Raw genomic sequence first — 60,948 nt, 5'->3', positions numbered from 1 at the left:
AATCAAAGACAAAGGCTTAAAGATCTTATTAGTTAACATCTTGCAGTCAATTATTAAATAGAAGATTAAAGTGGTGCAAATGATTTCTCATGTTCTGATGTAAATGATTTCGTAAATGTTAACGCTCTATAGATACAATTTTCATTTGAAACCTCTGCCATAAATCTTAAAGTTTTGAAGACAGTTGGTACAAGAAATTTTGTATGCAATAGTTTTGTTAACATGCTTTATTTACTGTTTGGCAACATGGAATAACTTGTGAAACTTGAATAACAAGTGTTGATGATAGTTTTTCTTTGTTTTTGTTTTCTTTTTATTAATGGCATTTCGGCCCCAACGAAGGACTTCAACGTCAAACATATCTATAACATATTCTCACTACAATGTTGATTAAAATGTGCAAGGGCAATGATTCTGATTGTAGTAGTAACGTGGAGACAAAGACATAGAGCGGAGGATTTCATCCCAGCTTCTTGATAACTTCTGTGTTACAGCAAAGAGCTTAGCTTTTAGCTTGATGGAGGCTCTTTTCAAACGTTGAGCTACGTTGGTAACAAGTGTCATTTTTTAACATTCCATCAACAATGACGGTCATAAAGATTTACATAAGTGTTTCAATAATAAAAACCTGCAAAAAATAAATCAAAAATAAAATATAATTTTTGAAGTATTGTAACATTGCATTGCAAGTGCTGTAAAAATATGGTTATTGTCATTTTTTGAGATTTTTGAATCCGATACATATTTTAGGAATGGACGAATCATTGTTTTTAACAATAACACCAGTTCTATCCACATTTCTTAACCTGTTTTTTCTCATAACCTCTAGTCAAAATACGGTTTTTATCTTCAATTTCTTCACTATCTAATGATGCCACCGCAAAAAAACAGCAATCCATAAGATTGTATGTCGTATCCGAAAAACACTAAAAATATCCATCACACCACACCAAAAGATGTTCAGAACAGGATAAATATAAGATAGAATGTCTTTTTCTATACCATCTTCAGCATCCTCGCGTCCTGTACGATGGTCAACCACGGGCAGATCTAATTGGTCTGACCTCCCGTGCTAGTCGGGTATGTTCACTTTCCACGGAGAAGATTCCCGGTAGGACCAGAGACAAATTATTTTCCCTCCCAGCACAGTGGCTCGTGAAACACACCCGTTGCCCACGAACACGGTAAAGGCTGCCTCGACCCAAAGATAGATGGTAATACTTTATTCTTTTACAGTCCCTCTACCAGCTGAGTTTCATTTAACCACCTGGGCGGAAACATGCTCGATCAAACCAGCGAAAGGCAAGTCAGCTTCTCGCACACCTGTAAGTGAAGAAAAGCCCGTGTGTCGACCATCTCCCGGTGCTGCTAGCGAAATCGACGAAAGTTTCCGATGGAAGAAATTAATATCATTGCGCCCGCGGAGTATGGACCGGCCCAACGCCTCAAGGTTTTCGGGTCAACGTGTGCTGCGTGCGAACGAGCGGCATTATTTGCCAGTAGTAATGAGAAAAGTTTGCCACATTTTATCGCGAGTCGGAAAAGTTGCAAGTGCTCGGACCGGACGAGATTCGCAATCAATTTCGAAGAGTCTGCACACATCAAGGACTATGTTTCTAGATAGATTACGGAAGTGTTCGGTTTATATTGTACGATTGCCACCAAAGACGATACATTTACTTTGGAATAAACGAAACTAGAAAAAAAAAACACTTTCGCTACATACACTATTAATATGAAACATTTCCCAAACCTCGTGCTTTGAAATACTTTTTGAAAATTCTCATGAATATTAAATTATTTTTGAAAGGTTTTATCAAATATTTGCTTTGCTATGTATTTTTTTTAAATTCTTTACGAACTTATTTCTCTGCATTTCTATAATACTAAGCGAAAAAACAATCACTGCTACGCCTTTAGCTTCATCGAGCAAGAAAAAATGTGAATCATTGTGAGAGGAGTAAAAAACCACATTTCCATAGTGGACACACAGGGAATCATAAACATGCCACAAGCAAAGGTGACCAATATTTCATTCAAAGTTTCCCAGCATTCCCCAGGCGTGAGTAAGTCCTATCTTTCGTCCCGTTAGGCCCTTAAGACAAGTTGCGGTTAAGGGAAAAGTGGTAAAGAGGAAAATGGGCGCAATGCGAAATAAAGCACATTCAAACCACTGCCTCGGAGAGAAAAGAGCTCACTCGATGTGAATCATCTACTTCCATTCCGTTCCGCTTAGCATTTAAGGGAAAAAATGCTTATAAACGATAGGGAAAACAGAGGATGTTTTATTTTTTTGTTGCCTCAAACGAATTTACGAACCGGACGAGTTGGATAGTGTGACCGCTTCAAAAGATCGCACCGAACACGATACTGGAAAATGTGCGCCCATGAAATGCAGCACGGTTTCCGTTTCCTCTATTGTCTGCTTGTGCGAGTACTTCCAATTTTCCTTTAGCTCTTTTCAGTTCGGGAATGCTGGAATGCGTCGACCAGAGCTTACCTTTTTCTTCAAATCTAAACCCCTATCAAGTCGAATATGCGTGTTTGCACGTACACTTGGTCCCATCTCGTAACTCTGCCCGTAATGGATGCTCTTGCTGTCGGAATTTTCAACCATCAACTCATTTTCCACTCAACCATACTCAAGTGCGACAATTAGATGCTTTCTTGAACAACATTAGCCTGAAGAAGAAGAAAAAGAATAAAAAGCAGCACTTCAATGTCAAAGCAACAGCTTTCTTCCCTCTCGCAAAAGTGTATCCGTAAAGGCTAAGCACTCCAGAGCAAGAGCCTCTAAAGATGTATTTAATTTAATAGCAAAGATTACAGCGTTACGTTTGCGTTTCGGCAAAATGTTTTCTGTTCTTTTTATGAACTTTTTTCTTCCGTTTGTACGTGCTTTACTCGATATCCTTACCTTTTCATTCTCCGAATGTATGCCTTTGAAAGGTAAAATTGCTGTAGGATTATGTTGACAGGAAGTAGCGCGTACAGGCATCGAGCGATGATTAAAAAACATAAACCAAACTGCTTCCGAAGATGGAAAGCGCTAGATGGACAAGCATAAAAGGTTGGTTGTATTTTTATTTTTTTATTTTATAAGAAACATCGTCACTTCCCGATTTCCTTTCACGGTCTCTGCAACCTTCCTGAGTTTCAAAGACCTTGATGGTTGTGGCAAAGAAACTCGTCGTACGGGGGGGGGGAACGTAGAACAGCGTTGGAAAAAAGGACATCACGCATCCGTGAACGTGAAATTGACAGCCGAGAGACATGCTAACGAACGAAGGAAAGAGCGAAATTAAGCCGCACATCAATCAGAACCACCCAAATGTGTGTTGGTCGTTGGCGGGAGGAGGTGTGGATGTATGTGTCTCTTACTTGTGGTTCGTAGCGAGTGTCAATAGGCTCCCCGGTGAAGCGGTAGAAGCGAAAAGGATCCCCACACAAGAACACAACCAGAGCACAGCGAAAAGCAAACCCAAGTACAAGAGGCAGATTTTGTGAGGAAACAACAATTTCCAACATGAAATGGATTGACAAAAAAAAGGAGAAGGAAAAGAAAAAACGCGATCGTTCTTCACAGCTTTTCGGGAGCACTATAACGAGCACTGTTTTGTGTTTTTTGTGTGTTTTGTACCATGCAATATCCTTCATCGCAATCGCCCGACACGGATCTACGGCCAAGCACGAGGACGATACCGACGATATTGTGACGTGTAACTGTTGTCATTGGTTGCGAGAAGAGGCAGCAGTAGGGAAGGTAGCACAAAAACGGAATGAAACGGCTCTTTCCAGTGTTGAGCTTCGAGTTATTAAAGCAAGTCCTTGCGTCAGTAAAATACGGCGCCGACGGTGACAATCCACGTAGGAGGAGTAGATGAAATACTTCCGCCTTGTAAAAGAGCTACACGAAAATTATGATGATGTTTGCCGTTGACGTACTTTGGCGCGTACTTGATGGATGCGACGAGCTAAACGATGTGCCATTGTCGCTTTGTTGATGGGAGCCAAAAGTTAACGGTTATTGCGGAAATTAATGAAAAACATGAGCCACATAACAAGGTAAGGTGTTTTTCTTCTTTTGAAGCGTTGTTGTATTTAAAGTGACAAAAATAACAAAAACATCTGCCGACGATAAAAAGAAGGTTTTCAATGTTTAGTTCGAAAGCCTGATACACCTGATTGGGTTCTAAAATATCAGTTTATGATATTACTTCTAATCTCTGGTGGTTGAATTCAAGGCAAGGTTACTGGTATCGTAAGTACGCAAATCTTATTTAACTTTCTTGCTATCATCAGCCAAACTCCGAAGAAAAAACGACACAGAAACGAAGATTCCAAAATTGGCGAAAATCCTGCCATTTCCTTCGAAGCGTTCTCCTACACAATCCAGAGAATTGCTATTAGAATGCTTTCAATCCTGTCGGAAAAAAAGGATACTCTTCTACTTCAAACCACTGATTTCGAACCCGTCACCCGAAGATCCGGACAAAGGCTTAGTTCTACGGTGAAATGGTTTTTTTTTCAGTTGTGGAAAACCCTTCCCAAAAGCGGTGCGATCGGAAAAAACCTTGCTGCGTGTTCGGGAATGACGATGGTGATGATGATAATGCAACTTCCGAGTCTCAATTTGGCTTTGGGGGTTCATTTGCCATTTTTGGTTGGCGTTCACGAACGGGAAGCGACATGGCATAAGGCGCAACAAAAAAAAAAACCACCCCTAACCAAACATCCGAACGCACACACATAAACACATACATATAGGGACAGAAAAACGCGCACGAAAGTAGATATCACGGTTGCGGAAGGCCAAAAAATGAATCACATCCTTCGATACCTTTCCTTCCGCCTGGGTTTGCTTTCCCATTTTTTGGCTAAACGTTTGAGCCTTTGGCGCGGAAAAAAATACCCACAACATCATGTCCCTACCAACCTGGCAGGATCGTAAATTGGTTAAGGTATGGGGGAAAAAATCACGGTGACACCGATGGGTACGGGGACGTGAAGAGTGTTCCGGGGGCCCTAAGGCACACCTTCCATTCCCTTTCACGCCTGCGAACCAAATCAGATCGAACAATTTGGCGCGCTCGTAACGTACGCCTTCCGGCAACCAATCCGACAGCTGCGGACTAAAATCGGAACGGAAAATCGAGTGGGAAAATGTATACATACGATCCTATAATAACTGAAATTGAAGGTTTTTTTTAGCAGGGAATGTCTAATGCGCGATAGCGAGTTTACGATTACGTCAGGAGTACGCACCGATGAGCCACAAATGCGGGAAGTTTGCGAGACGTGACAATTGCGATTCACGTAACGTGAGGTCGATCGCATGCAAAGGATGTTCCCATTATCGATCGATTGTTCGATTCTTATCCATCGACAGTGTTGGTTGCCAAAAATTAGCATATAATGCCGGGTGACACATGGAAGCGGCGTGATAGGAAATGTAATTAAATTTGATGACGTGCGGGAAAATCTACTTTATGTCTCCGAGCCGAAAAGCTAATTTGTTTACCGGTGAAGCGCAGCACGAAGGAAAGCAACAAGCTAGTTGGAAGGGGGAGGGAAAACGTGTACAAGGTGTTTGAATTATTGCCACAATAATTGCGATTCTCTATTAAATATCGATAAAATTGACAGATGGAATAAATTTTGAGGTTTAAAACTGTGTTAAATTAAAAATGAAATAAAATAAACTTTTTAATTCAATTGAAATTTTCATCCTCACCATAAAGAAAACTTGACGCAAATATTCAAATCCTTCAAAATGATTAATTATGTCCGCAAAGTTAAATCCCCTACCGTCCATCTTTAATGCCATATAGGGCGTCATCATGTCCAACAGCAGGAATCAACAAGCGCGCGTCACAATATTCACCCACAAGGGGTTCGTGCTTGAACTACAAACTAGGTCCTCGTTCCAGCCAAGCATCACGCGGCACGAGTGGAAAAGGGTGCCCACGGGAAACCATCAATCGTTCGTGAGCGGTGACGCAATGCTCGCATGAGGATTATCCTTCCCTCAACCGTACGAGGCTGGTATGGTAGAGTTTAGAGCAGAAGCCACTTCCGGCAAACCCGCTAACTGGTGCAAATTGTATGCTGCTGTTTTCTGAAGCCTAACTACGTCCGTCCCAGGGGACCATTTTTCCGGGGAACTCTCGGACAATGCGTAACATAGAAACTACGTTTCACGCCAACCCTGATCGTTGCTTGCGCGAGAGTGAAAATCCTTTGACCCGTTTTTATGTTGCTTTTCCAACGGCCCACCCGACTTCCGCAACGGTATGCAAATGGGTTATGTCGTTCTAAAAGTTATACACTCCATACGCGGCGTGTCGACGGGGGTGTGATTTGCTTTGGTGGAAAATTTGCACACACACACACACACACACACCCCGGGGAAAACCCACTAAAATGGATTTGTGGTGAAAAGTGCCGTCACGCTTCGCAAATTTTGGGTCAGGCGTTGTGCATTGCTACACTTTTTCAACAACTCCCACCTGGGGAGGGCCAAAACAAAAGCGGGCTGAGTGGCTGAGGGGAAAGCACAACCGCACCGAAGAATCGTTTCCAGGCCTCGATTGCGCAGTGAAGCGCACTGCTGGAGGTGTCCAACCGGAAGGCCTTAGAAGGAAGTAGAATGAAAATTCCACCATCACATGTATACGGAACGCTCTCATTAAACCACGAAGCCGACATCCTGTGTACTGAAACGGTGTCACGGTGTGTTTGTGGGAGAGGAATACACACAAACACATACATAAAATAACAAAACAATGGTAGCTTTTTGTGGTTGCAAAACCATGAAGTCTCCCGAGAAAAAGTCACAGATTATTTGAAGCGGAAAGCAAACGGATGACAATCTGCGAACGCACGGGACTATGAGTTCACTGTATCCGTTCGTCGCCAAGCCAGGATAAAAACCTCCCACGACCCAGAACGTGATCCAGAAAATGTCCTGAATCTTAATCCACAAAAAAAAAGTCCTATCCACTAAACCGAATGCCGGAATCGCACCCGTGAGTCCATAAAACGGAGGGATCCGCTTTCGCTAGTTTGGCTGCAGGCTGCAGGACCGACCTGGGCTGACTGCACGAGTCAAAGAGCTTGAGCATGGCCTTCCGGAGGAAGCTCCTTCCCGAGCCGGTAAGCCAGCAGCAAGCACAATTGAAGGAAATGAGCCTTAACCAGTGTGCACCGAGGCTGCGCCCGGTATCCCACATCGACCCAGTTTAATTAATCCGAGTAGAAAATGCAACGTGTTCCGATGGCTAGATAGTGTGTGTCCCCAGCTCGACCGTGCCGTCGGTGCGGACGGTGTGAAAGTTATCGAAAAGATCGGAACATCTCCCCCCACTGCTGGCAGGTGGAAGGATAATGGAGCACAAATATCGGAGCTTTAATGTCAACATGAGCAAGAGCGCAACAAGCATCCCAACGGGAACGAACAGCCGAGTCTGTGCAGCCTTAAGATAGGATTTATGCTAATAGGATAATCCATCGTACAGCGATTCATTCTTGCATGAGCAACATCAAGCTGTTTTATAGAACGCAACGAACGACAATCGATTCGTTTAAAAATTGTCCAACCAAGCCTTAAACCAATTACTGACCCGAAAACGTTTGGTATCGTTCGACGTACGAAAACGATACACGATTCAGTTAAAATGCTTGTTCTTTATTTCCATTTTGCGAACTGCTGTAGCCATTTTCCAGATGATAAAACTGTCGGAGAAGGTGAATCAACCATATCGGGTTCCACTGAAACCTCGTGGGAATGCTTGACTGGCGCCTGAATGTATGGATGCCACTCGACGTCAATGTCGACATATTCGATGCATCAATTTGTTTCGCATTATTCTCTCGGCAAACAAACGCGTACGCCCTTATCTTGGCTCGATGCAAATTGTATCGTTTCCACTTAAGATAATCAACTTTTTAAATGGAACTTATCTTTTATGGCTGCTAACATTCATTAAACCAACCGCACGATTTCCCAGGCACGGTTCAGCCGAAGGCGGGTGTAATAAACGCTCTGCGGTGAAACAATAAAATTTCTGAAAACAACTTTCTCTACGATGCCGTCTGCCCTTTCCAGCCCACCACCAACGCCGATGTGTAACAACGCTCGATAAATAGTTAACACGGCCGACACTTCTCGTTAGCAGTTTGCTTTTTTCCGATTGGTTTAACACACAAAGTCTTTATGTTCTTCCGGCATTTTCTGGAACCGAACCAACGCCAACCGACGATAACAGTTAAAGCGAAAACATGTGTCCCTGGGCGACCGAAAAACGAAACGATTCAAGACATTAGAGAATTCCTTTGCGCCCCGGAAGCAGAGCACAGATCAAGGGTAGATGGTGAAACGATTCCGTTCAATTTGTATTCATCTCGGATGAGTTCCGTTTATCAATCCCATTTCATCGGTTCGATTTCGGACGTAAAGCTGAAACGTGTGTCACCCTTCGCGAAAACCCCTTTTCTGATGAGATGGGATTTTGGGCAAGATCAAAGCGCCCATCAGGTCGATCAGGTAGATGGCCCTCCGGGCGGTTAGCCGCTAGTACCTGCAAAATCACAAATCTTCTCTAATTTATATCACCACTCGAGGCAGTTCGGGCGGAAGCGATTGTAATAAAATTACCGCGCGTCGCACAACCACCAGGCGTCTCCATCGGGAGCTTAATTCATACCGAACAGCGTGACGATATCTGCAATAATCGCCCGGGTACGTTACCGACGTCCGCTGGAAACTCGTGTGGACCTGCCCCCGTTTCCCCAGTAGCGATGGCATTAAAATTAATTTTCCACGTAACGAGCCGGTAATGTATTGGAGCGTCGAACGAAAACTTCCGAAACTGTCCTGGGGGATGGGATGGGACACGGTGACACGGTGGCTTCGAAAAGTGGCGCAGTGCCATCCGATATCATCGTGCGTGCGTGAATGAGGGGTATTTCCAGCCCCATTTTGAACCATTTCCCGGCCGGAGCGTGTTCCCCCCGCGCACTCCGGCGACAAAAGGTCGTCCGCCCGGCGGGAAATGGAAGGACTAAATACCCATCAAGTCGGCTTAAGTCACGGGCCGCTTCCGGAACGGGACGATGGGCGGAAGGGATCCTATAAAAAGAGTATTTATTTTATCATTACTCGAACCAGCATCCGGAATACGGTGGAACGGTGAGTGGGAAAACGGCGAAGAAGCACTCACGAAACTGGTTCCTTCGCTTCACCATTTCCGAGACGCCATTTCCGGAGGCAACGATGCGAGGGAGGGGTTGCGGGAGGGCCGGGTGCCGATGGATCGTGCTGAAATGTGATCCGATCAATAATGCTCTTCGATGGCGGTGGGATTAATGGGCAGCGCCTTTTTTTTTTTTTGAGCCACCATTTTTCCGTCAATATTCCCCGAGGAAACGGAGCCGGCCTTTGGATGCCGTCACGCAAATGGAGTTCCTCCCTGCTCCCAAGCAGTTCACCAGCACCCTGACACAATCTGCATGGCTTGTGATGTCCAGCCCGGGCAATGGTTACGCAAGGGATACTCAATCCCGGCAGCTTCCACAGTTGCTCCAGTTTGTGAGCTCGTGTTTTGACGCTTCTTTTCCCCACTCCGACACACATTCCGGTTGTACTTTGTGGCACCCAGTAGTCTCGGACAGGGAAAATAAACCTTTCTCGTCGCAACTTTGACTGGCTACGGGCGCATTGGAATATATATATATTTACGTATCGATCGATCGATTGGGCGTCCTTAAGCGAACCAGTGATCCGTGACACGCGCGCTCGCCCCGTTTATTGTGATATAACCGATTTTGATGGCGAAGAATGCGCATTCCGGCGGCGAGCAGGTCCATCCTGTCCTCCTCCCGACAGGGCGACTTCCGTTTCGGCTAACCTTTTCATCGTCATTCAATTCCATCGGAACGCTTCCACTTCAACCAGGGCGTTCGAATAGATTGAAATCCGGTTTCCTTCAATACATCATCCGGTTCGACTGCCCATCTCCTTTCCACGAGCAATTTGCACCCGGGAAATAAATCGATTCCTACAGGACCTTGGCACGCGCCGGCGTCAATATGGAAGTAACTAAATCCTTTCAATTTACGTCCACTGCTGAAGCGAATGATAAACCAAACCGATGGTAACATTTTCACGCCGTTGTTCAATCGCATGAAAACATTATGTTTCCACTGGCAAGTGTCTTGGAAAAGAGGCAGCAATAATTGCATAACAACTTGACACCAGTTGTCTCCCATTGCCTATCAGCATCATATAATCTGGCATCTGATTCCGTCTTGCGATTAAATTAGGTCCTGATTGCTGGGCGTTCGTGCCGAGAGTCTGTTGTTAGGTTGCTTCTCCTTTTACCCCTTTCTTTGTGCGATCAGTTTTTCCAACACTTTCTACACATCATTAACCCAATTCCAACTTGTACAGGAACTGCGGGAGCAGGAATGTCCTGTTTTTTTTCGAGTGTTTTCTTCCGATGTACGTTTCCTTCTGGAAAACTCCCATTCGATGCGGGCAATTCAGGACGATATTTGAATGAAAAAAAAAAACAAACAGACACTCATAGATCTCCCACACGGAAGTGCACACGAGCGGACGCAAACAGCAAATGTCCTCTCAGGTCAGTGCGATCCATCGTTGCAAAGTGATATCCAATTACTGTGCCATATCCATCATAATTAATCTTGCTGGATAGCGTGTGACGTACGCTTTGATGCTGCAGAGACCAACCCACCGCAGCGGGAGTCACGCATCCACACACGTCACCAGGCGGGAAGCACTCTACCTTCAATGGCATGAAACAACAATCGGTCGATTCGAACAAATGACTAACCTAATGTTTTTATCCTCACCCATCACTTGGAGTGGGCGTGTTTGTCGTCCTCGTTTCGCTTCCGGCTTGAAATGAACAAAAAACAGGACTTGGAAACTGTGTTTACACAAAACAAAAACTGTAGTCGGGCCGCTGCAGCTTTTAACTGGATTAGAAATCCTCTTTTGTATTCTTCTTTTTCCGATTGTTTGTGTATTCGATGTTAATTGCTTTCTTGAAAAAACAGGTTTGTTTTAGCGATGGATGAAACGCTTGTGTTTTGGTAAAGTATGATCTATTTTACGGAAAAATTCTGATTTGTTAAAAAACACGATTTTGAACATTTTTTATGAACATTTTCATAAAAATATGTTAATGTGTATTTTAACAATGGATAAAACGCTAGTGTTTTGGTAAAGTATAATCCATTTTACGGAGAACGTCTGATTTGTTTGAAAAGAACGATTTTGAACATCTTTAATGAAAATGTTCATTAAATTATCTTAATGTTAGTTGCTTTCTTCTATAAATAAAAGCCTTAGTGTTTTGGTAAAGTATGATCTATTTTACGGCAAAAAGTCTGGTTTGTTTAAAAAAAACGATTTTGAACATCTTTCATGAAAATTTTTATGAAAACCAAATGAAATGTTATGAACATAACGGGACAAAATCCACCATATGATCAAAATTGTTTGGAGTATTCATATGGATTTCGATGAAAATAATTTCAAAGGAAAATTGTATACTCAGAATTGGTTATAAATTTCCCATCGACGAATAACATTTCGATACGATTATGCTTTAAATATTCTTCAAAATAATCCAATCACCATAAATGCTAACGTACAGCATGATATTTGGAAACCAACGGGAAACAACATTTCAAACGTCGGTACATATTTACCTAGAACATCCCCAGGACTCTGCCTACGTTCCGCTTTTCCGACGAATTGAGCGTTGGTGCGTTCGGAGGCGATAACATATCAGATCAGCATCCGATGCGCACCGTTTGCTTACGCAATGGAGATACGATAATTCAAAACCGTATGGTTTTTTTGTTGTTATGGAGAATGACTTTCGATATTGCTTCTTTGCTTTCTTTTGCTCCTTTCTTTTGCAATCACTTCCAAGGAAACTTCCTTCGACTTGACTGCACAAAACTTCTCAAAATTCCATCACTTCACAAACACAATTCACATACACACAAACACACAATCGCACACTGGAGCACACCGCGAACAAATTTAGGCCCCGGCAAAGGCTTGGGAACTAATTATGGCGAGAAATTGGGGCGGCGTACAGCTCCCGACGTCTTCGAGGACATTCCAACCGGGAACGCGCGAGTTAACGTTAATTGACCTCGGCGCCAAGCCGTAGCGCACACATTCACTTTCGCAAACACACATACACACACACACTAAGAGATTGATGGCACACTTACACACACACACACACACACAAACACATTCGCGCCGAATTTATCACACAACAATAGGCCGTACAAAAGGCGTCGAATCGCACTGAAACAAGAAATAGCAGCTATAAAATGCGTGTATCTACGAATTTCCCACCTCGCGGCGAGGGCGAGGGGAGGCGCGCACTGACAATCAATCGGTTTTAACATTCACCTACGCCTTACACTGATTAAACATGACGCAAGCATACTAATCACACGCACACACCCACACGCTCACGGTTCGTCCTCCAGCATCAAGCCGCACAATTGGAGGCCGTGTATAATGAGCCGTTTCATAATTGAATTCGAACTTTACGACACGGCCCTCAGCCCTTCTTCGGGCCCGGAGGGAAGGAACTTTTCGCTTCTCGAAAAGACGTTCTGCGTACCGTAATTCCCAACGGATGCGATGCCGGGTAGCGGAACAGGCTGTTTGAAAGTGGGGTTTGCCACGTGTGCCGGGGGTTTTGCGGACGTCCTTTAGAAATTTAGAAAACGATTCAGCACAAGCGTTCTGGCGAGGCAATCTGCCATTCGAATTCATCAACCGCCTTCTGAGAATGCGTTAAGAAACTTGCGGGAAGTCTTGGTTCGTTTGGGAGCTGGGTTCCGTTCGTCTTTATTCGGTTTGTGGTAAAAGGTTTGTCTTTTCTTTTCGACGAAAATGAGGAAAAACCCACGATCGCTGGTTTCAGCAACGAACAGAAATTATGTAAAAAGAAATGGAGAAGAGAAGAACTCACGAAGGAGAAGACGATTCTAACACGCACCGTTGGCTTCTTTGATCCTTTCACTTTCGCGGGCGCACTTGAACGCACTGACTCACTGGCCCACTGGCACACTGGCCGCCGGATGCACGACTGGAACGACCGAACCCCCCGCCGCCCGAACTAAAACACACCCGTCGGATCGACCGAGCGTACCGAGCGTACCGAAACGCGCCGAACGACGAACCCAGCAACGGAATGGGCGGACGAATCTGGGGCAGTGTGTGCTTCTCACGCGTATCCTGCTGCACGACTGACGGCAAGGACGAATCTGGTCGCCGTGCCAGCCAAGCCTGCTTCCGAAAACTGTTCCCGAATCGAGGCACGAGCTCCCGTTGCCTCCATTTCCTTCACGCCGTTCGAAGAATGTGGATGCTGCAAAAGCACGCAGACTCCTCGGTGAAGCTTCGCGTGGAAGCTCTCCGCTTTCGAGCAGTTTGCTCGTGTGTTCGAAAAAGCACTCGCTACGAAACACGAACCTAGCCCGAACGCTGATCAGCTGGTTGCCATTAGCAACCGCGTTGGGTCGTTTGTAGGCTGACGAAATGCTGAGAAAAATAATGTTCGGTGGGGGAGAAAAAAATCAAACTTCAAATCACATCCAGCTGAATTTTCCCTACGCCACTGGCGGAAGGGGAAGGGAGTAAAGGACGGTACAGATAAGGGGGTGAGGGTCCAGGGTCATCCGGCTCCGGTTCAGTTGCGTTGCGTTCGCTTACGAGCTGGTTAATAATATACTTATGGCACGACGGGTGCCGCATCCCTTCTGCCGGTGGATTTACGATCCACCCGAACCCATCATTCGCCCAACAGTCGCCCACTTGCCTTGTGGGAAAGGGAGGAGCTGAGGGGGGGGGGGGGAGTACGTACCCGAATCCCGAAAAAATACCGTCAACATGGGGTTGAAGCTGTTCTACCCGGTTATTAGAGAGCCTTTCGTTCTGCCTCGTCCGTCCAATGAAGTTGCGTGTGTGCGTGTGTATGTATGTATGCACTGAGGGAAATAGGGAGAATGGAAATGGAAAATTGGGGCGAGATGCGTGTGCCCGTAAGCATGACGGTGTTATTTTTATGAAATTATGCTAAAAGCTACAGGCGCTCTGTTGTTACCATGCCACCATGGGGGGGGGTTGGAAAAAACCACTCGGCTTCTCTCTCTCTTCTTGCTTCGGTACACATACGCACACGCACGCACACACACAAAATCACACAAACACGAAGGAAATCAACCCCACGAGCCGCCGTTCTGGTCACGCCGTGGAAACTGCCAGGCTCAGCGGGATGCCGCAACGAACTTTCGTTTTCTTGTCGGTTCCGGTTCTTTTTTTTCGGAAAATTCCTCAAACACCTTCTTCCACCCCGTGTCCCGTGTTCGAACTCCCACTAGACCTCCAATCAGCAACAGCATCCGCATAACCCTCCTCTGCCCCGCAAACACCCATCCATTAATGGGGATGTTTTTCTTTAATTTTCCCACCATGTTTTTCTTTCCTGTCGGAGTTTTCTTGCGGTTCACTTGCTTATGGCACCCTGCATCGGTACAGCGCCCCCATCCCACCGCCCATCCGTTGAGTGCGTGGGTGGAAAATCAAAACCTCATCACCGCGCTGCAGCGACCCCCGGCCAGCGTTCCTCCCACCGCCGGGGGAAAACCGTCTGCGTTCCGTCCGTTTGTGCAAACAAACGTCAGAAAATTTGCTTCAATGATCTCTTGCTGGCCTGCGGTTTCGCAGTTGGGCCGGGGCAGATTGATTTTGGCCCCGGTAGTTGTTTTGGTGCCAACTCTTTCGCCTCAGTGGGCACGGGTATTGGAGGAGGAGATGTTTGGTGGTTGGTCTTCGGAGAGAAAATTGTTCAATTTTATGAGAGTTCGAAATGTACCCTTCTTGGAAGCGGTAGGATCACATGTTGAACGTGAATTTTAATTCTGTTTTGAAGCTGTAAGCCCCATCGTTGCGTTAACGAGCTATAACGAGTTCAGTCGAAGGGAAAATTATCATATTGTTTGAATAGAAACATTTTCCTTTGAAATAAAAAAAACAAACAAAACACTTTTTCCGCAGCGAATTACCAGTCATGTTTCAATTTTACAACACCAAGATTTTTGCAAAAACTGTTTGAAAAAGGTTGCTAAAGCCGGCCAAACTAAACCGACTATTTACATTGCACCAAATTATTCAATGAACAATACCAAACTCTTTTTTTGTAGCAAATACTAACACAATAACAATAACTCGATAACAACTTTTGTATAAATAACCTCCGCCAAGTGGATCGGGTTTACTTTCGGGAAGTATTGTTGTGCTGTGCGGTTCGTCGGTTTGACTTTATAATGGCTAAAATTTTGCTGCTTGTTTGCGCGTTGACGGTCGGAATCATACTCCTTGGTCAAAATCAACCTGTTGCCAGTCATCTGCAAAACTGTACCAATTTCAATACGACGACGGTATGTTATCGCTCCATCGTTTCGACTGAGGCAATTCAAACTAATTCAATCAAATGGAAACATTCCTGTTCGTACAATCCACTTGACAGGTAATATGTGGGGTTAGCAACTCCACCGGGTACTGGCGCAACAGACACCATTCTGCATCAGCAATCGTGAAAGCGTTGATCGGATCAGATAAAAAACTGGATCACGGTGAGGAGTGATAATACCTGCTGGAATAATATCTAATCTAGAACAAATAAAACCAAATTTTGATAACACCTTCGCATTATTACGGTAAACTACTATATGTACTTCATAAACAATCAATGAATAAACATATTGAAAGATAATCTAAGTCTAAGCCTTTTGAAGCTTTTCCAACTTCAACCACAAACCACCCTCAGGAGTGAGAACAGGAATTTTGATGTTAAGCTTTACCGGCCTCTGGTATTTCAGGCCCGGAGAGAAGCGGAAACTCGTGAGAAGATAAGCTAGTCCGATACGGGCCTGCATCAGCCCGAACCGCTGGCCAACGCAAATCCGAGGACCCTCGCCGAACGGTGTCCAGGCGTACGGATGACGCTTCGCTTCCTGCTCCGCCGTGAACCGATCCGGATCGAACCGGTCGGGATTGGGGAAGTGTTCCGGATCACGATGAATTCCCAGCACCGGGATCATGACGGAGCTGCCAGCATCGAGCACTGTATCCGTCCCTGGGACGTGATAGCGCTTCGAAGTTTGCCTGAAGTGAACCGAAATCGGAGGATACTTCCGGAGGGTTTCTAGGAAAAGAATAGCAAACAATCGCAATTATTGCATCACTTCACACAGAGACGAGTTCCTCCAGCCTACCTTTAAGAATTCGCTCCAGATAATGCATCTCCAATACACCTTCGTACGTTAATTCTCCATTGTGACGGTCAAGAACTTCTTCCACGCAACGTCGTCCCTTTTCTTGCACTTCTTGATTCGTGGCCAACTCGTACAGTGTAAACGCCATAAGAGATGACGACGTTTCGAACCCGGCCAGAAAGAACACGAACGCTTGCGCCGCTATCTCGTTGAAGGTGAACGTTTCGCCATCGGACTGCGTGTCCTCCTTACTGCGCAGTCGAATTAAAATGTCCATAAAGTCGTTTCGCTGGACATTATTCTCCTCCCGATACTTGATCGTCTCGCGTACGGCATTCAGGAAAAACTCGGCCACATCATGCTCGATCACTGTTATTCCGAGCTTTCTCGCCAGATTCGGTAGCACGTTCGTCAACGCGAGCCGCACGAGTCCCCTCGATCGTTGGAAGATTTTGCGCCCCATCACGCGGAACTCTGCGTCCGGATTCCGCACACTGTTGCACTCGATACCGAACGCGCACGTCCCAATCACATCCGTCGTGAAGCGAGACAACACATCGGTCAGCTCAAACTCGGCCTCATCCCGCACAGCCTCGCACATAAAGTCCCGGAACTGCTTGCCAGCCGCCACGATCGTCGGGAACATCATCTTCATCTTGCCGGACGTAAACGTGGGCGATATTTTGTTTCGAAGCGTCTTCCATTTCAGCCCCTCGATGTTGAACAGATGCGCCGACAGTGGATCGTCCCGCTCGTTGTAGTACGTACCGCGATCGTGGAAGTACTCAAAGTCCTTCACAAAAACACATCTCAACAGCTCGAGGTCGGTGATGAGGGCAACGGGTTTCGTAAAAATATAGAATCCACCGACGGGATGCTTTCCCTTCAGCTCGTTGTACAGTTGCTGTAGCCCTTCCGCTATATGGAGCGTCTTGTTCACTTCCCGCATGTTGCCAAAGATGAGGTGCGGTTTGGATTGCGGTACGCCGCGATCCTTCCAATATTGGAATCGCTTTACCAGCGCAACAAAGATGGTCAGACACGCTACCACAAAAAGGATTAATACTTCTAAAAGCTCCATGTTGACTGCAGAATGAACGTTGATCACGGACAATGTTTGTCGAAGCCGCAAGTAAACGAATCACCGTTACCGACAACAGCACAATCTCAACTGATGGCCTACGTTCTTGCATCAAAACAGTATCTCGTCTGAATTTGAAGTATTTTCTTATCTAAAGCCCTTTATGATTGTGCTTCGTGACAAGTACCAGTAGTGAAACAGATATACGAAATTACAATAAGTAACAACTTGCCTGAGATACCATCACGTTAAAAAAATAGAAGAGATAACATGAGTTTCATGCAATCAGATTATTATAGCACGTGAATCAAAGACCTGATGGAATGTTAAGCTTATCGATTGTCTATTACCGATTGGTTTGGTTTATTGTGTAAAAATAGATTTCGTCGATGTTGCAAACATTATACATCCTCTAAATCGAATTAATGTGTATCCATTATCTTTCTGGTACTTGATGAACGAGCATTCACTTGAGCTTCTCCACCTGTAACCACATCCCGCCTGCGGGAGACAAAATAAACTGGTCAACGTCAATCTTTACCGGTACAAACGTCTTCGAGCACGGTTTAAATCGGAAACTCTTCAGCAAATAGGCCAACCCAATGCGAGCTTGCATCATCCCGAAGCGTAGCCCGACGCAAATCCGAGGTCCCTCGCCGAACGGTGTCCAGGCGTACGGATGACGCTTCGCTTCCTCCTCCGGTGTGAACCGATCCGGATCAAACCGGTCGGGGTTGGGGAAGTGTTCCGGATCGCGGTGGATAGCAAACACAGGAATCATAACCGACGTTCCTGCCTCGAGGACGGACTTGGTGCCGGGCACGCGGTACTCCTTGGAGGTGATCCGGAAGTGCAGCGGAACGGGAGGATACTTCCGAAGAGCCTCTGTAAAGGATTGCCAAAGTCAAGAGGTCAAAATCCAGCGGATTTCTTTTTACTTAAAAACAAACCTACCTTTCAGAATTTGGTCCAGATAGTCCATCTCGAGGACGGATTCATACGTGAGCTCGCCATTGTGCTTTTCCAGCACTTCATTGACACATCGCCTTCCCCTTTCTTGTACCTCCTGGTCAAACGCCAACTCGTAAAGCGTGAACGTCAGCAGCGTGGAAGATGTCTCGAACCCGGCCAGGAAGAACACGAACGCCTGCGCCGCTATCTCGTTGAAGGTGAGGGTGCCGTCGTCCGATTTCGTATCTTTCTCGCTGCGCATCTTGATCAAGATGTCCATAAAGTCGTTCCGCTGGACATTATTCTTCACCCGATAGTCTATCGTATCGCGTACAGCACCCATCAGAAAGTCCGACACCTCTGGGTCCAGCGTACGTACACCGATCATTCTGGCCACGTTTGGGAATGAGTTGATGATAAAGTTCTTTGCCCTTCCTCTTGGCGCAAAGATTTTCCGACCCATGACGCGGAACTCTGCGTTCGGATCGCGCATACTGTTGCACTCGATGCCGAACGCGCACATGCCGATCACATCCGTCGTGAACCGGGCCATCACATCCTTCAGCTCGACCTCGGCCTGCCCATGCACGGTGTCCTCCAAGAAGTCTTTAAACTGTTTCCCAGCCGCCACGATCGTCGGGAACATCATCTTCATCTTGCCGGACGTGAACGTCGGGGACAGTTTGTTGCGCAGATTCTTCCACTTCTGGCCCTCGATGTTGAACAGATGCGCCGACAGCGGATCATGTTTCTCGTTGTAGTAGTTACCCCGATCGTGGAAGTACTGGAAGTCTTTCACAAACACGCTCCTCAGCAGCTCCAGGTCGGTGATGAGGGCGACGGGCTTGAAGAACATGTACAATCCACAGAACGGATGTTTGCCCTTTAGTTCGTGGTAGATCTCTTGGAATTTTTCCGCTATATGCACAGTCCGATTGATTTCCCGCGCGTTTCCAAACACTAGCTCCGGTTTCGACTGGGGAACACCCCGATCCGTCCAGTACCGGAATCGTTTGCAGATCAACCAGTACACGCTGAAGCACACCGTTACCACCAAAATTGCCACATGCAGCTTTTCCATATTGGTGGTTCAGTTAATTTTCGTATGCTCTGATTTTTTGTATGTACCGTTTAGGTTGAACCCCAACGGTCGACTGCCTTTGCTCAACAACCGGAAATGTTATCTCCTCCCTTGGCGGACACCAGTAATTTCCTTCAATCAAATGTCACATTAAAAAATCCAAACACAGATAGGTTTTTCGTCCGTCTCGATTCACGCACTTAACTAGATAGGGCCCGACTAACAGAGGCGCCTCCAATTATAGGCCACTTTATAGTCCATACTGTAGGTAGATGCTGCCTTATCCTCGCGCGGAGAAGATTCGGCTGATGTTATTATCTCCAAAACCGTGCATGTGTGCGTGTTTGTGTCACGGTTAGATTAGTGTTTTTGGGGGTGAACTGTGTCACAGTAATTTGTTGAACAACTCCAACGTACATTGAACAACATTACGATGCGATAACAGTTGTCTAGTTGTCTGAGCCTTGTGATAATCTTACAATCCAGTGTGTTGTTTTTTCTGTCTAATTTACAACGTGTTTTAACAAATGATAGTAATCATAATGCTTATAAACGGCTGAAGAAATGAACGTATAAAACTAATTCTGAGTGGACTTTGCCACGGTAAAATCGCTCAGCAGTTGTACAACTCCAATAAGAGAGGAAAATTAACACGCGTTAAAAGAAACTTATCATTAAAATGGTTACAATGAAAGGGTACTGTAGAAAAATAGACGTAAGATTATTCGCCTGTTTCTTATCTTGGGACATTGTGATTTTAACTGCAACGTCATCCAAGGAAAAACGGAAGGTAAAATAGCTGCGAAAACCAACAGTAACAAAGCAAACATTTCATTTCATTATAGAAATAAAAATTCATAAACGTAAAAAAAACATTCCAATTGATGCAAACCAATGACTAACACTAGAATCCAAAAAGCGATCATTGTGACCACTACGCTATTTTCAATTTAAATATTTCGAAAACATCTGATTTTTTTCCAACAAAGAAACAAAGGCTTTTCTTAAATTTCCAAGCTACACCTATCAAATTACAAGCTACATGTTGTATTTCAATGCTTTTTAGTGAGGATTTTCAACGTGCTTCTTAACAAGCTATAACTACGTCAAAAGCAATTTTGCAATATTGACTATATTTTAACGTTTTTGGTTTTTTGATGCACCTCTCTATCATAACGTTTCCTCATCGTAAAGTAGAAATAATAGAGTTTGAGTTCTTTTCATCTTTTATATTTTCCAAATGTTGATTGGTAATCCAGAAAAAAACGACTAGTAATCCTACCTAATCTTGAAGATAGACATTACCGATAACGCGAAAGAATAAGAAAGCTAAGAAGCAAACTGTATAAGCTCTCTATGAATAATTGATGCGAGTCAAAACCAGATTTCATTAAAAAAAATAATTATTTTCAATTTTATTGAAAAATTTCACTTACACACTAATTGACTATATTTCATCTGGCACATTAATTCTAAAGACTACAGTCTTCAAAGTTAAACCTATGAGTAGCGGTGTAAGATTTTTTTTAGATTTTATCAACCTTCAACCAGAGGCCACCCTTCGGTGCCATGATAAAGCTTTCGGTGGACAGCGTCATCGGAATGATGGTTTTGGCGCTCGGCGCAAAGCGGAATCCGTTCAACAAATAGGCCAATCCAATGCGCGCTTGCATCATACCGAACCGAAGGCCAACGCAAATCCGCGGACCCTCGCCGAACGGCGTCCAGGCGTATGGATGGCGTTTCGACTCCTCTTCCGGACTGAACCGCTCCGGATCGTAACGCTCGGGCTGCGGGAACACCTCCGGATCGTGGTGGATGGCGTGTACTGGTACCATGACAGCCGTTCCCGCCTCCAACACCGACTTGGTTCCGGGAACGTGATAGTCCTTCGACGCGATTCGGAAATGTACCGGCACTGGTGGATATTTGCGGAGCGATTCTATATCATAAAAGAGTGAAAATGTGCACATTAATAAATGCTCTTGAGGCTCCTAACCTTGTTCCTTTGGCTTACCGTTGAGAATTTGATCGAGGTACTTCATGTCCAAGACGGCCTCGTACGTCATCTTGCCTCCGTGCTTTGCCAACACCTCTCTTACGCACTGGCGTCCCTTTTCCTGTATCTCCTGACTTAGCGCAAGTTCATACAACGTCCACGTGAGCAGCGTGGAGGAGGTTTCGAAACCGGCCAGGAAGAACACGAACGCCTGCGCAGCAATTTCGTTGAACGTCAGCGAATCGTCCTCCTTGTTCGATTCGTCCTTGCGCATCATCTTTATCAACATATCCACGAAATCATTACGCTGCACATTGTTCTTCACCCGATAGTCGATCGTGTCCCGGACCGCGTTCATGAAGAAGTCCGATACCTCCTTGTCAGTTTGGCGCATGCGCAACATCTTCGCAACCTCCGGCAGTCCATTCATCATCATGGTGCGGAACGCGCCGGGAGATATTTCAAAGATTTTCCGGCCCATCTTGCGGAACTCAGCGTCCGGATTGCGCATACTGTTGCACTCGATACCGAACGCGCACATACCGATCACATCCGTCGTGAACCGGGCTAGCAGGTCCTTCAGCTCAAACTCGCTCTCCTTGCGAACAGTTTCCTCCATAAAGTCCTTAAACTGCTCGCCGGCCGCCACGATCGTCGGGAACATCATCTTCATCTTGCCGGACGTGAACGTCGGGGACAGTTTGTTGCGCAGATTCTTCCACTTCTGGCCCTCGATGTTGAACAGATGCGCCGACAGCGGATCGTCCCGCTCGTTGTAGAACGTTCCGCGATCGTGGAAGTACTGGAAATCCTTCACAAACACACACTTCAACAGCTCGAGATCGGTGACCAGAGCGACCGGTCTTATAAACTGATAAATTCCCGCGAACGGATGCTTTCCTTTAAAGCTCTTGTAGATCTGCTGCATCGGCACCGTAACGTGTTCCTTAGTGCCGATCGTTCGGAAGTTACCGAACAGCAGCTCACTTTCCGGTCCCGGCACTCCGCGATCCTTCCAGTAGGATCGCTTCTTGTCCAGGTAGTAGTAGACGGCGGCGGCCAACGCCGCAACCACGAACACAATATCTAACAAACTAACCATTGCTGCTGAAGGCTAGCTGAAGGCTTACTGAGGTGTCAGTTGCCCAAATTGACCGCTTATATATTTGGAATCCCACCTCTTGCATTCCTCTTGGTTTGCCTTTTTTACCCCCCATTGATGATTGTTTTGCTGATTTTGCGCCAACAAACATATGTCAGCATGAGTTGAGTATTTTTGGTAGGGTGTGAACATTTGAGTAGATTATATTTTTTTTCTTCTTTTCTGACGCCATTTCAGTTTTACGCTACCGATTCATCCGTTGTAGGTGTGAGCAATTTTTCAACTTGAAGATAAGATTGTTAACGAGGCGAGGAGTGGTGCGGGAGCTGAACTATTATGTTCGATCAGTGACTTGCGCTTTTGTACGCATTGCTTATCTTCTCTCTGTAGTTTCCTTACTCTGCAGGGGTGGTTTGTTATTCTCGAAAACCGGTTTGTTGGAAAAAAATGATGAACAATATTTGAACTACAGATTTTCATGGCTGTCAAAAAGAACGCCGTGCCGGTTCACTTGAAATAGATTCCCCTCTACGGTACAACGTGTGAACGAAACAGATCTACACGTGTTGATGATGCGTAATGCGCAAACTCCACTAGCACCAAGCGCGAGTTAGCGCTTCTTCACTATCTTGTCGCTAATCATCTGCCCGGCTAGCTCAGTCGGTAGAGCATGAGACTCTTAATCTCAGGGTCGTGGGTTCGAGCCCCACGTTGGGCGCAGGGATTTGTCCGCTTTTTTTAATCTTCCCTCGAGAAGGTATACGCAAAGATGAAAATAGAGGTTTCAAAAAGTTTTCTGAACATCATCATTCCATTCCGTCGGTATATTGACGGTATGAAAAATTTAGGCGTTAAAATAAATTTAAAAAAAAAGAAAATAATCTAAAGCGCATTTATTGATTCTATTTCCTGCACTTTTTTTAAATTTACATTTTAAATTTTGAAAAAATAAAACTTGAAATGATTTTAACTCCGTTCAATTTGAACTTTACACTAATTCTTCAAAAACAAAGATGTTACAGCGTCTTAAAAAGATCGGTCAAAATTACCGCTAAAAAGCAGTATCGCAAGATTCCAAAGCAATGTACTCTAGTGTTAAATACAAACCATTTGTTAAATAGATTCATGAAAATTTTAATATTGTTTATGTTGTTTTTTTTTTTATATATATTTGGACGGCCAGGCCGTATTGTACCTGTTTATGTTGTTGCTTTATTTTGATTTTCGGATTAGCCGGATATTCGGGAGTCTACTGTATTGAATGGGCGAAATTGAATAAAAAAAAAAAAATTTTATAGATCGTCTGAGAGCCAGTTAAATGCAGTCGCAAACGATAAAAAAACGTGTACAGTCACGATGAGCCCTCGGATGGTATCATCAAACAAGTTGAAGCAGAAAAATGGCCTAATCAACTTACAAAAATCACTAGCCAACAAGCGCGATAAGATAGACCTGTCCGTCGCTTGAGGCGTGCAAAAATTGCCAAGTCCCGGTGAGGTGGTAATTAAAAAATGAATAGATAAACAGACAGACCCACTGCATGTTACAGTTGAAACATAAAGGCGTCGCAGATCAGTAGCGGTTGCACTATTGCTCGACAATGTGGATTCATTTGGTTGTGCTTGCGGCACTCGCTGCGGTTTACTGGATCCGGCAGCGACTCTCCTATTGGAAGCATCGTGGCGTCGCCTTCGTCGAGCCTTCGTTTCCCCAGGGTAACCTGGGGGGGCTGGGCAAAACGCGCCACATGTCCCAGATATTGCAGGGCTGCTACGAACAGCTGAAGAGCCGTGGACCGTTCGGTGGTGTGTTCTTCTTCATCAACCCGGTCGCTCTGGTTACCGATCTAGATCTAGTCAAGGCGGTGTTGGTGAAAGACTTTGCCACCTTCCACGACCGAAGCCTGTACCATAATCCACGTGATGACCCGCTGTCCCAGCATCTGGTCGCGATGGAGGGTTCCAAGTGGAAGAACCTCCGAGCCAAGCTAACGCCCACGTTCACCTCGGGCAAGATGAAGATGATGTTCTCCACCGTGACGTCGGTGGCTGAGGAGTTCACCAAGTGTCTCACAGGAGAAATCGCTAGCAGTAGTGGTGTGGAGATGAAGGACCTACTGGCCCGGTTCACTACCGACGTCATCGGTACGGTGGCATTTGGGCTCGAGTGTAACAGTCTCAAGGACGCTAACGCACGGTTCCGCGTGATGGGCCGTAAGGTGTTCGAACCGTCGCGCTACCGAGCGATGAAAACCTTCCTGGCGGCTCAGTTCCCACAGCTAGCTCGGACGCTCCACGTTGCTCTCACACCGGCCGACATTGCGGACTTCTTCATGGGCGTTGTGAAAGACACGATCCAGTTTCGGGAGACCAACGATGTGCAGCGGAACGACTTCATGACGCTGCTGATGAAGGTTATGAAAGAGGACGTGCTCAGCGGCAAGGGAAGTGGTTCGGGCGATCAGCTCACGATGGATGACATCGCGGCCCAGGCGTTTGTGTTTTTCCTCGCCGGATTTGAGACGTCCTCCACCACCATGTCGTTCTGCTTGTACGAGCTAGCCCTCCACCAGGAGCTCCAGGATAAGGCTCGGGCAAACATTGAAGAGGTCCTAAAAAAGTACGACTCCATCAGCTACGAAGCAGTGCACGACATGAAGTACATCGAAATGTGCATAAATGGTACGATTGGTTGGAAAACTTCCACGACGTCCATGATCTTCGTTTACTTACTCTGTTTCATTTTGCAGAATCACTCCGGAAGTATCCACCAGCGACGACGTTGACGCGAAAAGCTAATCATAATTATCGCGTCGCCGGCACCGACCACACACTACAGCAGGGCCTGATGGTCGCTGTGCCCGTCTACGCCATCCATCACGACCCGGTCCACTTCCCCGACCCGGAACGGTTCGATCCGGAACGATTTTCTCCCGAGCAGACCGCCAAACGGCACCCGTTCGCCTTTTTGCCGTTCGGCGAGGGGCCACGAATTTGCATCGGCCTTCGGTTCGGGATGATGCAGGCACGCATTGGGCTGGTTTATCTGCTAAAACACTTCCGGTTCACCCTGGACCAGCAGAAGATGAGCGTTCCGTTGAAGGTGTCGGCTTCTAGTCCCATTTTAACGATCGAAGGAGGGCTCTGGTTGAAGGTACAGAAACTGTAAACACAGAATACTGGGGAGAGAATGCACTTTTAGCCTGATTTTTATATCAATTATCAATTTATTATTCATATTTTGTGCTCTGATAGGACCTGACCTGATGGATAAGCCTTAGGCCACTCACTGATAACGGGGCCCGTTATCAGTTGATGTAGGAGCTTGCTATCCATCGGAGTCAATGTGCAGGATTGGATAGGATCGGGCAGGGACGAGCCACGCGTGGAGTCCGTTTGCATAGAGAAAAGAAATATGGGGTTTTAGGCCACGGACCGGGCTTTTAATTTGTATGTATGTGTCTCAGTGAATAATGTAGTTTTACTAAGAAGAAAACATGTGTTATAATTACATAGGACACGCGAGAGAACATAAAACTTTGAATGTTCCTTGCCTAACATTTATTTGCATACACAATATGTCAGTTTTTCTGTTTTCCTTTAAGGACTAAACAAACAATATTCCCAATTTCAAGCCATAAATTACATTACACGCGTGGTATTCAGGTATGTACAAACAAAGCGTTACAACTTTTGCACCTTCAACCAAAGGCCATCTTTCGGGGCCAGTATAAAACTGTTCGGCACAAACTCCATCGGTATGGACGTCTTCTCGTACGTGCTAAATCTAAACCCTCGCAACAGATAGGCCAAACCGACCCGGGCCTGCATCATTCCGAACCTCAGCCCAATGCAAACCCTCGGTCCCTCCCCGAACGGGATCCAGGCGAAAGGATGACGTTTCGCTTCCTCTTCCACACTGAACCGATCCGGGTCGAACTTTTCCGGCTCGGGAAACAGCTCGGCATCGCGCTGGATGGCGTAGATCGGGATGAACACTGGAGTGCCGGCGACCAGGGTCGAGTCCGTGCCAGGGACGCGATAGTCTTTCGAAGTCACGCGAAAGTGCATCGGTACCGGAGGATACTTGCGGAGTGATTCTACAATGGAAACGGGTTGATTATTTATTTGAAGACCCATTATTTAGCAGTATACACTTTACTTGCCTTTCAAAATCTGATCCAAATACTTCATCTCCGATACAGCATCGTACGTCAGTTCTCCTCCGTGTAGGTCCAAAATCTCATTCACACTCTGGCGCCCTTTCTCCTGGATATCGTGGTTCAGGGCAAGTTCATAAAGCGTCCACGTGAGAAGAGTCGATGACGTCTCAAAGCCGGCAAAGAAAAACACGAACGCTTGCGCAGCCACCTCGTTGAACGTGAGCGACTCCTCCGGGTTTTCCTCGTTCTGCAGCATCCGGATCATCAGGTCCATAAAGTCGTTCCGCTGTACACCGTTCGCCACCCGGTAGTCAATTGTATCGCGAACAACTTGCATGAAAAACGATGCCACCTGGGAGTCGGTCAGCTTGATTCCGAGCAGCCGACATAACTTTGGAGAAAATTGCACCATCAGATTCACCCACTGCGGAGGTTGCTTCTCGATTAGGCGTCGACCCATGGCACGGAATTTGGCGTCCGGGTCACGCATACTGTTACACTCGATACCGAATGCGCACGTTCCGATGACGTCGGTGGTGAACCGTGACACGATATCTTTCAGCTCGAGTTCATCTCGCTCGCGGACTGTTTCGTCCATGAAATCGCTCAACTGCCGACCGGCGGCCACGATGGTCGGAAACATGGTCTTCATCTTGCCGGACGTAAACGTCGGTGTGATGCGGTTACGCAAATGACGCCATCGTTGACCCTCCAGGTTAAACAGATGGCCCGACACGGGGTCATCCTTCTCGTTACAGTAGACGCCACGGTCGTGAAAGTACTGGAAGTCTTTCACGAGTATCGTCTTCACCAGCTCCAGATCGGTGGGCATTGCGACCGGGGCCAGTAGCATGTACACGCCCATAAACGGATGCTTGCCCTTGTACTCGCTATAGTACCGCTCCAGGGCACCGGTAAAATGCACCTTCGATCCGGCATCTTTGAAGCTTCCGAACAGAAACGCCGGCTTTGGGTGGGGCACTCCGTGGTCTTTCCAGTAGGAATGCTTGCGCACGGCGTAATACACAAGCGCACCGAGAACCAAGAGCACAGCGATCAGCACTTCGATGGGAGATAACATTTTGAAACAACTTTCTGCCAGTAGAATGGACAACAGGCAACTGATTCAATGGGGCTTCGCGAGAGACTCGCGAGCTAACTTCCATTATCTCGCTTGTAAACCCAAATTTACGGCTGGGTATCGGTATTAGTGAACGCGACATGTCAATACCGACATGCTTATTTATAGATTAACCCGCGACCATGGGGGACCGAAGAGCGTATCATGGAATCCCCAACCTTTGATCGTGGAATACAGTGCAGGATAGATTTTACCCATCGGAATAAATAATATTTATTTTATTGTCTTCAGACAAATCTATCAAAGGTCTACAAACAAATCGACATTGCTGATAACATGCTGCGATGGGTTCGATCCATTCTCACTGGCTACTTAAGGTTGGCTCTAACCTGTTCTGATGCATATCATGCCCTTCAGGAACCCCCCAAGATCCGCTCTCCGTCCAGAAAGCCTATTTTTTGCCGAATTCAGTTCAGGATCTTGACGATCGTAGACAACTTCAACCTTTAGTGTCTGATGTAATTCAAACGCGTTATCCCTGTCTATTGATAAGTGTCGTGTTCTGTCGTTTGCTCGATCCAGGATCCAAGCCTCGTTTGACTACCTGTGGACAATTGCGTTCTGGAATGTATGGAGACGTTTAGGTCGCTTATGGAAAATGTGTAAATAAAAGTAAGGGCAATCAAATAATAGGTTTAATTTTTCGTCTGACCAAGGAATTTCGCAACCTAATTACCATTAAATCCTAGTATTTCCCCTCCATCCGGGTCCTGTCTTATTTATTTTTTACTCTCTTATATATTTCAGTATTCTATAGCATAGTTCGATGATGAATAATGCTCAGAAAAAGTATTATTAAATTACTATTTCTCAAAGACTGTGCAAAACAATTAGCTTTTTTCTTAAATTAGCAAGAGTGTTAAAAACAAAAAACCAATTTTCTAGTATTTAACTATGAACTTTTTCAATTTTAATTTAATTTGGTTTTCAACAATTTCCTATTCAAATTTTTCTTTGCATCTTTTTTGCACTTTGCATATTATAGCTTAGATAAGATTAAAGAATTTTACTTCTTTCTCATGGTCAGACTCAAGAATTAAACAATTCTGGTTCATCTGGAAATTTCAAATGTCCTTCATTTAGCTAGCACAAATTGAAAACGAGAAAAAATACCAAAACGATATCGTTTAGAGACGACTCCAGAGAGGTAAAATCCATTGTATGTTTCCAAATCAAGTCTCCAAGTGACCAAAATTTACTGCTGCATACACTGTTTTCAGGGCCAATTCGTCGGCATCAAGCTGCTCTTTGTTGGTAGTAGGCAGTGAATTGCACGCGCAAGGTTTTTGTTTGGCATCGTTAGGAACCAGTTTGGACTTATTAAGTTTAACTTTGCCATTATCGGTAGCAACATTGACGCGACGAGAAAATGTCGCGTTGTTGTCGCGCCAATGTTGCTACCGATAATGGCAAAGTTAAACTTAACAAACCCAAAGTGCTTCCTAACGAAACCAAACAAAAACCGTGCGCGTGCAATTGACTGCATACTACCAACAAAGAGCAGCTTGATGCCGACGAATTGGCCCTGAAAACAGTGTAATCATCAAAGAGCAATTCAGATAAGAGGAGATAAATGCCCTAATTTTACGAAACTCACGAATGTAGCTCGACAACAGCACATCCCATGCCATCAGTCGGGCGTTGTACAAGCTGTAAAGTATACGAAAATGTACCTGCCACTTCTTATCTTGGCACTTTTGCTGGCCGTACTGTGGGTCCGCAGGCGGTTCTCCTACTGGAAGGATCTCGGCGTGCCCTACGTTCAACCAACGTTCCCTCATGGAAACCTTCGCGAAATTGGTAAGACGCAGCATATGTCACACTTAACCCGCAGCGTGTACCATGAGCTGAAGGGAAAAACAAAAGGCCTTGGATTCGCTGGCCTGTACTTCTTCATCAATCCCGTCACGATGGTCATCGATCTGGAGCTGGTGAAGAATGTGTTGGTGAAAGATTTCTCCTACTTCCACGATCGGGCTGTGTACCACAACGGGAAGGACGATCCCCTGTCCGAGCACCTGTTCGCGATGGAGGGTACCAAGTGGCGCAATCTGCGTTCCAAGCTTACGCCCACCTTTACTTCCGGCAAGATGAAGATGATGTTTCCCACGATCCTCGCGGTGGCCGATGAGTTCCGGTCTTGCCTAGCATCCACGATTCACGATCGTGCGGGTGAGGTGGAGATGAAGGAATTACTAGCCAGGTTCACCACGGACGTGATAGGAAACTGTGCGTTTGGCCTGGAGTGTAACAGCTTGAAGGATCCTCAGGCCGAGTTTCGGCGCATGGGCAAAAAAGTATTCCAACACTCACGGCTGAGCATCATAAAACGGTTTGCCTCGAGTCAGTTTAGAGATCTATCCCGCCGGCTGGGAGTAACAAACACGGCCAAAGATGTAGCTACATTTTTCTTGAGCGCCGTGAAGGATACGGTGCAGTTTCGCATGAAGAATAATGTGCAACGAAACGACTTCATGAGTCTGCTGATGGAGCTCATGAAGGAGGGTAAAGGAACGGATAAACTATCCATGGAAGAAGCTTCCGCACAGGCGTTCGTATTCTTCCTGGCCGGGTTTGAAACGTCCTCCACGGCAATGTCGTTCTGTCTTTACGAGCTGGCGCTTGCGCAGGATTTGCAGCAAAAAGCGAGAGACTGTGTCCGAGCGGCTCTGGCGCGTCACGGTGCCATGACCTACGAGGCGTTGCTGGAGATGAAATACATCGAAATGTGCATTAATGGTAAGCAACTCAGGTAAACGATAATGCAACATTCTTGGCCATTAATTACCGCAACTTACCACATTCCCAGAATCTCTAAGGAAGTACTCGCCAGCAGCGATTCTGTTGAGAATCGCCACGCAAAACTACCCAGTGCCCGGCACGAAACACACCATTCCAAAGGGGCAAACTGTGATCATACCGGTGCATGCGATCCACCACGATCCCGCGTACTACCCCAACCCGGACCGGTACGATCCGGAGCGGTTCAGCGAGGAGGCAAAAGCGAAACGAAACCCGTACGCCTTCCTGCCGTTCGGCGAAGGACCACGGAACTGTATCGGGCTGCGGTTTGGCATGATGCAGGCTCGAATCGGTATGGCAATGCTGCTGCACAACTTCCGCTTCACGTTGTCCCCTAGCATGTCCTATCCGGTCAAAGTGTCTACAACGAGCACGGTGTTCTCGATCGAGGGTGGCCTGTTTCTGAAGATGGAAAAGATATAAACAGAGATGAGACGATTGCAATGGCAAAGACCGTACACTTCCAGGGTGCAATGATTGCGCAGAATGTTATCTCAGTGTTTGAAAAATAAACCGTAACTGTAAACCTACACCCAACCCCTTCGCGTTGTCTCATTTTATTGCACCCATGACAGAGGAAAGCTTGTCGGATTGCGACGTATTTAAGTGATAATGCCTATATGCAGCCATTGGAAGTATGATAGTAAAGGGGATTGTGAGGAGGGTATGTGCATTAGCAAATGGAAACCGGTATAGCTTACTAGTTTAAATCTTAGCTTAATCCTAAACTAGCTTGTTAAAATTTTAAAGCGATTTCTTTTTATTAGTTGCAGTTTAATAAACAGAAACGTAAGTGGCTTCGTATTCAGCAGAACAGATTTCACAATAAAAAACTGATTTTCTTACCATTCTCCTTATTTTCGAGATTTACCAATCCTATGTTTTCTTTGTCCTAAGGGTATCGAGAGATCGGGGTTAAAATGAGTTACATATAACTTTTGAATAGTTGATGAAAATGTGTGCCTAATTTTGGCAAACAGCAATAGCGAATCTGTTTTGAGGTTTCTTTACGTCCCATAGGCACAATCTCTCGAGTGCTCGCGACAGTGCTCGCTCCAATCATGGACCGTATCAACCTTATTGGATTGATAGACTTAAAGAGTGCCTCTACTCTCTGGGCACAGTTCGCGGAAGATCAATGAAAGACTCAAGTAAAGAGAGTCGACCAGTACCCCGCGGAATCGATCTCACAAATTTACAGCTTGGGAGCCCTTTCCCAATGTAGTAGCAATTCTCTACAGTCATCCGCTGGCAGTTACGGTTCGACTGCCAAGCTGTTTGGAAGCATGTTACTCGAGATAGCAGGAATTATACTAGCCATCGTGGTGTCGTGTTACGCCTGGCTCAAACGGCGCTACCGGTTTTGGAAGGATCGAAACGTGGAGTATATTGTGCCCGAGTTTCCGTTTGGCAATTTTAAGACACTCGGTAAGGTGGAACACATCGCACCGATTACGCAGCGGCACTATGAACACTTCAAGCGCCTGAACGTCCCCTACGGAGGTGTGTTTATGTTGACCTCCCCGCTGCTGTACATCTTCGATACGAAGCTCATCAAGACGCTGCTGGTGAAAGACTTCCAGTACTTCCCAAACCGTGGTGTCTACTTCAACGAGCGTGATGATCCACTCTCCGCGCACATGTTCGCGATCGAGGGTCAAAAGTGGCGTACGCTTCGTGCCAAGCTCTCCCCGACTTTCACCTCCGGTCGCATCAAGACGACATTCCCGCTGGTGACCGAAGTGTGTCGTCGATTCTGTGATCACCTGCTGGAGGAGGTGCAGCGGTCGAACGAGGTGGAAGTGCACGATCTCCTATCGCGCTTCACGATCGACGTGATCGGCGCGTGTGCCTTCGGCATCGAGTGTAACAGCTTCCGGGAGCCGGACAACGAGTTTCGCCGGTACGGAAAGATCGCGTTCGATAAGCTACGCCATTCGCCGCTGGTGGTGTACCTGATGAAGGCGTTCCGGGCGCACGCGAACGCACTCGGCATGAAGCAGCTGCACGATGATGTGTCGAGCTTCTTCCTGAACGTCGTCAAGGACACGATCGAGTACCGGGAGCGGGAGAAGATCGTGCGAAACGATTTTATGGATCTGTTGGTGAAGCTTAAGAACACTGGGCGGTTGGAGGACGGCGGGGAAGAGATCGGTCGGTTGACCTTCGAAGAAATTGCCGCCCAGGCGTTCATATTCTTTACCGCCGGCTACGACACCTCTTCAACCGCCATGTCGTACACGCTGTATGAGTTGGCGTTGAACCAGGCGGCGCAAGAAAAGGCTCGACAGTGTGTCAAGGACACGCTGCAGAAGTACGGTGGGCAGGTTACGTACGAGGCCACTCACGATATGCCCTACCTGGAGCAGTGTATCAGTGGTGAGGCTGTGTTAGCGAGTTAACACACCCAAGACACAACCTTGATAAGCTTCGAGTGTTTTTAATTCGTACCCCATTTCAGAAACACTCCGCAAACATCCACCGGTAGCGATTTTGGAGAGAAATGCGGATAAGGACTATCGCCTACCGGACAGTGGGTTGCTGCTACGCCGTGGTCAGAAGATTATGGTCCCGATCTACGCGATGCACCGCGATCCGGAACACTTCCCCGAACCGGACGAGTATCGGCCGGAACGGTTCGATCCGGAAGAGGTGGCTAAGCGCGACTCTCATTGCTACCTGCCGTTCGGCGAGGGTCCACGCATATGTATCGGCATGCGGTTCGGTTCAATACAGGCGAAGGTGGGCCTGGCTAATCTGCTGAATCGCTTCCGGTTCAGCGTTTGTGATCGAACGCAGATACCGGTGCAGTACTCGCGGACGAACTTCATTCTCGGCCCGGCCAAAGGTGTTTGGCTTCGTGCGGAGATTCTCTAGGATCGTGGGGAGGAAGTACTGAAATAAGTTAAGAAGTAGTAATTAGCAACACGTTTGCATGTAGTACCGAATAGTTTCCAAAAGTAGCTTCACTGAATAAACGAATATCAATAGGTACGGTCACACGAGACGAACCCTGCTCGAATTTGGACGCTCGGCGAACCTTTTCTTGAATGTGTTAGTGAATCGAGCAGAGTTCGCGAACCTTTTTCGAGCAGAAAAGGTTCACCGATTTTGGTGGATAGCACGAACCTTTGCCGCGAACCTTTTTGACGTTCCGTTCGATTTCCCCATTTGTTTACAATGCTTACTTTGATTTATTCTTACCAACTATCAATGAAACTACATCAAAGGTTCGTTACGTGTGATCGCTAAAAGGTTCGGCGAACCTTTTTTTGGCATTCGTTTGTAATAGTGTGCGAAAGGTTCGCCAGCAAAGGTTCGTCTCGTGTGACCGTACCTAATCATATTCTCATCCAACGTGTGCAGTAAGGGGACGTGTGTCGCCCATTTCTTTTCAAATGAACTGCCTATCATCCCATTGAAGCAAAAACGTAGTAAACATGCCCATCACAGGCGACAATCAAAATCCATCATCTTTCAGGCAAGCCAGCAAGCGAGACGCACACTCCGCCTTGACGCGCCTCCTACATGCGTCCGCTGAATCAAAGAAGGCGTGCAAAACGTTGGCCCATAAATAATGCAAGCAACGCCATCGTAGATCGCCATAGTAACGGTAGCGCGTATCGGCGAGTCGCGTCATATCTCGCTGTTGAAAACAGGTTTTCAAGCGTACCGTATCTGGACACCACCACTCCACCGGCGAACAACTGAACCGTAGACAGTGAGTGCCCTTTCCGATTGTGGTGGCTCGCGATAGCAATTGTGCCGTGTGTGTACTCCGCGTTGTTCCACAATCTTGGTTCGTTAGTAGTCGCTCGGCAATGGAGCTCGCGGTAGCAGTGGCCACCTATCTGGTGGCGTTCGTAGCGACGCTCTGTCTGGCCGTGTATCTGTACATCGGGCGTAAGTACTCTTTCTGGAAGCGGCACCATGTACCGTACGTCCGGCCGGAACTACCGTTCGGGAACTTTAAGGAGATGGGCAAATCGATCCACCCCGCCCATCTTAGCCAACGGTTCTACGCAGAGTTCAAGGGAAAGGGCCATGGAGGCTTCGTTGGGTTGTACATCTTCCTGCAGCCGGTAATGCTGGTCACCGATTTGCAGCTTGCGAAGCGTATACTTATCGAGGACTTTCACCATTTCCCCGACCGAGGCGTTTACTTCAACGAGAAGGACGATCCACTGTCGGCTCATCTGTTTTCGCTCGAAGGGAAACGATGGAAGGACTTGAGGGGGAAAATTAGTCCCACGTTCACCAGCGGGCGGATGAAGGCCGCCTTTCCGATGGTGTTGAAAATTGGTGAACAGTTTTGTGACTACCTGCGGGACGAGTGCACCGGTGGGAAGGTGTTGGAAGTTCGCGATCTCATGGCACGGTTCACGACGGACGTGATCGGGACATACGCGTTCGGGCTGGAGTGCAACAGCTTCCGTGATCCACAGAACGAATTCCGGCGCATCGGACGCATCACTTTGATACGCCGCGCAACCACCCGCTGAAGGTGTTTATCATGAAGACGTTCCGTGGGTTGGCGAACTCGATGGGGTTGAAGCTGCTGCACGATGATGTGGCCGCATTCTTTAACGGTGTCATCCGGCAGACTGTCGCCTACCGGGAGCGACACGAAACCGAGCGGCGGAACGATTTTCTTGACCTGCTGATAAGCCTAAAGAACACGGGCATGCTGGAGAGTTCGGGCGAGATAATAGGCCGCCTGACGTTGGACGAAATTGCCGCCCAAGCGTTCATCTTCTTTACGGCCGGCTTCGAGACGTCGTCCAGTGCGATGACCTACACGCTGTACGAGATGGCACTGAACGAGGAGGTCCAGCGGAAGGCACGGGACTGCGTGATGGATGCGCTTGAGAAGCATGAAGGCAGCATGACGTACGAGTCGTTCAAAAACATGCTCTATCTGGACCAGTGCATCTATGGTAAGTAGTGCTCACCGCGGGGGTACAGGCACAGCGACAGTTAAATTCCATTCCATCTCCACAGAAACGCTCCGCAAATATCCACCGGTGGCCATCCTCGAGCGAACCGTCGCGAAGCCCTACAAAATCCCCGACACAAACATTACCCTGCATCGTGGTATGAAGATCATGATCCCCGCTTACGCCATCCATCACGATGAGCAGTTCTATCCTGACCCGTCGACGTACGATCCGGATCGCTTCACTCCGGACCGGATGGCCCGGAGGGACACGTGCACTTACCTACCGTTCGGCGAAGGTCCCCGGATATGCATCGGCTTGCGGTTTGGTATGATGCAGGCACGGATCGGTTTGGCATTACTGCTGAAGCACTTCAAGGTGGTGCGGTGTGATGAGACGGACGTGCCCCTCACCTACTCCACGCGCGCCTTCGTACTGACGCCCATCAATGGCGTTCGATTGAGGTTGGAGAAACATGAGCACGTGCCTGGAATGGGAATGGCCTCCGATAAATTGTTGGATATTTAAATGCATCAATTAGCCACCGAACAATTCCGTTACCTAGAGTGGACTGGAATAACTGTCTTTCATATCGCTCGAACAAACCGCGGAAAATTATACGTTTTTTTTCTAATTTTCGTAATTCAAAAAATAACTGTACTTTTTTATGTTTTGTTGCGGCAAAACCTGTCATTCAATGACGTATTCCGAATTGATGTTGATGTTGGTGACAGCTGATTACAGCGTTTTTCGTCGTAAACTTGAATATGGTTGATTAAAATTATTTTATTTATGAAATCTTATCGGTTGCTCTCAGGAGTTGAATTTTGAATGTAATTAACGATTTATATTATCCTTAAATTCATGTTAATCTTAAACAGCTGATAGAAGTGTGTTTAATTACGCAATCGAAACAACTAACAAACAAAAATTAAATTAGTCAATAGACGAAGAAACTAATTAACCTTCTTGAAATAGTTCTTGAAATAGGCATTTGTTTTCAAGAAATAGTTGTATTAACGTAAAAAATAATTTTGAAAACACAGCCAAACCAAGCTGACTTTGAAAAACGCTGTATATTCCAATTTCGGTCAAGGCAATTGTAAACAACACACGCACACCAGCGGAGTGTTGATGAAGCGAAAATTATCGCGTTCGGAACAGAGAACCGGTTGTTTGCTAGAAGCGGACGTTGGAAAGTAAAGCAGAGCAAGATAAGAGTAATTTACTATTGCGATTCTCCGATGAGACTAGTACGTTGTAAGTGAGTGAAGGTATTGGACGCGCGCGCGGACACTTCTTCTAGTTCGGTGCAGGATGTGGATCTATCTACTGTTGGGCGTCATAACGGCGGCGGTTTGGTTCGTGCGCCGGAAGTATTCGTTCTGGGCGGACCGGGGAGTGCCTTACGTAAAGCCTCGGTTTCCCTTCGGAAACATTCAGGGCATCGGCCGTCGGATGCACTCCTCGCAGCTGATGACAAAGTTCTACAACGAGCTGAAACCATCCGGAAAGCCGTACGGTGGTATCTACTTCTTTACCAATCCGGTCGCCCTAGCGCTTGAGCTGGAGTTCGTGAAGAATGTGCTGGTACGGGTGTTACAAATGGTTTGTAAAAACCTTGTAACGGAGCAGCTTAATGTAACGGGCTGAGTACCAACTGATTACTTTTGCCCGTGGAACTCACGGGTAAAAGGATATAAAGGGGGGCCACAGATGTGGCACACTCAGTGTGAAAAAATAGCCCAATAAAGGACTAATTTTTTAGTTTTTCCCACAAAGAAACTCTCAAAGAATTCCTTTATTTCACACTCTCGTTGCAGTTGCAACATTCTAAAAAATTAGTACATTAAAAACAAAAAGTTAACTCAGTAACAAGTGCTTCGCGATTGGTTTCGAAAAAAGGACGCGTTCGCGGTATGAAGTGAGAAGAAAATGACCGAACGATATTTGGCGGGATTCATCGGCAGCGTACGCGATGGCGTCGGCGCAAGATGCGCTATGCCGGAATACCCGGATCGGGTCACATCACTTCAAGGCGGATGGTTTTCTGGGCAGCCGGCAAGATGTGATTTCTACACGCCGAGGAGCCCCGGATGGTCGTATCCTACGCAAACGGAGCCACTACGCTACGAGCATGCACTGGGCCAGCCGTGCCAAAGGTCGAGTCAAGATGCCCGCTGGGAGCCGCCTGGATGGCACCACCGAAGCGCATCCTCGAGCTCGATTGAATCGAGCCGACCACCAAACCCTACTTACTATAGGGAGCACGAGCTGGAGCAAAGCTATCAGCTTAGATTAAGGCAAGTTGAGCTTGCCGAAATAGAGCTCGAAAAAAGAAAACTCGAGCTAGAGATGAAGAAACGCATCGCAATGGAGCAAGCGATGCGCACACGGTGGGAATGCGAAATGGACGCACTGGCGCAAGCGGAGCGCCATTTTGCACACACCACGAAACACGGCACTTCAAGTGCAAATGCACTCCACACTACACACTCACACACTTCGCGACACCACACGGCAAATGGCACTGAATACGGTACACGGAACACTAAAACACCTTTGGAAGCAGTTCGTCCAAGTTATGCTCCATTCACGGAGGAGCAAATACGCGCACGTAAGGTGATGGATTGGAGATTGCCGGTATTTTCGGGGTCGCCGAAACAGTGGCCGAGGTTTATCGAAGCCTACGAAAGGTCAACGAAACTGTGTGGCTTCTGCGACATCGAAAACCTCCAGCGCCTGAGAGAAGCTCTCCAAGGAAAGGCGCGCAAAATGGTTTCGATGTCGTTAATTTTTCCCGCGACGGTTCATCTTGCGATTGAACACTTGAAATTGCGGTACGGCAGGACAGAGTTTAGCGAAGAAGGTTACCAGAGCGGAACGAGTGCGATGCAGAATAATGTCCTGAAAGAAGAATGCGAAATTAATCATTCTTCGCTACCACTGATGCCCTCCGTGACGGGACAAAACCAGAACGATACCGCGCTTGTGTTTACCGAACTGGCGCAGCATGCACCATCTGTATCGCCCAAGGAGTCTCGTGTAACGGCGGCAACACTAGCAGCCACGGCAGGTACAGTTACTTCAGCAACGCCTTTGTTCGTGGCAGCGGGTACGGAAAGGTCGGAATCCACCGAAGATACTCCGGACCCATCGATCGTGTCCCAATCGGTGCATGTTACCGAGCATCCGGCACAACGGGAGCACTTCACTGCGATCGTTATCGCACCTGGCATTTCGGATAGCACCATTGGAGATGAGCCGGACGAGGACACTAACGGTGGCGAGTTTCAGTCATCATTGGCTGCTTTGTCGAATGATCCGGCAGCACCAACAAGTAACGAGGTTGACAAACTCGCATTTGATAATTCCGTTGCCGCTGTGCTCACGCGCCAACAGCCACCTTTGGAGACCGTCCAGGAGGAAGGACCGCCTGCGCAGCTTGACCCGTCGTCAGCGCTGCAATTTCACGCCGCTGATAGTGTTCCTGGTTCAACGGAGCTGCAGCGGCATCCCACGATCGCGGTTGCCGAAGAAGCGGCTGCGATGAGTAGCAGCGTCGAGATGAATCCCATCGGAGCCAGCGGTCGGAGTAGTGTTGCTATCAATCCCGGTAGTTTTATTCGAATTTCGGCTGCTTTCCTAGCGGTGCTCGGTGTGATCAGCAGGCGAATCGCGATCTCACTGGATGGAGAATTACGTCGGCCAAAACCACCAAACGATGTGCCGCCAATCCGTGCGCTCAAACCACCTGACGAGCGCATTAATCGGGTCGCTGTGGCTGGAGCCTAAAAGGAAAATAATTAGCGACAATTTTGACTGGCACGAATTTACCCGGATTATGGATGCTGTCCTGTTTGTAAACCGCGTTGCTTTGACAGATGGCTGGCCCGTAACATTAAGCTGCGATTGTCTAAGTAGCACACAACACAGGGGTGTATGTGTGTACTGCCGAGGAGAATGTTACAAATGGTTTGTAAAAACCTTGTAACGGAGCAGCTTAATGTAACGGGCTGAGTACCAACTGATTACTTTTGCCCGTGGAACTCACGGGTAAAAGGATATAAAGGGGGGCCACAGATGTGGCACACTCAGTGTGAAAAAATAGCCCAATAAAGGACTAATTTTTTAGTTTTTCCCACAAAGAAACTCTCAAAGAATTCCTTTATTTCACACTCTCGTTGCAGTTGCAACAACGGGACTTTGCGTACTTCCACGACCGTGGCGTGTATTACAATGAAAAGGATGATCCGATATCGGGCCATCTGTTCAACATCGAGGGCACAAAGTGGACCAACCTACGCAAGAAGCTCATTCCGACGTTCTCCTCGGGAAAGATGAAAATGATGTGCCCCACGATCGTGTCCGTTGGTGAACGGTTCCGCGAATGCCTCGGCAAGTGTCTCGAGAACGGCGACGGCGAGGTGGAGATGAAGGAATTGCTGGCTCGTTTCACCACCGACGTAATTGGGACGTGCGCGTTCGGTATCGACTGCAACAGCCTGAACGATCCCAACGCCGAGTTCCTGCGGATGGGTCGGAGGGTGTTCGAGGTGCCAAGGGGTCGCATCCTGAAGTTCTTCTTTATGGCCACGTTCAAAGACTTTTCGCGTCGGATCCACATCAAGGGAACGAGCGACGAAGTGTCGGAGTTCTTCTTCAAGGTCGTACAGGAGACGATCGAGTATAGGGAGAAGAATAATATCCAGCGGAACGATTTTATGAATCTGCTGATGCAGCTGAAAAACGGTGGGCAGCTGGACGAGTCCGGGGAGACGGTAGGGACACTCAGCTTGAACGAGGTCGTGGCGCAAGCGTTCGTGTTTTTCCTCGGAGGCTTCGAGACGTCCTCGACTACGATGTCCTACTGTTTGTATGAGCTTTCGTTGAACGAGGAGATTCAGCAGCGCGCCCGAGAGTGTGTCCAGAATGCGGTCCGCAAGCACGGTGGCCTAACGTACGATGCGCTGATGGATATGCCATACATCGATCAGTGTATCAATGGTAAGATCGCTCTCTGTAGTTATCAATGTCGTTGTTCTATCATATCATATTCTTCTTTTCTACAGAATCTCTTCGAAAATACCCACCGGGAGCGAATCTCATCCGCCAGGTCAGCCACGACTATCGTGTCCCCGGTACGGACGTCACCTTCCCCAAGGGCATGAACGTGATGATCCCGGTGTACGCCATCCATCACGATCCAGACAACTATCCCGACCCGGAGCGGTATGATCCGGATCGCTTTTCACCGGAAACGACCGAAACTAGGAAACCTTACACCTTTCTTCCGTTCGGAGAAGGACCGAGGATATGCATAGCGGCCCGATTCGGTATGCTGGAGGCACGCATTGGATTGTCCGTACTGTTGATGAACTTTAGCTTTGCTCGATGCTCGAAAACAAATGTCCCGCTGGTAATTTCCTCCCGGCACGCCGTCCTCACGCCCGAGGGAGGCTTATGGTTGAAAGTTGAAAAACTAAAGATGTAGTAGAATGTGCCATGTGAGGAAAATATGATGATATACATGTAGTAACATCGGCAGGGAAGGAAATGGTTTGTGATATTTAAAGGGTTTTAGAAATAAGCATGATTTTATCACCATACAAATACACAATTTTAATTTAAAAAAAATTTTAACGCCTTATACGACATAGGAACATTTTTATATTTAAATTTAAAGACAGCATCTATTGACCATTGCATTGTTAAGCAAATCGAGTTCCTCGCGCTTTTATTTCACAAACACAACCAAACGCAGATGCAGTAACAAATAAACCAATGCAATAAAATAGTTCGTGAAGTAGCAAGCAGATTTTTTTTAATCCCTTCAAGGGTCAACTCATAAATTTTACTGTTTTCCAAGCATAAGCAATTAAGATAACTGAACTCAACCAAAGCATGCTCTGCTTACTTGGTGCTTCCTGAAAAGTGCCTTGAAATTGAGAAAGGCAGTTGAACGTATCCAAGGCAAATTCTAATAGGACTACTATTTAAAAGGACGTCGATCAGTAGGACAAGATTAGTTACAGTCTTCAAACGGATCACCGAAGATCCACTACATTGTAATCATGGTGTCAGCAACATCGCTACTCGTAGCACTGATAGTGCCATTCCTTACGGTTTGCATACTCTTCGTTCGAAAACGCTACACATTCTGGACCCGTCAAGGCATTCCCTCGGTTGAAACACGTTTCCCTCTGGGGCACATCCAGCACTCTTCCCATCTGATGGTCGATCTTTACCGCCAACTCAAGGGAAGGCATCCGTTTGGAGGAATATTCCGGTTCACAGAACCGGTTGCACTCGTTACGGATCCGAAAATGGTGAGGAATGTGATCGTGCGTGATTTTCGATATTTCTACGATCGCGGAGGATATGCCAACGCCGCACATGATCTGCTTTCCGGCAGCTTGCTGAACGGAGAGGGCAAACAGTGGGCAACGATACGGCAGGCAACGGTTGGTTTATTTTCCACCGTCAAACTGAAAGCAATGTATCCCGCAATGGTGCAGATGGTTGATCGTTTCCGGATGGTGTTGAACGCGAAGCTGACACAGGAGAGTGAGGTCAAAATTGACCTAAAGGAATGGCTATCCCGCTTGACGGTGGATATCGTTAGCTGCGTGTTGCTCGGCATCGAAGCAAACAGTCTCAACGACCAAGAAGGAGGTCTTTATGGGCTGATCGGTAGACAAACGTTCCTTGTGCCGAAGCTTTGGGAGTTGTTTCTGATGACTTCGTTCCGTCCGCTAGCGAAAGCGATCGGTTTGCGAATTTATCCCCGCGAGCTCGGTGAATTGTTTCACCGGATGACACAAGATATGATCGAATACCGGAAGAAGCATTTGGATGTGCAGCGAAATGATCTCGTCGATCGGTTATTCAACCTGACGAAGACGGATGAAGGTGGCCGAAGGTTGACGGAGCATGGAATCGCTGCTAATGTGTACGGATTCTTGGCGGCTGGCTATGAAACAACGTCCACCACCGTTTCGTACTGTCTGCTCGAGCTAGCGAAGCAACCGGACTTACAAGAACGTGCCCGGAAGTGCGCCATGGATACATGGGATAAGTATGGTGAGCTGACGTATGAGTCGTTGTTCGATATGCCGTACATTGATCAGTGCTTGAATGGTGAGTATAATTGAAGCTTTTTTTAATTTCAACCACCTCATATTACTTGCTTTTAAAAGTGTAACGATATTTTGTTAAACCATTTTCCAATAATCCACTGTTTGTTTTTGCTTCTCCTCAAAGAAACCCTGCGAAAGTATCCGCCCGGGATCAACATAATCCGAGTGGTTACCGAGGACTACGCCGTGACCGGCACGCACTTCGTACTACGGAAAGGGACACACGTTATCGTTCCTGTCTACGCCATCCATCACGACGAGGAGTACTACCCGGACCCGGAACGTTTCGATCCGGAACGGTTCACGCCGGAAGCGTGTGGTGCACGAAAACCGTACACATTTCTGCCGTACGCCGACGGCCCAAAGATGTGTGTTGCCCATCGCATGGGCAAGATGCAGGTGAGGCTCCTGTTAGCGATGTTGCTGTGCAGATATCGGTTTGAATGGTGCCCCGAGACACAGATAGCACTATCGAATGCGCATACCGTTATCAGGATGAGAGATGGATTGCTGGTGAAGGTGTTGCGATTATGAAACGCACAGCGGTTTGGGTGAGAAAGAAAATGATTGTGCAAAATAATGCGAGCTTTATTGTGTGTAGTTATATGGCACGGTTGACTTTTCTTTGGGTGCTTTTTAAGGCTGTTGTAAAATGTTGCTTTAAAAGCAAGAGGTAGACCTCGGTCAAATAATAATACATCCTTGCCTCATCACTCGGAAGTGATGCGTTCGATGTTCAACCAGACTTCGCCCGCTGGGCCGTGAATTAAATTAATCGGATCGATACGTAGCGTTCGGTTGGCTTCAGACTCTTCCACCCCGAAGCTATAACTTCTCAGAAGCATCGCCAACCCGAGACGTGTTTGCAACAATCCAAAACGCATCCCGATGCAAATCCGTGGCCCTTCACCGAATGGTAGATAGCTAAAATTGTTCTTTAAGCCGTTTCGAGAAGAAAACCGTTCCGGTATGAAATCGAAGAGATTGGAGAAATGCACCGGATCGAGTTGGAATGCGAGGTTTGGGATGATCACACCGATTTCCTCGGGTAGGACAGCCCCATTCGGAAGCCGGTACGCTTGAGTGGTCCTGCGGTGCAGGGTAGCTACCGGTGGGTATATACGAAGGGTTTCTTGAAAGAAAGAAAAATGATAATTAGTCTATGGAGTTTACGAGTTGCGCTTCCAACATCGTACCATTTATGATCCACTCAATGTACTCCATCTCCATGATGGAGTCGTACGTCAAATGACCATCATGCCGGGCAAGCACATCCCGAACACACTTTCTCGCTTTCTGCTGTGCCTCGGGATGATTGGCCAACAGGTGCAGCGCACAGGTCATCGTCGTTGCGGAGGTTTCAAATCCGGCGAAGAAAAACACAAAAGCTTGTGCGGCAATCTCTTCGAATGTCAACCCTTCGGTACCGTCCACATCTTCCTTTTTCATCATGTCGATCAGCAACTGCATGAAGTCGTCCCTCCGGACACCGTGTTCCTCCCGGTAGCGGATCGTGTCCCGCACGACGGAGAAGAAGAAATCCGATACATCCTTGTCGTTGAACCGCACCCCAAGGGACCTTGCCTGGCGGCGGAACATCATGGCGAAAAACACTTTCAGAGCTTTCAGCTTGGGCAGGTTTATCATCCGCTTTCCCATTTGCCGGAAGTTGGACGATGGATCGTGTAGGCTGTTGCACTCGATACCGAACGCACACGAACCGATCACGTCCGTCATGAAGCGGGCCAGAAGTTCCTTGATGTCGATTCGCGTAGGTTCAACGCATCGTTCCTCCAAGTACTGATCCAACCGCGTCCCGACGGCCACGATTGTGTGGAACATAGATTTCAGCTTCCCGGAGGTAAAGGTCGGTGTCAGCTTGGCTCGCAGATTACGCCATCGGTTTCCTTCCATAAAGAACAGGTTGGCCGACAGGGGGTCAACTTCCTCATTGCTGTACACACCGCGGTCCACAAAGTAGTTGAAATCCTTCACCAGGATCGTACGAGCAAATTCGGGCGAAAGCACCAGCAGCACGGGATCGCGGAAAAAGTAGATTCCCACGTAATCACCGTGGTGCTTCAGCTTCCGGTACAGGCCGTCGATGATGTGCGCAAAGTGAATGGTCGGCTTTAACGTTTCTCCAACGTTTCCGACCGGGAACGACGGTTCCATGAAGGGAACATTCAATTTCGCCCAAAATTGATACCGCCGCTGAAAGTGTTGATAGATCCATACGAGGCCAAGGAAGAGCACAAGCACTAAAAGAAAGAACCACATGATTAACGTGGGGAGTTATCGAACGGGTCAAGAGTGACTGATGGTTGCGAGTCCAGCACGGTACACAAGAGGTATTTAGAATTTAACAATACCACATTTTTATCGTTAATCGATGCGATTAGGTTTGCCAACGACCTAGAAAACGATAGCAGGTGAAGGAACAAATCATTTGTTTACATCATGCCGGTGTTTACCTTTTTCATGCATGATCTAGAGGTGAAAAAACGCAGAACACGAGATCGACTCCGGAACATTTAGGGGAAAATATAAAAACCGGTTATATACTTTCATCAATTTGATTCCTCTCGAAGAAGTAATAAATCTGATCGCTAAACTTTTACTCCTTTTCTAAATGGATGTTAACCCAAGGCTCGGTTACAATTCAAATCACACGGACGAGTCGGATTTAAATTTAAGAGTCACTCCGAAGGGGCCATCACTTGACTGCACCAAGGCTACATATTTTCTCAAGCAGGTTCAACTATAATTTAATGGGGCTCATTTCGGTTTCAGTTTATTTGAAACAGTTATATTTTATTGTTAAATTTACGTTATTTGAAATCTCGTAGAGTTGTCCAGCATTGCTACTGCCTTGTCCAGCAACTCTTAAAAAAAAAAAAAAAATTGATGAATTTAAGAGAAATGATTTAAAAAATGGTGATTGCATTTGATATAACCTAGCATGTTTCAACAAATGGTTCAAACAAACAACCATGCTTTAACAAATATTTGAATGCGGATTATTGCAATGTAAAAATGCAGATGCACCGATATTATTCCAATACAGATTTAACACTTTCCTTGTTTTAATACCACGTATTTTAAAATATTCATAAAAATGTTGGTATTGAAACGTAAACTAAATCGACTGGAACAGCTATCCACATGGCTTCCGCAAAAAAGAAGGAATCCATGGCATACATTTCTGTCAAAGAAAACGCAGGCAAAGGAAATCCGTGCTTCCTTTTCAATAAATTAATTTACTATTTAACAAATCGAAACTTTTTTTAAATTTTTTATTCAAGTGTGGACAAGAATTTTTTTTTAATGAATCGGTTTGGGCACAATAAGAATCGTCCTCAGTTTAGTTATATATTTGTTGGTTGTTGTATCAGTGATCACGGTTTCTTCGTATGCATATCATTAATTTCCTCTTAGTTAAGCCCTCCGTCGATAAGGCTTACTGTATGTGGAATAAGGTCTAGAATTGTGAACCCAACAAAAGTATATAGCAATGGTTGATTTTGCAAGGAATTTATATAAAGTTTACCGATAACTCGTGCTCGACGACGTAATAATACAATAATGCCTACAATGAAAAGTTAAAAGTAAACTAAAACTTCATCTTCCTTCTTCAATAATCTGTTTCATTTTACAGATTTCATCAGCTGGAATAGTCAACACATGATTTCTTAAAAAACTAATGCCTTAAAGTGCACCGGTTTGAGTACAAGCAAATAACAAATCCTTCCGAGTGAGACTGTTTTTGTCACCCGAAATGGGAATGAAAATTTAATTACCCATTCTGGGGTCTAATGAACCGCAATCCGCCCATCCTCCCGTTCCGTTCAATCAAAAGGTCCTTTAATGTGTCACTCAACCGGGGCGCCGAATGGATTCCTCCGGCATTAGGCTGATGTAATTTGGATTCGCTCAAGCAAATTCTATCCTCTTACGAGCTTTCGCATCGTGTTCCTTCCAACTAGGTCGTGAAAATGCCAATGGATAAGGAGCAGGGCAAGAAAGAAAAAAAAAGTTGTTTCAACGTCTCAAACCGGTGTTCGTCAAGTTGGGCTGTCATTAAATGTCCGAAATCCTTCACGCATGCAACCATAACCGGTGGGCAACGGTATTTTGCCTTATCGTATTTTCCGGCAGCTTCCTCGAAGTTTCCCGAGCACTCACTCAGTCTGGTAAAAGCTTTCGTCTGTTTCGACTGAAATTGGGTTAATCCCATCCATAGCGCCAAAGTCGGCGGAGGAAGTGTTTCGCGTGTATTCAGTTGAAGGAGGCATAAAACCAACACGTGTTTGCACCTCGCACGCCGTCAGCACCTACATGTACGTCCTTTCCGCCCGTTGATAACACCGTACGCACACCATTATCGTAAAGCCGTCCTCCTTCACCTGCCAGCACAAGTGTTTCTAGACAGAATCGCTTAAAAAACGGGCGGGCCATTTCCACTCCTTTTCGATGTCGGATGGGAGCTCGTCATCATCCAGCCGTGTGCTACAGTTGAGTCGAGTGTTCCCTTCCACCGGCGCACTCCGAAAGAGGAAGTGAATTGTTTATCGCAAATACCGAGCCAGAGCCGAAGGACAACGCTTGGCCGGGCTTGTGAAAACCCCCGTTTAACCTAATTTATATTCGGCCCCTGCCGCCACGCTGTACCGGAAATCGAAAGGACCAGATCCGGGTGGGCTCGGGCGGTCCTTTCGCCGTTTTATTTACCGTCTTTCACGATAAAGGAATCGTTTTGCGATGAGAAATGATGCCGACCGGAGGCAGTTCGAAGGAGCACTGTGCACGATGGCTTGCGTTTTCCTTTAGGTCTTTCCCTCCCCACCCCCTCCGCTGCCCATGGGCTGAACCAATACGTTTGTTATTGATGTATTTTAGTAGGAAAAACATTGGCCATCCGCTCGGAACACGAAGGTGCTCGATAAATTTAGACCACCATTTCTCTTCTCTTCTCCCTCTGCAGCAACAGGAGGGATACCGGTGCGGGGTTGAAAAGGTGGAAAATTTAAGATGTTGTCACTCGCCAGGGGAATTGGGACGGACGGTTGCGTTTTGGGGAAAACAAAAGCGCAAGGACCCATAAAAACGGTTGGTTGAAGGCTGTTGCGTGCGTCCAACCGGCAAGATAGTAAAGTGAAGGTAATTTATTCCTCCTTCCCTCGATAGTCGCGGGGAAACCCGTTTTATCGTGAGGACAGGCAGTAACCGGTTACGATTTCCTTTTTTTTCTTTTCTAGCGGAAGTAAAAACCCAAACCTTTTTCCGAAGATTTGTGATTGAACGAATGATGGATTGAAGTGGCGGTGGATTTATCGTAACTCCGACCTGTCGACGAGTGCCACAACAGGTAAGGGCATGAAAAATGGTTTGACTGATTTTTGGTGGCGCTATCGGGGAAGACGTGCGAAGACGAAGAGTACGATGCTTATTTTAAATTGATGCCCTCTGGGAGGTCAATCAGTGGATAGATAGATTTCATCAATCGTAAATAATGCATGCCACTAGAGCTGATTGTGAATGGTGAAGCATAAAATTACCCGGTGAGATATTAACTGTCACGCCTTGAAATATGTATTTCCATAAGAATCTTATCATTCCCACACGTAGAACAGGTTGTAATGACACCTACCTCCAGGACTTGTCTTGAAATAAATGAAACAAATTAAAATTCTAATTGTTTCTGCATCGGGTGGGAAAACAGGTTACATCTGCAGAAGGCAACAAGAGATGTGAAAAGCTTACAACAAAATTTCTCTCTCAAAAAACGAATGAGGTAAAAACTTCATGACCACTTCAGACAAGCTTATCTCAGTTGCGAGCAGATTGCGTTCGTTCATCTCAGCTCCGCAGGGCAGAAGCTGATCAAAAACAGACGAACTACAGTGGTACAAGTACATTAAAAAAGCGGTACCTGGCGTCCCACTTGCAGTAGGAACTTTCGTCCGGGACGCCTGGATGCTCACTACTTACACTGCTCTTGGGGAAAACCATGGGTTTGTTGCATTCATGTGCGTGTGTGTGTGTGTATAACCTTACCACTTGCTGCAAACGACCTCCATCACACCAGCCAGAATGCACTTGGTGCACGCACCTGCTGCACCGGACTTTTCCGTGCCGCCGTAATTGAAAAGCACCACAAAGGAGGATGACCTGGGCGCACCATGCTTCAGGATCCCCTGCTGTCCGCTTGTGAGTGAAAATGAAGATCGCCGAGAGAACTTGGCGAGTGTTGCAATATGCGGGATCGTAGACCGAGGTGAGGGCAGGCTTAGGGTCGGTTATGCATTAAGGACTCACTGGTGCTGCAGTAATTAGCTTTTTGCCGAATGAACCGTGTCCACGAGCCGGCGCTCCTAGCGAGAAGAAAATCGTATTTTCCCAGCTGTTGCCCCACCTCGGTTGACATGGTGGAAGTTTGACGTGAACTAATCACCTCATGGTTTAACGCGAGAGCTCTTCACCCTGTTCGAACATCACATGTAAAAACTTTACTCTGTCATACTACTTTTCCTACTGGAATGAGGCAACTATTTAAAATATGTTTAGAAAGCTTTTATATAATATATCGAATCGAATATTATTGCTTCGAAGAGTAGAGGTGGTGTTGTGTACAGACATAGATCTTCCATTTATTTTTCGGCATCAATTTAATTGGAAACAAAGTTTTGAACATCGTTTAAAGAAATATTAATAATAGAAAAATATTAAAATTAATAATAGAAAAAGAAATAATTTTATTTTGGACTAACAAGGGACGAAAGGGCTGCATTCAATTCAAAGAAAAAAACTGAAAAAAGTTGTAGGTAAAGCTGGAATTCAATAAGTTTTTTTTATTTTTCAATCTTAGGACTGTGAAATTATTGTGATGGAAGTCATGACGAAAACGAGTACAGTCTAATAGAGAAAATGATGATAAATGTCAAACTGATAAAATGCTGATACATAACAAATCGCAGAAATTTCTTAAGTTAATCTATTCAATACATACAGAAATTCAAAACATCAGTTCCCAAATGTAAAAAAAACACTGTCACGATGTAATAAAGATAAATGAATGTGCAAATATATTACTATTGCTATTTTGAGTCAACATCTAATTAGCTTAAAATACACTTGAGAAACTGCGAAAGCTTGTTAAACACAATTTAAGTCAAGTAGAAAAATCTTCTCTAGATCAACAAATGTTAGCTGTTAAAATAAATTAGCGAAGCGACAATTTTTTACCCTATTCATACTTGCAGAGAATAGTTGCTTCCATTTTCAAAACAGTTTTGTTCAAAAAAACTCGTTAAACCTCTACACCAACCCTAGTCGGGAGGTTCGCTCTGCGCCCGTATCTTATGTTTCTGTTTTTCCCGAAACAAATGTTATTGTTCGTTCACCGTGCAGCATTGCATCGTTCGGTGAGATTAGTGCAACCCAACGCGCGCCGGGAATGTGCAACAGGATGCCACGGGACGGATGGCCGTAGTTGGTAGAAGGCGCGAAAGGACTGAAATGAAATAAAGCCCTTCCAGCCGCGAGAAGGTGTGCGCGTTCTTTTATGAGTAGTGTATAAAAAAAAGACGACGTTGGCTTCCTCGGAGCTCTCTCTTTCAATCCTGGCTGGCTTGGATTGCAATTGCAACATTCTTATTGTAGCGTTGCGTTGTTGGCGGTTTGTGCACCGTGCGAGAGTGAAGTGGTTATTTAGCCTCATAAAGCTACTGCAGCTGCATCTTGTGACCTCGCCATATGCTGCAACCCGTTGCAGAAGGAGCAGGAAGGAATGAGAAGATAAAAACCGTTTACCTCCCGAGAGACGATGATAAAGTTTTTCACAAGTCGACGATGTTTGGCGCCGGCTTTTGTGTCGTTCGTGCAGGTGCTAAACTGTGGTTTACGCGAGTGTCTGTTTTGAACCCGAAGGACGCATAAGATAACACCGGGCTTAATGTGATTTTATATGGGGTGGTGGTGATTTTGTGTTGGAGTTTTTCCTTCCTAGAAAAGTTGCATAAATAGCAATACGAAAGTACAAAGCATTCTGTATTACAAAACAGCACGTATTAAGCAAAATTGAATAGTTGAATGTAAAATTCTTTAAGCCATGATAAACTTGGTTAAGTATTATGAAGTATTTTTAAAGGCAAATAATAAAGTGTAAACCAACTGGTGTAAAGATGGATTTGTAAATACTTAACCTTTTAGCGTTAGTTTCAATCTCTTATTAGTAAATCATAGGTTAAAATATTCCGATGTAACGAAGTCAAGCAGACCATCATTGACAAAAAAAGAAGTTTCTGTTACATGTAGTTTCTTCAATAAGTAAAAGAAATTTATGAATATCAATCCAGATCACTGAAATAATAATGTGTCCACCAACCGAACAAATGAGATAGGCTTTTTTCCGGCAGGGTGAAATATGTAGCATTATTATGTGCAGAAGTTGACAAACGGTCATTAGGTAAACCCATCGCTGTCCTTAATCCTGGGCCATAATCTACATTCGGCTGATATTAATCATGGACGTGAGGAGCAGAATATATTATTTTTGGGCTTTCAGATAACGGAGCGGTTTGTTTTCATATAAGATGCGTGACAAATATCGTAGAAGAAAATTTACTTGTGTTTTTGGGGTAAAATAAAGCCCCATTGATAAGGAGATCAGTAATGCTAAAAAACCACGGGAATAGATGATGTTTGATTATATAAATACCATTTCCGGACCTATCAGAATCAAATGGTGTATTTATAACCGTCAGCGTACGACCATTGAGTACGAAAAATTTCTTTCAAGCTTGACATTTCTGGATGAGGCATATTATATTTTTTTGCGAGAAGAAGTTTAAAGAAGATATAATTTCAATGAGATTGAGCTTGAAAACATTCTTTTTGGAAGGTATTTTAGCCAACAGTGTTTTGCTAAAAAATCAAATTAAAAAATCCTAAAAGTTGAAAAAATTATTTTGTTATAATCGCGAGTAAGCCAAATGTACAGATACAAAATAAAACAACTAACCACTGTAGCTTACAGAGTTCCAAACGATAATGTAAGAAATTTTCCTTTCCAATTGCCACAAAATGCTTTAAAAGTTTCACCGAAGCGTTCGATCCTTTAAGATCCTTCCAAGTGTCGCCATGCTAGGACGATTCTGTCTATCCTCGCCGCACCTGTTATACCGCAGTGAATGTTTCCATGTACGTCTTTTCATTTCGGACTTTCAATGAACATGTTTAGCCCTTACTGACCTCCTTACCGTTTCTACAGAACAGAAAAAAAACATGTTCAACAAAAGTTCCCTACTGGAAAATGTAGCAGCGTTTTCGGCTTGTTTGGCAAAGTTCTCCCCTCCGAGCTGCCTTTCACTGACTTTTTGGTTGTGGGGAAAACTTTAATATGAATTCGTGTACTCGAGCATCGAGAAGAAAGAAGGTCAAGTAAAGCGAAATTCACTACAATCAAAAGCAATCAAGGGAAAGCGGTTTGATTAAAGACCAAAACCAAATTAAGAAAGAACTGTTCAGTGTAAACCCGTTTTCACGATTTGGAAATAGTCTTCCTAGGAAATTGTTTGCAATATAATTTTAAGTGTCGAAGAAGTTTGAAATAAAATTGCTGAAACACTTCTCAAGACACTTCATGTAGGGTAAAGACACTCCTTGTAGGAAGTAAAATGCTACAATTGCACCCTAAGTACTTAAAGTTACGCATGAAAACATTAAATTCACCAAAGAAAAGACGCCATAACATAATTTTCCTCAGTTTTCACTTTTGCCTATTCAAACGCCACTAGAACTCAGTAGACAAGAATCCTTGTTCTCCTTAACCCTCAGTGTCGATTGATCGATTTAAAGGCGCTTTCAGTTTGCCATTGTGCCGTGAAGCACTTTTCTGGTACAACTTCCACTTTGTAGTGCAAATCACCGAGGCAGTTACCACCATCCACTTGTTTTGCTTCTCTGACTTCCCGTTTTTCCTTTCTTCTTCCGAGCGAACAGGAAACAGATCCTGATGGTGCTTTTCCTGGTGCCCTCGGCAGGATTGTTTGCTGCCGGTTGGCGCGTACACGGCATCTTCTTAAAGTCGCTCCACGCCAACTCGCACACACACAAACAGGCGTATCGTTCGGAACTGACTTTGCTAAAGAACTCTCCGCCAGAAACATGTGGCGCCCTTTGACGCCCTCGAACCGGAACGGAAGTTGAAAGCGATCGTTGGCGCAATAACGTCGAGCTCTCTCGGGCGCTTCCCGGTGCCAAACCCGGAGAGATGGTGTGGCGCAGCGGGCAGCTTAACAATTATTGTCGCCAACAGGTTGCTGATGGTGATTTGGTCGACCGTTTCCTTCCGGCGAGTGCCTAACGAGGTCACGCTCGCGACGCCAGGGTGGAGGCCAGGGGAACGGTTGGGAAATGTTTTCCCGCGAACATGAACGGGCGCAATGGGTTTAGTTTTGGAAGGCACCGAAGTTGCCCGGAGTGAGATTGTATTTTCGCTGCAGGTGGTTTTCCCGAGGAAACGTTTATTCTCCCCAAAATCCACACCACACTTCGTTTTACGTTCCAACTATTTTCCGTTTTTCTTCTGTATGCGTTGGGAATGTTTGGTGGAAAATGTACTTCCGATCACGACACGACACACCATTCGAGGATGTTGTTAGCGTTCGACGGTACTCCAATAGCAATCCCGTCCCTACTCAACCCCTCATCTCCTTACTCACCACGTACAGATATTTCTTAATCGCGTTTCCTTTACCAACCGTCGATTGCAATTTTATCGAAAACAGTTTTCCGCTTCTGTTTCACCCTGTTCTTGTCATTTCCATTCCACGTGCCCCTTCAAAGGTACAGTTTCCAGGGAGTCTTTCGTTAGCGCACCGCCAAAAATACTGCCCCAAATGGCGCCTTCGAAGGGCCCTCCAGAAATCCACCCTCCAAACGAGCATAAGGAAATTATTTGCATTTTTAATACCACCCCCCACGGCCCGAGAGTTCCGTTTGTTTCCGTACCGGTGTGTTCTTCCCGGTGGAATGCGAAGGGAAATTCGTTGGAAAACCCAACCCAGGCTCGCTACGATCCCCGATAGGAGGATAGGTGCAGCCGATAGCTTCATCAACTAGGCGGCGCTAGATTTCCCGTTCAATTTGCAGAATCATTACTCTTCACCGGTAATGACCTCGGGGCTGGAGGAAGGACTCTATGCATGCTCCACTGCAAGCCTCGCGGCGTTCAGCCGATGGGTGAGAAACAGTTTTTGCTTCCGCGAGTTTCCCATTTGAACCGCCGCACATTCAATCTTTTCATTCGCCAACGGGAGCGATGCCTGAGATGCTTTCATGGGTTTCCGTTTGGTAAAGGAATGAAAAGGGAAAATCATTATGAGAAAACCCCCCTCCCGGACGCCCCGTCCCGAAGGCACGAAGTTCTCGGGATTTACGCAAGGCTTCTGCGCGAATGGCGCGGAATGGTAATTTGTTTAGACATTTGTTGCTGTCTTCATTTATTTCCGGCCCGACCCCGGCTCGCCGTTGACGTCAGAGCTGGGGGCCTGGGCGGTGCGCGCTCGTGTTTGACTAATTTTCCCGGGGAAACTAGCTGGTAGGAAATTCATTCGCACAAAGCCTCCGCTGCGGCGCCTTCGTCTGTTTGTGCGTCGGGCAATCGTTTCTGAAGAAGGGCATCCGGAAATGGCGTGCGCATTGGAGAATTGTGCTTGGTAAACAACGATTAGGAATGAATGGATTTCGCTGCTGGAGTTGACACTGCTGAAGAACGCGCCCGAGAAGTAGATCGGAAGGTGGGACACTTCCCAAATTGAAGGTGCATTTAACCAATTACTTACGGATGTCGTAAAGAAATCGATTGTTTATATCTTGAGGATAAATTTAAATATTTGCAAGATTGTTTTCAATGGTTGGAAAGATGGTCATGTTTACTAAACTTCTCAATATTGCAGCATGTGTTTATACCATCCTAAGCGACTTTTTCATCATTTGCAATATTATATTAAATAAGAGAATTTATTATCCAGCTGTAAAACTAAATTGAAATGGGTGGTTTGTATTTGGTTTTGAGCGAAAAATGAATCACTCCAAGATGTAGCCAATAAATCGAATCAATTCGCTACCAACTATTAAAACAAAAGTTTCAAATTGTTACCAATTGAATAACCGGTGCCTTGTAATTGGATATAATAGTAAATGAAATACATTGTTCTCTGTTGAAACAGAACAATTAATCACGAACACAATTTACCATGAAAACAATATTGTTGATACAGTGTGAAACCCACAAAAAACCAGGCGGGAAAGCAGAGCTAAAAGAAGATACAAGGCCACAACAAAGTAACGTCATGGCCCACGGAATCAGCAACTGGCAGTCAATTTTCCGGAACTACCTGATCGCTGGAATGCATCGTTCCATTGCAACGACGCGACCTGCATACAAACTAATTTCCCTCCGTGATTCCAACCGTACGGGGGAGGAGATTGCCGAGAGACGGATGGTACGGAAACGGATCGGATTGCGGTGAATATAAACAAAAACCAAGCCAACTCTACCGTACCTCCAGTGAGTGTTGGCACGTTCCGATAAATCGATTCGGGTGCGACGGCGATACGGCGGCTTTGCACCGGAAGCAGCCAGCATGGCAGCATAGAACATGCTCATCAATATTCAACACGTGTTCGTATCCGGTGGATGTGGCGTGTGGGTGGGCGTGCATAAGTTGTGTCCTCCTTGGGCCCCACCGCTTGGCGTATGGAAAATAACTCAATGAATGAGTAAATGATATCCGAGTTGGGCCGCAAACGTGGTCCCGCTTCCGGAAGCGATTCCGGGAAATGAGAAAAGCTAAACAAGATTCTCGTCGACTGAAAGTGCTTCAGGCAGTAGATGAAAAAATGGCTAAAACAAAACGAATATTCTCGATAAGAAATGAAAAGTAAGCTAGGCTTTGGTTGGTGACCCGAGGAAGCCTTATTTTGTTTGGTGTCTTTAAATTCTATTTTTCCCTCCTTGTTTCAGAGTGTTACAACATCAAATGACCTCGTTCGTGAGATGCAAACTGTGCTCGTCGGTTTGATCCGTTTGGCACGTGTTTCCTTTTTTCCTTCTACTCTAGAGCAGGTGTTTTCATCGAACAGCGGATATGGGACACCGGAACCCATGACAAGATGTCATTCACATGTGGTTCGATGCTAAGTTTTCCTTTCCAACCCAACGACGGTACGAAAAAACAAAACTCGCACGTTTGATCTTTCCTTTGTACGGTCGAAAGCGATCTCCGGTTCTTTCCCCCCACCAATCTCGCAAACGCCTCAAGTTCTTTGGTCTTTCGTTCAATTTCCTTTGCATGGGGGGGTGTTTTCCGTCCCGTACCGCTGCCCCACCACGCTGCCCTTGTCTGCTGTTTGACGCCAAAAAAGAATGACGAACGTTTGGCAGGAGTTGAAGAGAAATGTAAACAACGGCACGGACAATCAACAGTTTTCCGTTACGATCGGCGTTTGGACGCGCGCCACGCTGAAAACATGTGCTTTTTGACGTGCTACCCGAAGCCCGCCGGAAAAGTGAGCGCGAAAAAGTGGCGGTGAGAGCTGATGAAGCACAAAGTCCTTGCTCGCGAGAAAGGGGAAACGATGATTGACTTGTTGATGGTGGGAAAGGGTGAGCGAGCGCAATTCGGGTGAGAGATTTTCCGACGAGCAGGAAGGCAGATGGAAATGCTTTGCTAGCTTGGCTTGATGTTAAAGGAGGTCGACTAGATGGACGGAACGTGGTTGGGAACTGGAAATTGTGAGCGCTCTCGAAGGAAACCGTGCGATGGATGCTGGCCGGCTTCACTGCTCACCAAGATCCGACCACGATGCACCGATGTTCACGACCTAGGCCGAGAAACCGAGTCAGCCGCTTCAGGCAGTCGGTGTTGTGGTTTTCATCTGAGCGGATGTGCCTCTGAAGGGGTGCCCAGAAATTGGGCGCGCAATCGGAACTTAAGGAAACTGTCCTTTTGTAGGAGGTGAACGCCGAAAAATGTGAATTTCGAACATCGATACAAACAGAAACTTTTTTATTTTCTTTGTGCCAAACGGAGTGGGTTTCAAGAAAAGCTTAAAAAAAAAATACCAACTCTGTCAGCCATCAAAGTGGCCGTTGAGTGTTTTGTATGGCGTCGTGTGTAACGAAGTGCGGTAAATTATGAAATTTCGCCGTTGAAAACCGTGAACAAACATCTTTCGTTTTAATTTTGCCCACCCATTAACTGGGACCATTTGGCAAAGGTGTACCGAGCGGGCCGCAAACATTTTCCATAAAAAAGGACGCAACGCGAAACGAGGCTAATAATAATGAAGGGCGCTTTAAAGCCCACCCTCGGGTTGCTGCGTTTGACAGCGTCTGCTTTGAAAGCGTAACCGGTTACGAAGTAAATCAAAATTTATCCAATCGTGAAATTTACTCTTTTATCCCTGCCGGTGCGCGTTTCTTCGCATTTTCCGACATCCCCTCGGCGCGGGGGGTTTGGTGTATGTTTTTAGTGGAAAAGGCTACCCGCGTTCGTGTGCCCCGAACCGGTTCGTGCCGAGGTGAACGGGTTGGATCCATGAAAGGCTGTAAAACGGAAACCGGTTGAAGGTAATCCGAAACGTTTCATTTTCACTTCACCGCAAAGGGAAACTCGAAGAGTGGCTGAAAGCGGGGTGGTTGTGCCAAAGTATCGCACGTTGTTGTGGTTCGAACATCGTGCGTTTCCGTTTTTATTCTGTTTTTGTGCGATGAAAACCGTCGGAACCCGTTGGTGAAGAAAAATGGTGGAGAAATAATAAAAAATACCTACACAAAGGGTGACACGTACCGAAGTGCCGAAAGTGAAACGGGTTAAATAAAAACGAACACAACAAAAAAAAACCAACAACACGGAAAAAGGAAAACCAGAAAGCGTAGAAAACGCTCGGGTGGAAAATAGATTGCCATTTTTATTGACTTCGACAGAGGGTCAGTGTGTGCGTGCTGCGGCTAGAGGGTTTTTTCGTTGGGGAAAAGTTCTTCCGTGACACAGTGCTAGCCGGGAAAAAAGAAAACTCGAAAACGGCAGGGAAAGTACGAATGCGTTTTTCCGATCGCAACGGTGACCAAGCAGCGGTGCCTCGTAAAGGTAAGTACCTTGGCGAACATTTATCCTTTTCGGTGAAAATGATCAAATCACTCACTGACAGGCACGATTTATTACGCACACCCACACGCTTCCGTGTTCGATAAAAGTCGGCCGGCAACCAAAGACAGGGCCAATACATTCGGGGCTTTCGCGTGGACGACAGAGGGCTTATTATTTTTGGTCATGCTGGTAGTTTATGGATTTTACAAGCGGCTTACATTTAACCACCTGGAGTGTTGGGGATTGTTCTTCGAAAAAGTGAACCGGATTTTTATGCTGAATGCTTCAAATAAAAAAAACTTAAAAGTTTAAGCATGGAGCTTAAATCATTCAAGGAAAATGGAAAAAAAATGGTTTCTAAAAGATAGAGAATGTTCCCTAGGTACAAGGATTTATGTAATGATAAAATGAAATACCATCTTGTAAAATGAAATTAAGGATAAAACATCGTACTGTTCTAAAATATTTTTATAATCTGTTGATGATGATGATGATGATGGTATTTCCTATTAGTAGGATAACTTGTTTCATATGTTCATCATTGCTTTGTTTAATTATAATAATGAAAAGACTTGGAAAGGTTGAACTAAAAATGATTTCAAAAAGACCTATTCTATATTTTTGCATAGTTTTCATGAAAATGTTAAACCAAACAATTGCAATCCACCGAAAATTAACATCATGATAAACCCATTATCGACAATCAACATCTGTAATCGTACACATTTTTCATCTGAACTTTCATCAGCTCCACCGTAATAACTTCATCTCATCGGAGGCTCATTCCGATCCGAAGGCGTGAGAATACGATTTGTGCAATTTTTCGTCAAATCGTAAGATAAATTTCTTTATCAACTTTTTTTTTCCTCTAAATGAAATTTCTTCCCGCCACCCGACATTCCTAGCGACATGCGCTAGCGATTATTGACGTTTATTTCCATCCATACTGTGCTCAGCCACGAACCTGCATACCTTGGAGGCCCTCCCCCCACCGAACGGTACGGCATAAGAACGAATGAAGAATGGCAAACCTATGCATAATCTAATTTGACGAAAATAAACGATTACTCTTATGAGTTACCTAGGGCGAGCTGGCCTGCCAGCCGGACGAGCCCCTCGAGAGTTGTCCGATGCGATTCAATTACGCCCGTAGCCTTCGGAGCTTTCGCCTGCGAGGTACTTGCGCTTTCGTTTCCGTCGTTGCCGCATTTCCTGGTGCCCGAGCGAACGAACTTTTCTCCCGTACCAGCCCGAGAAGGGAATCGAGTGATAAGACGGATCAAGCAGTTACTGACGCTTTATGTAGCTGGTCTGCCATGATTCGTAGACGGTGGTAGAACATTCCGACGACTGAGGGCGTTGAAAACTTGGGCCCGAAGACGACGAAACGGTGCGCTGCAGGCAATCATGTTGATTTAATTTCACCCCACTTTCTTGCTGACAGACCGGCGTCGATTTTCACAACTCCCTGCGCGACGCCGTCATCGTCGTCGAGATTTGTGCCGGGAAGAAAACTGAAACTGAAAGTATTCATCCACTCTTTACCGTCGCGTGCCCTTGAAAAATTCCACAATCACGGCGTGGCAGGCGGAAATAATTTGCAGGGATTGGCAACCTTTCCACCAGCGAGGAAAGCGGCCATCCAGCCATCTGTGACCGGTCATTCCGCTCAGGACATCGCGTTGGCATTCCGACGGCGGGCGGAGAAAATCACATCCCAGCCGAGCTCGTGGCGTCGCCGGATATCGCTTTAATTGGTTACCGGTGGCCATTGTGATAATGCCGTCATAATTAATGGTGGAAAAGCTAATGAATACTAAGTGAATTTGAACGCGGGCACACTTTTGGCGGCTCGTTCTTTGCCGCGTTCGGCGCTGGTGTCTGTAAATCATTAATTAGATCTCGGCGCAGTTCTCCCGGTTTGTGAGCTGCGGGAGAGGTTATTTGGTTGAGTTACTTCGTTAAAGGCGCTAGGAGTCGGGTTGGTTTGTGGGGCGGTCTTAAGAATGTTAACGACCTATCTTTGTTCGAGTAGCTGGAACCTGTTGTTTGCGAGGAAATGAGATTTAAGCTCATTTGGTTGCCATTAAATTAGATTTTAAATAATCTTCGAAGTATTTTTCCACCACGGTAAATGCAAGTATTTTCCACTGATTTTGCTGTTCTGTTCCTTTCATGTATGTTACCCACCATACACTATTTCAGTTAGGCCACTGTGTTTTGTTTCAAAAACAATATGCATTACTTTAATGTACCTGCAGATAAAAACTTCTACGCGACCCATTTTGTATCGTTGCATTTTCCATCCCATATGCATCCCACAACAGCTCGGTAAAAAAACCATGCGACCAAGCAAATGTTATGTTTAGTTTTTCCATCATGCAGCTAGCAAAGTTTTGCTCTTTGCTGCAAACTGTGGCTTACGAGGCGAATAAACAGTTTGATATTTTTACACTGTGCAAGTCTTGCCTCCCGGGGAGAATATATCAAAGAATTTTCCACGGGAAAAACTAACACTTTCTATGAAGGATGCATAAATATTTGTTCAGCTTTGCACCATGCCTTGCTCCGCTGGCAATCGGTAAATCTGTAACTCGTCTACGTGAAGGTGATACGATTCATTTTGAACATCGGAGATGAAAAATTGTGCGAAAAAAAAAGGGAATGAAAATGCATGTATGAAATGCATAAAGCGATAAAATAAATTCAATTTTTCCCACCATCCACCACGTGTGCTATGATGTTTCATAATTTGAAAAAAAAAGAAGCGATGGTGTTGATGAGTGGTAGCATCTTGCAAGAAAACGCGACGAAAAGTGAACGGCACAGGGCGGGGAAAGGCCAAGCAATCATGCCGTGTAAACTCGATGGTGAAAAATGTGCTGCACCTGGGAACACGGCAGTCGCTGTTGAAAAATTTTCCAATCTTCAACAGCTACATGGAAAATGAAAAAGAAAAACAGTCCAACTTCAAAGACCATTTGGGAAATTGCTTATTTTGATTGCAGGGAATCGGTTCGGGGCGGTAGTGTATGGCGCACACGATGGCAATTG

General features: G+C 46.0%; 10 protein-coding genes, 1 non-coding gene and 1 pseudogene across 11 annotated transcripts; 7 read left to right on the top strand and 5 right to left on the bottom strand.

The window, feature by feature from the left end:
- Nucleotides 1-15,846: 15,846 nt before the first annotated feature.
- Nucleotides 15,847-17,422, bottom strand: LOC131293448 (probable cytochrome P450 6a23). Its single transcript, XM_058321525.1, has 2 exons — nt 16,342-17,422; nt 15,847-16,271 (listed from the first exon to the last, which is right to left on the bottom strand). Exons 1-2 carry the CDS (start codon nt 17,420-17,422, stop codon nt 15,847-15,849), a joined length of 1,506 nt encoding a protein of 501 aa, XP_058177508.1.
- A 466-nt stretch (nt 17,423-17,888) lies between these two features.
- On the bottom strand, nt 17,889-19,454 carry LOC131281018 (probable cytochrome P450 6a20). Its single transcript, XM_058310270.1, has 2 exons — nt 18,377-19,454; nt 17,889-18,307 (listed from the first exon to the last, which is right to left on the bottom strand). The coding sequence occupies exons 1-2, from the start codon at nt 19,452-19,454 to the stop codon at nt 17,889-17,891; spliced, it is 1,497 nt and encodes a 498-aa protein (XP_058166253.1).
- A 1,526-nt stretch (nt 19,455-20,980) lies between these two features.
- Nucleotides 20,981-22,555, bottom strand: LOC131281017 (probable cytochrome P450 6a23). The gene is made up of 2 exons (XM_058310269.1): nt 21,472-22,555; nt 20,981-21,396 (listed from the first exon to the last, which is right to left on the bottom strand). The coding sequence occupies exons 1-2, from the start codon at nt 22,553-22,555 to the stop codon at nt 20,981-20,983; spliced, it is 1,500 nt and encodes a 499-aa protein (XP_058166252.1).
- Nucleotides 22,556-23,200: 645 nt separating this feature from the next.
- Trnak-cuu (transfer RNA lysine (anticodon CUU)) lies at nt 23,201-23,273 on the top strand. The gene has a single exon. It is a non-coding gene; the product is annotated as a tRNA-Lys (tRNA).
- An 882-nt stretch (nt 23,274-24,155) lies between these two features.
- On the top strand, nt 24,156-25,723 carry LOC131281016 (probable cytochrome P450 6a14). Its single transcript, XM_058310268.1, has 2 exons — nt 24,156-25,236; nt 25,305-25,723. Exons 1-2 carry the CDS (start codon nt 24,156-24,158, stop codon nt 25,721-25,723), a joined length of 1,500 nt encoding a protein of 499 aa, XP_058166251.1.
- Nucleotides 25,724-26,238: 515 nt separating this feature from the next.
- LOC131281019 (probable cytochrome P450 6a23) lies at nt 26,239-27,798 on the bottom strand. The gene is made up of 2 exons (XM_058310271.1): nt 26,721-27,798; nt 26,239-26,654 (listed from the first exon to the last, which is right to left on the bottom strand). Exons 1-2 carry the CDS (start codon nt 27,796-27,798, stop codon nt 26,239-26,241), a joined length of 1,494 nt encoding a protein of 497 aa, XP_058166254.1.
- Nucleotides 27,799-29,525: 1,727 nt separating this feature from the next.
- On the top strand, nt 29,526-31,083 carry LOC131281021 (probable cytochrome P450 6a20). Its single transcript, XM_058310272.1, has 2 exons — nt 29,526-30,597; nt 30,668-31,083. The coding sequence occupies exons 1-2, from the start codon at nt 29,526-29,528 to the stop codon at nt 31,081-31,083; spliced, it is 1,488 nt and encodes a 495-aa protein (XP_058166255.1).
- An 863-nt stretch (nt 31,084-31,946) lies between these two features.
- On the top strand, nt 31,947-33,537 carry LOC131281015 (cytochrome P450 6a8-like). The gene is made up of 2 exons (XM_058310267.1): nt 31,947-33,039; nt 33,122-33,537. Exons 1-2 carry the CDS (start codon nt 31,947-31,949, stop codon nt 33,535-33,537), a joined length of 1,509 nt encoding a protein of 502 aa, XP_058166250.1.
- A 944-nt stretch (nt 33,538-34,481) lies between these two features.
- LOC131281012 (cytochrome P450 6a2-like) lies at nt 34,482-36,125 on the top strand (annotated as a pseudogene).
- Nucleotides 36,126-36,863: 738 nt separating this feature from the next.
- On the top strand, nt 36,864-41,210 carry LOC131281014 (cytochrome P450 6A1-like). The gene is made up of 3 exons (XM_058310266.1): nt 36,864-37,187; nt 39,788-40,604; nt 40,670-41,210. Exons 1-3 carry the CDS (start codon nt 36,915-36,917, stop codon nt 41,089-41,091), a joined length of 1,512 nt encoding a protein of 503 aa, XP_058166249.1. The 5' UTR covers nt 36,864-36,914; the 3' UTR covers nt 41,092-41,210.
- Nucleotides 41,211-41,671: 461 nt separating this feature from the next.
- LOC131293446 (cytochrome P450 6A1-like) lies at nt 41,672-43,270 on the top strand. The gene is made up of 2 exons (XM_058321524.1): nt 41,672-42,737; nt 42,861-43,270. Exons 1-2 carry the CDS (start codon nt 41,672-41,674, stop codon nt 43,268-43,270), a joined length of 1,476 nt encoding a protein of 491 aa, XP_058177507.1.
- Nucleotides 43,271-43,313: 43 nt separating this feature from the next.
- LOC131283122 (cytochrome P450 6A1-like) lies at nt 43,314-45,026 on the bottom strand. Its single transcript, XM_058312697.1, has 2 exons — nt 43,933-45,026; nt 43,314-43,868 (listed from the first exon to the last, which is right to left on the bottom strand). Exons 1-2 carry the CDS (start codon nt 45,014-45,016, stop codon nt 43,447-43,449), a joined length of 1,506 nt encoding a protein of 501 aa, XP_058168680.1. The 5' UTR covers nt 45,017-45,026; the 3' UTR covers nt 43,314-43,446.
- Between the last annotated feature and the right edge of the window lie 15,922 nt (nt 45,027-60,948).

This window comes from Anopheles ziemanni, chromosome 2 (genome assembly GCF_943734765.1).
Source record: "Anopheles ziemanni chromosome 2, idAnoZiCoDA_A2_x.2, whole genome shotgun sequence".
NCBI classification, from domain to species: domain Eukaryota; kingdom Metazoa; phylum Arthropoda; class Insecta; order Diptera; family Culicidae; genus Anopheles; species Anopheles ziemanni.
The sequence above is the reverse complement of the archived record's forward strand: the minus strand, read 5'-3'. Positions and strand labels throughout refer to the sequence as shown.

Coding starts and splice junctions, on each gene's coding strand:
- LOC131293448 (XM_058321525.1), bottom strand. CDS start 17,422: ATGGAGCTTTTAGAAGTATTAATCCTTTTTGTGGTAGCGTGTCTGACC. Junction 16,272..16,341: donor TCTGGAGCGAATTCTTAAAG/GTAGGCTGGAGG, acceptor TTCTTTTCCTAG/AAACCCTCCGGAAGTATCCT.
- LOC131281018 (XM_058310270.1), bottom strand. CDS start 19,454: ATGGAAAAGCTGCATGTGGCAATTTTGGTGGTAACGGTGTGCTTCAGC. Junction 18,308..18,376: donor TCTGGACCAAATTCTGAAAG/GTAGGTTTGTTT, acceptor AATCCTTTACAG/AGGCTCTTCGGAAGTATCCT.
- LOC131281017 (XM_058310269.1), bottom strand. CDS start 22,555: ATGGTTAGTTTGTTAGATATTGTGTTCGTGGTTGCGGCGTTGGCCGCC. Junction 21,397..21,471: donor CCTCGATCAAATTCTCAACG/GTAAGCCAAAGG, acceptor TTTATGATATAG/AATCGCTCCGCAAATATCCA.
- LOC131281016 (XM_058310268.1), top strand. CDS start 24,156: ATGTGGATTCATTTGGTTGTGCTTGCGGCACTCGCTGCGGTTTACTGG. Junction 25,237..25,304: donor CATCGAAATGTGCATAAATG/GTACGATTGGTT, acceptor TTCATTTTGCAG/AATCACTCCGGAAGTATCCA.
- LOC131281019 (XM_058310271.1), bottom strand. CDS start 27,798: ATGTTATCTCCCATCGAAGTGCTGATCGCTGTGCTCTTGGTTCTCGGT. Junction 26,655..26,720: donor TTTGGATCAGATTTTGAAAG/GCAAGTAAAGTG, acceptor TTTCCATTGTAG/AATCACTCCGCAAGTATCCT.
- LOC131281021 (XM_058310272.1), top strand. CDS start 29,526: ATGTACCTGCCACTTCTTATCTTGGCACTTTTGCTGGCCGTACTGTGG. Junction 30,598..30,667: donor CATCGAAATGTGCATTAATG/GTAAGCAACTCA, acceptor CCACATTCCCAG/AATCTCTAAGGAAGTACTCG.
- LOC131281015 (XM_058310267.1), top strand. CDS start 31,947: ATGTTACTCGAGATAGCAGGAATTATACTAGCCATCGTGGTGTCGTGT. Junction 33,040..33,121: donor CCTGGAGCAGTGTATCAGTG/GTGAGGCTGTGT, acceptor ACCCCATTTCAG/AAACACTCCGCAAACATCCA.
- LOC131281014 (XM_058310266.1), top strand. CDS start 36,915: ATGTGGATCTATCTACTGTTGGGCGTCATAACGGCGGCGGTTTGGTTC. Junction 37,188..39,787: donor AGTTCGTGAAGAATGTGCTG/GTACGGGTGTTA, acceptor CTCTCGTTGCAG/TTGCAACAACGGGACTTTGC. Junction 40,605..40,669: donor CATCGATCAGTGTATCAATG/GTAAGATCGCTC, acceptor TCTTTTCTACAG/AATCTCTTCGAAAATACCCA.
- LOC131293446 (XM_058321524.1), top strand. CDS start 41,672: ATGGTGTCAGCAACATCGCTACTCGTAGCACTGATAGTGCCATTCCTT. Junction 42,738..42,860: donor CATTGATCAGTGCTTGAATG/GTGAGTATAATT, acceptor TTCTCCTCAAAG/AAACCCTGCGAAAGTATCCG.
- LOC131283122 (XM_058312697.1), bottom strand. CDS start 45,016: ATGTGGTTCTTTCTTTTAGTGCTTGTGCTCTTCCTTGGCCTCGTATGG. Junction 43,869..43,932: donor CATTGAGTGGATCATAAATG/GTACGATGTTGG, acceptor CTTTCTTTCAAG/AAACCCTTCGTATATACCCA.